This window comes from Anoplopoma fimbria, chromosome 6, assembly GCF_027596085.1.
Source record: "Anoplopoma fimbria isolate UVic2021 breed Golden Eagle Sablefish chromosome 6, Afim_UVic_2022, whole genome shotgun sequence".
Taxonomy (NCBI): Eukaryota; Metazoa; Chordata; class Actinopteri; order Perciformes; family Anoplopomatidae; genus Anoplopoma; species Anoplopoma fimbria.
This window is the reverse complement of record NC_072454.1, coordinates 9,253,339-9,321,834: the sequence shown is the minus strand read 5'-3', so window position 1 is coordinate 9,321,834 and position 68,496 is coordinate 9,253,339. Positions and strand designations below refer to the sequence as shown.

Here is a 68,496-nt window from a genome sequence, read left to right as displayed (position 1 = left end):
GTTCTCTTATCTATAAAGAGCATGTGTGTGTTTGTTTGAATGTACTGTACATGCATGCAGTGATCATGTCCATGCATGGTCTTGTAACACTGTTGGCCACTGCCCTGTACCTCCATAGTGTAGTTGGTGTGTTTGTTATCGAACACCAGGGACTCTTGGATCAGCTGGTGGTCTCCCTCCAACTTGTCGATGTTGGGCTTGTAGGCAACAATGACGTGCTCACATTGCTTCAGCTTGGTCATCTGGTCCTCGAGGGTGCCTCCTATCTCCAGGGAGCAGCGCCCAATTTCCTGTCAGGATAACATACCCAACAAGGTCAACTTAATATTTGGGCCTATTCTGATCATGCAATGCTAGTCTTAAGTAAATTAGCTGTGGCTAAGAGTAAATTCTATCAGGACATATAGCATTTGATTAAGGAATACTTAATATGCATAATAATACTTTGCAATATAAAATTAGGATCATTATCAGGGCAGCACCCACCATAGTACTTCCCTAATGTACAATGCATTTGAATATAATCATCTTCCATTTTATGTCTTAATTTGATTAGATGAAGATCACTGTCAAATTTCTTATGAAGCCTGCACGTCTAACCTCCATCCTGGTTTGTATCCAGGGTCCAATGAGATTAGCCTGGGCGGCAAACTGTCGTCTCAGCCTTTCATGGGCATGCTGACGTGCCATCTCCTCCTGGAGGGCACCATCCCTCTGAGGAACCAGCTTCTTCACCTAGAAAACACGCACACAAAAGGGCTTAGATGTAAATGTAAGAAGCTGGCTCCCACTGAAAAGAGCCATTTACATTGAACAGAATTACACTCGTATTATGCTTTAGACCAGCTGCTGAGTCCTTCAACTCAGTGATAATACATTATAGCAGCACTCTGGCTGTCTGTCAGTATAAAATTATTAATTATGAAAAAGGAACACACTATCTCAATAATTACTTTATTCCTCGCTATACGAGTCGTTAGGTGAGTTCTGAAGCCGTCGCTACCTTTTCCCATTTGTTCAGAAGCTCTTCGGTTGTGAGGGTGCTGTACGGGTTGATAATGTTGGCCTTGATCCCATAGCTCTGGGAAATTTTCAGCACCTCATTGTGAATTCCCAAGATGGCCTGTCTCTCTGCATCCGCCTCGGGAAGAGTAGCTTTGAACTGCTCGTGAGCTGCGATTAGACTCTGGAATGGGGAAAAAGGTAAGTCCTGGAAATTTTATAAAATTTCAATTTTCTTTAAAGTGATAACATTATGGAGTTTTCTTTTGGGTGTGACAGGTATGCCAACATTACTTAACATTAAACACCCAAACATGAATCATAGGAAAATTGTCTGCATGTTGATCTTAACTACTTTTTTTAACATTAGCTATATTATACTGTAAAATCAAAGTAGAACAGCAGTAAGTGTGTGAGTTTAGAGTGCTATTGAAGAGCCTACCTGGACCTCTTCAACAGTATGCACAATGAACATGTCCTGCAGATCCTCCATGGCTCCTTCCATCCAGTTGTTGAAAGGGGCCAACCTCTTGGCAAACTCCAAGAACAACTGATCAATAGTCTCCAGCAGCTTCTCTGTCCGCTGAGAGGATTACAAGATATCACATGTCAGATTTGTATATTTTTACATCATGAAAACCCCAAAATATCCAATAGCTCAGCACTATGCTCCGCCCTAAACTCAGGAGGAGTTATCGTCTTCATATCTCGCATACAAATCCCAAACAAACATCCCCTCACCTGTTTTGATGGCTAATCCATGGGTGCATGCCGCCCCCCCCTCACCCGTTTTGATGGCTAATCCATGGGTGCATGCCCCCCCCAACCAACTCTGGCTTGGTTGTTCCTGACAGAATCCTTTCCCTCAGCAGCCAGTGGATGGCAGATAAAAAACAGACCTCTGTCCCTGTCATTCAGACTTAATCCTTGGCACTCTCCCAGAGCCCTCACACATTTGCAGGTCTGAAATGGCCAACATGGATCAGAGGAAGTGCCTAGTGGGCTCTCAGCCAATCACATCCTGGACAGCACTCTTACATCTATTTCTCCTTTATCCCCTCCACCATCCTATCTGGGTCAGGGATTTTAGAGGGGATCCAGTTATCTCACCACTCATTTATGTCTTAACTGTTTGGATGTCATTGACAGACACCTAAATATGCTTACACTGACATTTTGATTAAGCTGGTTTTGTATGAAACCTCATTCTTCATATGTTGGGGTCTGTGTGAATCATTAGCACACTCTTGTGGAGACTTACTAACTTATCCTAAAATATGCCGAGAAATGAATCCCTAAAGTTTTAGGAGCTCATCTCTAATGAATAAAAAGTAGTCTTGTGTGAGAACGTGTCAAGTGGATATGAATGCCTTTCAACAGTTATCGTCAGTTACATATTAAGGCATTGATATGTGACTTGAATGCTGCCCTCACCTCCAGTGCCTCTCTCCTCTTCTGAGTCAGGGTTCCCAGCTTGTCCCACAAGTCACAGATGCTCTGGCAGCGTTGGTTCACAGCAGCCACATCATGGTAATCCAGCTCACTGGAAAAATAAAGCACAGACAACTAGTCAGTTGTGGAAAAGAGCTTTACTGTGTTATTGTCCCCAAGGCATAAAAACAACCTACTGGATAGCTTTTAGAGGGTACACAAAGCAAAGGCAGACTTGGCCAGAAAACCTAAAAATATATAAAAATAGTATAGCTTGGCCAGTCATGTGAAAGGTTCTCAGGAGATAAAGTAAAAGGCATTATACAAGGTACCTCAATGTTTGTCTAAGGTACCATAAAATGTGTTTCCCCTGACTAAAAGCATAAGAGCTTAAAGTTTGGACCCTGGGACAGGCAGCCAGTTGAACACCAGTATTTTGGGGGGGGTTCCCCACAGCTACTGACTTTACATTTGATCAGTTAGCCTAAAGTCCTTTAAATAACCTAACTCAAATTAAGACAATTTACCCAAGCCACCCAGAAAAGGACACATTTCAGTTATTTAGCCTTTTATTCAAAATCCACACAAGCAAACATTACATACACATCTGAGTAAACTGCAGAGCCTACTAGAGTCGCCTTTACCCTGATCTGCTTCAAGTTGTTGGAACAACCCACAGTGCAGGTTAAGCTTTGATGTAGTCCTGGGTCTGCTGAGCCTGAGTGGGGAATTTATAGATCTCATAATGGACTTCATCCGAGTGGTCTTTGCCGGTCTCGTAGTCTGACTTAAAGTGAGTGTACGTGCCAGGAGGAAGCTGACCAGTCAAGAAGAGGTAGAACTGGCTCCGTCTAACTGGTCTCAGCGCTTGTGGAACTGGTTGCGCAGGGATTGTCGGAGATACAGCAAACACCTTATCTCCCTGCGGCGCTGAGGCATAGGGAGGCGGCGGCATGAAGCCTTGTTCTTCTGTTTCCCGCTCTTCATTTCCATTCTCAAGGATGGATGTGAACTGACTCAATGCACCAGCCTGGAAGCCAGGATATGGAAGAGGTGGTGCAGGAAAGTTCAGGTCTTCAGTTTCCCTGTTACCGTTGTCAAAGTTTGCTTCATAGTGGTCAAGCGTGCCTGCTTGATAGAAAGGTGGAGGGGGAAGGCCGATGTCAGGTGTGGGCGGAGATTTTCTAGATGTGGTCGTGGACTCTTCCACAGGATCCCAAACAGGAGGAGGAGCATTCCATGAAGCCTCACTGGACTTTTCCGGAGTAAGGCTGGAGCTTGCTGGATAGGCTACAGGACTATAATACACTCTGTCCTCCACTGCAGGGTAACTCACAACGGAAGGCTGTGCAAGAGCACCTAGGGATGAGCGATAACTGTTGGCAGGAAGACTTTCCATGTTAGACCAACTGACTTCATAAGGATCACGTTGGCTCCAGCCTAAGAGGGAAAAATGTTTGAGGTAAAAGTTTAGTAAGCCAAGGTGTAAGAATATTTAAATCTGAATGTCTAAGCATTCAAGTACATTTGTAGTCTATCTAATTATTCACCTTTTTTAGCAGGAAAGGAAAGGACATTCCAGCTCAACAGTGCAATGAGGAGCAACTGACTGTAAAAGAAAACAGCAAGGTTAGAAACACCAGTAAAATAAACATACTATGAATGAAAAAGTAACACGTAAAGATCGTTATTAAACCATCACATACCTTGCAGGAACCCAAGTAGCCATTTTGCTTGTCAGCTGAAATGATATCTTCTGGTCTCAGAGAACAGATTAAATAGGAAACAGGAAGTACGACGTGGCCAATCCACAAACTCGAGAGGGTGTTCCTCATTGACTGCTGATTGAGAATGTCAGCGTGACCGTGAACTACACCCTTCACCCTTCTAAGGAGACAGTGACATGTTCTTAACTAAGGAAATGAGGGTTTAGCTATTTTCATGAATACTTTTTTCCAAAAATTGTTCAAAATCATCTCTCATCCAAATCACATTTAAGAGACAGTTTGTTCCTGTTGTTTCAGATTGTTCCTGTACTGCCTTTCCCTTTTATCTTCTTCTGCTGTCTCAAATATGAACAGAAAAAATATGTTTTGGGACCACTGCCGGACAGCATTTCTTTGTGAGTGCAGTGTTTTGTTGTGCTTATGTCATTTGTTCCTTGTCATCCATAATATATCCAGACAGTAGCCCTTGCAAGTCATACAGGGTTTAAAGCCAGACATGAGATTTAAGTAATATAAACAAGATAGAAAAAGAAAACAAGATGGCATTATCTGATTTTGCTATCACAATAATATCTGCTGTATGGAATGCATACTTTAGTTCCTGTGCGATGGCGGCAATCTGCTCCACTCTGTCCTGGTGGGCTGCCAAGTCACTCTCAAAGGCCTCGTGTTTTCGAAGCAGTGCTCTGATTTCTATCAGGGTGGCTGTTTCATAGTCCTTCTGGGAGAGGATCAGTTCTTTACCTGAATATCACACATAGGCAAACAGAGAACGGGATGAGGTAAGAGACGGGAACAACAAGATGATTAGTAGGTTAGGACGAAACACAGGCCATATTTGGTCATTGCTGATGGAGAAATTGACCTGTTGCTGTCCACTACAGGCTGATTGCATTGGGAACAAGTCTAAATAAACCCAAAGGTTAGTGGAAACAGAGCCAGGGAAGCAGGACTACAGATTCCAAGGAGCTACTGTAACAAGTACACAGACATATGCAGACCTATAGATGCACTGTAGAAGTGAGATATAGATAGAAAAGCAAGCAGGCAGACAGTTAAAGTGCCAAAAGTACAACTACAACTAACCGCTGGCCCAGTTCTCATGGTTGGTGGCTTTTTGGCGAAACTTTTCAGCCAGGTGGTCCAGCCTCTCCAGCCTACGGATCTCTGTAAGGAGCCACTCCTCAAAGCCTTTCTCTGCCTGATCCAGTCCCTGCCATGCACTGGCTATGTCCTGTACACACAATGCAAATCACAAAATCACAGTCCAAACTAACTGAAGATATTGAAAATGATAAGTACCGTACATTAATATAATTTGAGCTGCAAAAACTTGTAATGGTTCTCTGTCAGAACCTGTAACTCCTTCATCCTGTGTAAGATTTTACCCCTAAAGTACTTGACATAAACAGATGAGCACAAAATCACGTCTTGGCTGTTCAATTATAAAAAGTGGAGGAATTTGGAGTTGCCACTTACAGATACCATCTTTCCCTCAGAGGGCATGAAGGCAGGGCGATTGCTGATGCGCAACTTGGTCTGCAGGGTGTTGAAGTTAATTTCCAGCTGGCACTTCTCCTGCACTTTAGGGGGCTTGTGCTGGCGCCTGTAGTCCCGGAAGTCCTCCAGCTTCCGCTGCATCTCCGCCATGGTCTTCTCTGGAGTCCGGTTCTCCAGCCAGGGAGTGGTGCGGCGGATCCACTCCAACAGCTGGGAACCAGACGGACAACATGGGAATAAGTGGAGAGACGAGAGAGCTCCATGTCAAGATAGCAGTGTTTCAGGTGTGATGAATTATTGATTGTTTTCAGCAGATGGGTCTCAGATTATCACATCAATGGGATACATAAGAGGGGGAAATAAATGCTTTAACACAAACTCAAATCTGCACTTTTACTTTGAACTAGATTGGAGACAAACTTTAGTTTAATATACTGTACAAATCATTATCCACAAAGTCTCCAAAGTTTAATTTTCTTTTGAAAATATTTCATTGCAGTATGTGTCATCATCATTCAAGATGACAATTACAAATTTTGCTTTACCTCACTGGCCAGTCTCTCGTATTCCTCCATCAGTTTCTCGTTCTCCTGGTTCACACCGAGCACCTTACAGATCCTGTTGGCAGCCGTCTCTGCCTGAGAGCACAGGGCACCAGAATAATGTAATTACATCGGCAAACAAACACAGCGGGCCGTGCTCCCATTGATCCTTTCCATTTCTCTAATAACATTATCCGCAAAATAGATTTGTCGATCAAAATGACATGTCAGAAAACCAAATGGATTTGTGCACCTGTTCTCAAAATGCGTATGGATGAGGTTAGCTAACTCATCTAAAAATAGATATTAGTAATGTTATAGGTTAAACCAATATACCTGCTCAGCTCCAGCAAAGGCATGGTAAAAACAGGACACATAGGTCATGATGGCTCTTTCATCAGGCTTGGGGGTGTTGATGATATCTATGGCATGGAGACGGAGGAAAAATGAAGGTGGCAGAAGTGTACTTCAAGTGTGATTTTAAGACTCAAACATATTTCAAAACACAGTATATGAGAAAGCTCACATTTTTAATCAGAAGACTCCATTAAACATTACCTTCTGCGTCCAGCATTTTGGGAATGTCCAGGTGTTTCTCGGCTAAGTCAAAAGCCAGGTTCAGGTTCCCCAGAGGATCATCCTAAATAAGGAAACACATTTCTACATCACTGAACAACAATGCTGGACTTAAAATGTCCCAACGCTGACCTTCATGCTAAGGTTTGCACATCATAATCCCTGATTACCTCCTGGACATGCACATTCATTTAATAGCACTCTTTTTAGCTTCATAGTTTTCACATGAGCTGGATGATTAGGAACAAAATGTGTTGATGATCACAGTTTTGATCAGTCCAAGGAAATCAATCTCAATGGGGAAGTGATTTGTTATAATCTTCTCAAAACCATGACATGCACATGTTGAGCTTTTATCTGTCAACAACTACATTTTACATCAAATCACTATTAAAATGAATGATCATTTTACAATCAAGCAATGGATCTTTTAGTTTGTATCATGTCTAAGTGATGTCTTTGAGATGAGGGTAAATAACAGAGGGAAGCAAACCTTCACATTTATGAATTCATAACTAGCAGATTTGTAATCTTTACTTCATTTTTTACTTGAACATCTATACAATAAAAGTAAAATACTATAAATACATCAGTTAGTAAATGAATTAACTAACAGATTACTCAAGAAAACATTTCATCCACACAATATACATCATATATTTCTTATTATGTGCACACAAGTGATTCTGACAGGGGAAACCAAGAGTTTTAACTGAGTGGCAGTGGTGCATTAAGCCAACAGCTGACGGTGAACCCTTCCCTGTTGGTGGGACAGTCAGTGAGAGTGCAATGGGGTAAAAGGATCATGCTATCATGCTGCTACTATTGTCCCTATCTCTGTACCGCTGTTCCATTAAGGTAGGGGGGGGGTTGGGGGCTGGCACACTACATGACAGGGCCAGCTGCTCACAGATCCAGAGCAGGACGCATCGATGGTGGGATGGTGGGAAGGTGGGAAGGATGAATGACGAGAAGGCTAGCCCTGCGTGTTTATGTGTGCGCCCCACACCAGAGCTGTCTCGGCAAGCTGTAACACTGCGAGCTTAACAAACGCGCTCACCTGGAGCCAGACTCAACAGCTGCCTGGCGCACAATGCAACTGTCTCCCGGCAGCAGGATCAGAAAGTGAAAGTCGAGGTGTGACTGAGTGTGCGAATATGTACGTCAAAGAGATTTAAAGAGCAGTGGAGAGAAATAGATATGGTAGATTGTTCATGTGCCTCATCACTCATATGTACCCCGAGTGCCCTTTCCTTATAATGAAAATCGACACCATCCTTGCCACTGATAAATATCATAATACCCATCTCATAGACATCTTCCTGCCTTTCATGAGGACCGGCGGCCTATAACCGGGGAACACAGTGTGACATCATGGACAATAGCAGAGGTAAAGTTAAGCCTGAGCTCTGCGGGGACTAGGCTCATGTTTCTGTGACTATTCAGGGTCAACTCCAAGCCAGGACGGTGAGTTGTGAGCTGAAAAGCGAGCGCTTGTGTTGCCAAAACTAATGAATATGTCACTCTTCATAACCGGCCATGGTGTTCCCCTACTGTACGTATAAGGTATCGGGCCTAATTTGGCCTAGGAAAAAGTAAATGTTCCTACTTGAGGTCAGTAATTATGATTCTTAAGACCATGAACAATTTGTTTGCAGTCCAAAATAATAAAAAATCCAATAAAACCATATGGACCAAATCTCTATTGTCGTTCCCCACTCCAACTTGCAGTTTTATACCAAAACAGACTTGGCAGAGGGAGAGAGAAGCCTCAAAAATTCCCACAGAAGGCCTTCGTGTCTGAGACAGCTCCTTCTTCCAGTAGGGAAAGGCTGTGTTATTGTTTCTTGGCTAACACTGGAGGGCTGTCAGCCCGGCCTCTGTAGCTCTGCAAATAAGCAGCACAGCTCACTGAGGCCCTCGCCTGTTTATACTCAAACACTGAGAATCCTGGGCGTCCTTTAACTCAGAACATTTAAATGAGCTGTGGACTTGTTTGCCCCGAAAAACATTTTAGCTCAAGTAGAATGCACAAACCGATATGCTGGATGAGAAAAAGTCAAACCAGGCATTTTTGAAGGTAGGCATCCCTTGGTTTGCATATGAATTGCCAACCCACCATTAAATCTGATGTTATAATGGCCGCAGTGGGTTAAACTCTGAGGCAAAGCATGCTAATTATGCTAAAGTGGTAGACTGCTTTAGTGAAGAATAATGAAGCATGGTGTGACACTAAAGGAATGCACTTAGGATAAAAACATTAAGCTGTAGAGAAGAAACACATAACTTGATTAAAGAAGCACTATATCCATTAGCCAAATGACAGCAAACATTACATTATGCACACAGCTTCTGCCTACGACAACAGAGCAGACTTTCCATTGACAGCTTACTTCATCTAAAGAAACTATAACTCCTATGACATGCTACATATTTTTAGTGTATCCAAAAGTGCCATGAGTAAGATAAACAGTCCCGACAAACTACTTCAAGCTCAAAACCAAAATGATAGCATACACCTCCAGTCCTTGATATAGACTTTTTTCCTCAGTGTTTCACAATATAAGTCAACCCGTCAAAAAAAGTGAGAGTGAGAGTCTGTATTTGTTTGAATGAGTTCACACTGTGTTAATTGTTTGGAAATCAGTCAATGTTAGTTATTTGGGGCCTGAAACACATCATCCTGGTTACACGTGAAACCACACGACACCTTGTTGAGCTTAGAGTAGTCGAGGAGGTCGGGTCTGTGTCTGTGAATCAGGGCGCAGAAGGCCAGGCCATCCTTCCAGCTTCACAAGCCAAAGAGCAGAGAGAACCAACACGTCAGTTCGAATGTTAAATGGACTGGCATTTATCTTCCGTCCACCCAAAGCGCTTTACACAAACATGTCAACACTTGCCCATTCACCCATTTACACACACACACACACACACACACACACACACACACACACACACACACACACACACACACACACACACACACACACACACACACACACACACACACACACACACACACACACACACACTCATACACTGCTGCATGCAAGGTGCCACCTGCCCATCAGGATCTAAACTGAAGGGCACATTCAAGCACACTCTCACAAACTGATGGCACAGCCTTTTGGGAGCACTTTGGGGTTCAGTATCTTGCCCAAGGACACCTCGACATGCGGACTGGAGGAACCACGAATCTTCAGAGGACGACCCTCCCCAAATATAACATGCTAACTTAACTTAAAGATAATGGAGTACAGTGCTAGCATTAACTATTAAAGGTGCAACAGCACTTGGTGGCAGCATTTTGCTGATGCCGAACTCAAGTCGAATATATATTTACTTTACAAACTCCACATTACTGTGATATCTAATGCTATAATAATTTTCTCTGTATGCCCAATTTAAATTAAAAAACATATTTGAAATATGTAATGGCATTTAAGATCCCTTTTCTTGGATTATGACATGACTCTAAAGAAATAGAGGACAACCTAGATTAGCTATTAATCACATAAACTATCTCAGTATTGATTATATTATAACAGTATTTGATGTGTTGAACACTTACCTGACATGGAAGTTTTGGACATTGACATTCCTGTAGGGAGCAGTCTTCCTCTGACACCACAGGAGAAGACCTTCCTTGGCAGATGTTTCTGAGGAGGAAATACATTAACAGTTGGTTACATATTAGTGATAACATTGTAATAGTTTTCAATGTTTAGACATTCAGTGGACACAATGTCTATAGAGAATTGACTAGATTTGGATCATTTGGATTTTATTATCTCACCTTCCACATTAATGTCCTGGATGGCGAAGCGGAGGATGATAGTCCAGATCATCCCAAGAGTCATCTTTACGTTACCGTCCACGATCTCTGAAAGGAAAACAACGTGTTGCAATCAGTTTGCTCTAGAGCGATTACTTTAATCATTATTCTATCTTTGTGAGTTCACATCGGACACCTGATTCCCTGTAGTATGTTCATACATACAGGAAGGTGTTGGATACCTTCAGCTCCGATAGAGACCAGTTTCACTCCTTTGCTCGTGATGAAATCCAACGCTTTGTTGACATTAGCAATCTTATGAAATCTCATCTTCCCTCTGTCTGGCTTAGGTAACCTCTCTCCTGCAAACAGAACATTATGTGCAGATCAAATATGTGGATAGCCGTGAGTGCTCAAACTGAAACAATTGTATCTGTATATAAGCTAAATAAACACCAAAATTATTACTACATTGAATAAAATATGCACATTATGGTGAAGTATCAGAGAATATATCATGAACACATACATTTATCAAAGAAACATAATCCTGTGGGATCTAACCTGAGATAACTTCCAGAAGCAGCATGAGTTTTAGTCCATTTCGGAGGTCGTCCTCGATATTTTCAATTTGAGTACCAGCTTTCCTCAGGTGGGAGTTACACCAGGCTGTGAATGTCTAACAGGAAAGGGAGACCCAGGTCAATTAAAAGGGGATTTGATGAAAGATCACCAGACAAATGAACAGCGCTCTGTGCATGAAAATCTCTGAAGCTTTGCTTGTGCACCACAGATGATAAATAAAAAGAAGACCACATAAGAATGCACATAGCACAGTTTGAAAAAACAAGCTCCAAAGTTGGGCTTTAGAGCTTAAAACCTCCATTATATTAAATGGATGACACTACAAGCATGGTATTCCTCTCTGTAGACCTAAACAAACTGAGGCAGCTAACAGATTAACAAGTCTTCACAACAAGACTATCTGCCAAACTGATGTTAACCTGTTTGACCACTGCTGCATTTTCAGATTAACCTTCCGTGACCCATCAGTGTCCAATTTCAACTCTTTTTTTCCCCCCTGTATTTCCACAGCTAACAACCATCAGAATAAACACGCTGCATGCTGGGTACTGAAATACTGTAAATCAAGTTAAGACAGGCCCATTGTCTTTCTCCTCCTATTTTTATAAAGTCTGTCAATAGCGAGCCACAGAGTTCAGGGGCGCTCAACACTGCACGGATGAAAGCCGGGAGCCGACCACAGAGCACATTCCGACCGATATAAGGCGTTAAATATAGACCGCTCTGCTGTGGCTCATGATAAGAGACGGGAGAGGTAAAAAAAACGTCAAACCGTCAACATGAGTGAAAATGTCATGTGGATAGAGAGAGAGAGAGAGAGAGAGTTTTCGCCTCACACCACTTTCTGTCACTATTTCGACACTTATGATTGGTTTCAGCTGCGAGCAGATAGCTTTATCATAGTACATGATTGCTGTTCTTCCAGGTCACGCTCCTTACTATGATGAGGACCAATGAATGGGTCTGTCAAGGTGTCAAAAATGTTAACTCCTGCCACAATGACAAAAACATTTAAATACTATCATCAACTAGAAATGTCATTTTTATTTCTATAGTAGCATGGTCTATAATGTAAGATAAGTGGATGCTAGGTTTGACATTTTGCTCTTTTACTTTCCTACTTTGAAAAAACGAATAGGTCGGACGGAGTACTTTTTAGTTTTTTAAGTACTTTTAATATCCGTGGTTGAAGTATGATGCTTACGGTACATTTTAAAACATGTATTAGCAGTTGATAGTCATTCAGGAAAGAGTGGGAGCAATTTAAGATGATTTCCCTTTTGCATTTGGCTTCACTTCATTTTTAATATTTTTGATAAAATGGTGTAATGAATTTCTATTCTCATTTTATTAGAATAGAAAGAAAAATATCAAATGTAGCATGTTTTATTTCCCCAATGAGTGCCATAGTCATTTTGACTCTGAGTACATTTTATATGATCTACTTTTAACTTTTTTTAAATGTGTGTGTTTTTACACCTGTAGACTTGTCGGCTAATATATAAATTCAATAAAGTCACATCACTTGAGGAAGATATATTAGCACTTTTTCTGACCCTAATTCTACCACATTCTCGTGCTCAGTACGGGTGTATGCCACTCAGGTTTCCCCTCTGGGGTGCCGTGCAAGAACAGAATATTACAGGCTTTAGAGTAAAGGCCATCACATTCCACAACGAGTGAGTCCCCAAGGTGTATGTGACATTGAACTGCTGCCCTCTTTGTTGAAAAAAACGTGGCCTGCTGGTTCTCCAAATTTGAATCAGCCACAGTCGCCCGACCCCTGCTGCCCACTTTCCGAGCCCCCTGCCTCCCTCTCCAACACTACTGACCAGTGACGGCTAAAGCTAAAAATATTCATGAATCACATCCAGAAAGGACCAGCCCTTGTCACTGAACTGACTGATGCCTTTGAGGCCTCACTAGTTCAGCGCGCTGGCAGGCTGGGTCCAGGTGGATGGAAAATACATGAGAACCAATTGTTTAACATGTTGAAATGACAGAGCCTCTGTAACATTTATGGGCACTGAAGGAGTACCTGTCTGAGTCAACTAATAGATTCATTAAGGTCACATTAATATTGCAGGAAAGCTACGGCAGCTGCTGGTAGGATTTGAATGAAGGCTGCTGCACCGGGGTTTGGAGCTGGATGATAGATTTATGGCTACTTGAGAGAAATTATTTGGGAAAAAAGCAACTGACAAAAGCCTACTGGCAAAAAAATAGGGTCAAACTATGGTATATGATAACATCATCACATCCCACCATGCAGAACAAAGAAACACTATACCAGTGTTGCTGTATGAGACCATCACTGGTGCTTTATCTATTCTGATCATTTAACAGCTGCTCCAAGAACCAGACCACTTTCCAGTGAGCGACTTGTCAACTTCAAATTATAATCAGTAAGAAGATAATCACGGTGAAAATAGCTGTGTATATAGACAACCCATTGCTGCCAAAAATACACAGTTTTGTCATCCTTGTGGGGGGCTAAAGGGGGGTTTGGGCAAAGAGCTGCAGTTTAATGTCCAGGCCAACTTTTTAAAGCCCTAAAACCAATTGACAGTATGGGAGGCTGGGGCTATATTGAGTTGAGCTGGTGCTGCTGGTACAATATTTCAAGGACACTGGATTAACCCCACTACAATGCCTTTTGGTCCTGGGGGTTAAAATTAGATGGCAGCGTCCATTCTAATCCCGAGAGCGTCATCATGTGTTAGAAGCATCTGTTGACAGATCTGCATTCCGCGCGTATCAGTGGAGAGGCAGCGGTCTGGAGAGCCGCTGGAAGGCTATTGTTAGATGCTTGGGTACCCACCGCATCCGTCCGTCAAGTCACCCCCCCGTGGACCCCCACCCCCGGCTGCGTCAAGTCAGCAGCACGTAATTAGACCCGCACCGGAAGTTGAGTGAAGCTGCCCTTCAAGATAAAAGTATACGTGATTCCACTTTACGTCAGAACTAGATAGACTGGATAAAATGTATGTATGATTTTTATTGCACTTCTTCGATAGTTGAATGGTGAAGGAGTGGGGCTGCATCGCAATTCACGTTCGCCTTTCCCCACTTTGCGTTACATTTACTTTAACGCACGGTAAATATTGATGACAGATGCGTCATCAGCAACAATTTAAAAAAAAAAAAAAATTGCCACGTTTATTCCACCATCACGTTTTATTTTGAAAGTGTAAACCGGATGTTAAGGTCTTTACTGTGGGACGCTTGACGTCAGACCAAACAGCTGATAGAAACGTGTTCCACACTGTACACACCTGAAGTATTAAAGTCAAATGGAAACATCAAATACAAACTTTTAACTTTAAAAACTAACTTCTAATTTATACGTTAATTATATATAAATAATATATATATAAAATAATATATATATATATAATAAATAATATATATATAAATAATATATATATAAATCACTTATTTGAAATCACTTCTTAAGACACATTTCTACAGAATGGCTTTTATGTGATGTCGTTTTAATGTTTCCTTTTAATTGGTTTTAGTATTTTATCTTATATTCGTTTACTATTTTATATTTTCCTATTTTACTTGATTTTATTTATTTTGTTCGTTTATTTGATTGTCACTTTTTAATTTCATTTTGTTTCTTAGTTTAGTTTTATCCTAAAGATTGTTCTTAATGTTTCTTCTATTGCTCTGTTTTGCTGCCTTGTCTGTCAAAGCACTTTGTAAACCTTGTTTTTAAAAGGTGCTATACAAATAAAGTTATTATTATTATTATTATTTAATTGCATCATTTCCAAATAGGCGTTTTTAATTGGACTTACTTTCCTCTGCTGCTGTTCCCAGGCCGGGTCCAGCAGCATGTCCCGGTCCCACTCATCCTCCTGGAGCATGTACTCGTACTCATAGCCGTTGTCATAGTGGACCGTGGTCTCAACCTGGGTCATCATCATGGTGCCGTTTGACTTTCTGTTCCCTTAAAACTGTTTAATTAATATTAGTGTTGAAGACGGGATAAGTTCCCTGACTCTCTTCTCTGTGAGCTGCTGCTTCTTTAACTCTCTCTCCCTCTCTCTCTCTCTCTCTCACGCTTGCCCTTGTCCTCCCGACCCGACAGTCGTCTGGCCCTGGTTGCCTCAGATGAACAAGAGACGTTATCATTAGTACTGGACAGCCACGTGACGCCTACATACCTTCCACCCCCTAAAATTCTCCATTACCCAGCCACCCACCCACCACACCCACACAAACAAACAGCAGCAGGACAGTTTGTTAACTTGAGATCAATAAAACAGTCTTTATTGTAGTAAAAAAAAAAAAATACAATTTCAGACTTTCATTTAAGACAAAAAAAAGAACACAAAATTGGCTTGGGACATATAAATAAAATGTTTCTTCCTTGGAAAACCCATATATTCTCACACTGAAAAGCACTGGACACCATTAAAAAAAAAACTACCAGAATCATTCACTCTGTAAAAAAAACTTGGACAATGTGGTGTTCATGTACTATTGTTCCTTTGGTGCTCATACTATTTCAACGACAGCTGGCGGTCCTTACATAACACTGGTACAATCAGGATGAACAAATACTAAATTCTATGCAGCATTGGAGTGTACGTAACTGTGTCGTGTCCATATATTTGTAAACACCCTTGTGTTCAAGTACAACAAATCTAACATTATCTCATAGTGTGACCATTCAAATGACTTAAAAAAACAAACTAACACGGTGGTGTGTCAAAATGAACTGCATAGATGTAGCCATGCAACTTAAACCACTTCTGATTAGTTACACAAACTGACAGGGAATAAAATGCTTCTTTCAACTAAAACACTTCAATGAATTGTTGTCAGATTTTTGAGTCTTTTCATTCCTTCCACAGAGCACTTACTTTGGTTTTAAAATTTTAAACAGTTATTGGATGCAGACTTTGCTTCCATATGTAAATAAAGGAAGGAATGACATTTTGTGAATTTACTGTAAGCTAATTCAATCCCTCTGAAGAATAAGCCAGTTTCAGAAATATATTAAACTGATTTGAAGGTGGAGAATCATTTTACAAATAAATATTGCCCAACCCCAATGAATTCACATTGTTTAAAATGTAATAAAAAACCAACACAGACCTAATTGCTTTGCTAATGAAATTAAATGGATGCAACAAATCAGATAGGCCTCTTTAAAAACATGAGCTGCTCCTTTAAAGTTCAAACTGACGGGGAGGAAGCTGGTCCCTAAAGTCACCACTAAAGGATAACCTCACCTCTGAGATAGAGTTCACACAGAGTGCAAAGACGGACACATTCGAGTGAAAGGAGTGTTTCTCCAAAACCATCCAACAATCTTAAGAACTTACGTCATCTGTCGTAGTGATGCTAAAACTGTCCAGGGGCCGGACATTAACCCAAACAATCTCTGGGCTCAGAGCATAACAGCTGGGGGGGAAAGGGGAGTGTTGGTAGAGAGGGAGTGAGCTGTTTGGAGCCAACGTATTCATCATGTCGGATCTGCAGAAGTGTTCTTTGGTCCTGGGTGGTTCACAAGGAAGGAGAGAGAGGGCCAAGGAGGTGTTTCTTTTTTTGCCATCATTCAGTTTCATTTAGGGCACAAGGTCGCCGCCACTCCTGGCCTCGTTCATGGATCCATTTGTTTGATACTAAAGACATAAAAAAAGATAAACCTTACAGCCCTTTGATCACTTTAGAAACAGAACAAATGTTTAACCTTCTTGTCTGATTAACTCAAGACAAGGTTATGCCACTGGGCTATAAAAAGTTAACATCCTCATAGGAGGTATTTACTCAGGTCTTTATGGATGGTTTTATAGGGAACAAAACAAAGAGGAGCTCACCCCACTTGTTGCCGACCAACACTGGACAAGCTGCATGTCGGGTGCTGTAGTCCCCCTCGCCGCTGGGAAACAGATTGTACCAGAACACTGCAGTGCCCTGAAATACACACACACACAACAGGCAACGGAGGTTAGTGGCGTTGCAAAATCTCCAGGAATAGCCAGGATGTCAGCCTCGGCTCCTAAATTCACTCCCATAAATCATTACGGGGGAAAGTATAATCAGATGTAAAATTCAAATACACGTTTTGTGATTGTTAAAGTGATGGTTAACCATGGTTTGTTGACTTGAGAAACGTTATTTCGATGAGAGGAATAAACAATTAGACATTTGCCTAGAGCACATAATCTTGTTTTGCATGAAAAGGTTGCCCTATTAGACGCTTCTGTTGTGAAGGAGAGAGAGATAGCACGAGTGTGTCGAATAATTAGTACTTTTCCTCACTATGTTGCAAAAAAAAACCATTTTGCACAATTTTATTTTGCTATTCATTCATATTTTTTGTGTGTATTATACTTCAAAACAAACGAAATCGCCTGGGAATTCCTTTATTATATAATATGACCAGTTCAGACACGGCTACAGGATCAGTTATAATGTATTGTATGTAAAAAATGCTGCAACATAAGCGGTTACCTTTTGGGGCCAAACCGCTGCACCAACATCTGGAAATACTGTGGCTCCACCAGCTGCTACGTCACTCATCTACAACAGAGAGACAAAGAGAGTTCAGTCTTTTTCTGATAAAGCAAACATTTCTGTAGTACTACTAAGTATGTTTATGGGAGCTCACATTCGTTGTTTTCTACAACCCATTTAAGTATCAAACGGTTTGTAGGCTTTCAGATTAATAAATGGCTGTTCTTTTCTTGGCTATGTTGTACATGTCATAAACTGTTCAGAATGTACATGTGTAAATAATGAGCAAAAACAAATCATTTATTTCCAACTTTATGACAATATCATGTTTGCTGTTTCTGCTCATCAGCTCAGATTTAGTGTCTTGACATTATATTCTTGACTAGAATTTAAAATAACACTCTGCATTTGTGAAGATGGACCCACAAACCTTTCTGACATGAGTTTAAGTTTGCTTGGCCACAATGTAAGTTCAATCAAAAGTTAACAACATAGGTCTGTAGGTGTATCTAGTGAGAGTTCACTCACATAGAAGAGCCATGTTGCGATACGGTTCCCGGTGCCGAGCTCTTTAAAGGCATCCGGCTCATCTTTCTGTGGAGAGAGAGTCAACGTCAGGTTAAATGTCCTGACATTTTACCACCACTGTACAGGCAGAGAAATTAACTTAATCTTACCCTTCCAAAGTCAAAGTGAGGCTCGTATTGACCTCCAACACCATAATTTGCAACCTACAAAGAGCAATAAAACATGATTTAAGTCTCGCAACTCTACAAATTAGGTTTTTCAATAGACAAACACTCAAACAGACGGGAGGTTTTTTTTTAGAATTTCTATCACATGTATATGAGAACCATTCGGTAAGGTTTTACCTTGTAAAATAATTCTAATTCAAAGAGAAAACATCTCTTTTGTATGCCCTTCAACTTATGAACTAACTCTTTACCTGCAGCTCTTCTGCAGTGTCCATTTCCAGCCCTGTGAGATCCTCAATTCTCTGGTTGATCTTGTCAATCATTGGATCTTCATAGCCAGTGAGCCAAGCACTTGAACACAGGAGGGAAAACAGAACATTTGAGAGAGAAGACAGTCTACACAGTGTGTCATATATTTGTCCACTAGATGGTAGTAAAGACTTTTTCTGAAATAGGCGACAGAGAGGCGTGTCATGCTGAAACGTTGCCACAAAAAGCTGAAAAAGAAAACGAAGTCTGGCATTTCAATCAGGTGACAGAAAAGGGAAGTGAAAGTATGAAGAAAATGAAAAATAGGAAACCGGCCCGAGATTCAGAGCCTCCAATCAGCTCTGGGTTCAGGGTTGTTCTGATTTCAAACTATGTGTGCACTACAGAATGTGGACATTTCATATGAGAGTCGGGTTGAGAACTACGACAGAAATGTTTTCACAGATTTAACTTTCCTGACAGTACCTGCCTTTCATACTCGCTCTTAGACTCCAAGGCCCACTGATGATAAAGGCTCCTGCCTGAGCATGGCAATGAACTCTTTCTTGTGAAATATTAAAACATGACACAACTCTAGTTCTGCAGGCCACAGCATACAATTCTAACTAGTATTTTTTTTCTGAGTAAAGCATTAAAAAGCCACAGTATCCACATAAAAACTGTAAAACCACAACTAAAAAAAGAGAGGAATTAAAGATATTTTATAGATTATTTATGTGAAGTTACCAACACACACAAACATCTGTTCTCAAGACACTCTCAAATTTAGAGTTTTTTAAGACATCACAAAGTCTATCAGATGACTCCCAACCCCCCTGTCTCATGGAGGTGGTTTCAGTGAGATGAGTCACATTTTATTACTAAACCTTTGTGTTTATAATAAGTGATCTTTTTGAAGGGATGCTGGACCAAATGTGAGCCAACACATTTTTTTTCTGATGAGTCTTGTAGCCGGTTCAGTGAGCGGTCAAACTCTTCCATTCTGCTCCCTGTTACTGAACTTGGAGATGCATGCTGGCTAACACGTACGCGTACAAAAACATCAAAAGGTACACCACACCCTTCCACCATAAACACAAGTACACCAAACATTAATTACCAAGAACTGTAAAACCAAAGAGACTTTGGTTATTTTGGTGATCTGCTAAACCTGCTAGTTTTAAGGGTGGGGTGAAAGTTTAACTTACAACTGGCAACCTATCTGTTGAGGTGGAACAGTGCTTCTAACTACAGGGGAACACCTTCTTGACATCAACAACAATGCAGGAGAATTGACAATCTCTCTTTCCACACATTTACAGCATATATCTATCTGTGTTTTTAAGAATGTGCATCCAGACTCAGGAAGTTTATTAATCTCTCCTGTTGATTCATTAGTTGAGGAAGCATAGAAGAATCGCAGCAGCTGTAGAGAGTTCATATGATAGAATGTGCGCCGGATTAATTCCTGGAAAGTGCAATGGGGAACAGATCAAGTGCTCAGGAATTTAAATGTCCTGGGAAAGATGGCCGGGGGAAGGAAAAAACAATCTGCCACAACTGTGCAGTTCCATAGAAATGTTTAAATCACTGGGTGAACTAAAAGAATAAAGAATAGTTCAGCTACATCCAAAAAAACAACAATAGAAGATTGTTTATCTTAGTTTAAACCATGTTTAAACTCAATTTAGTGTTACGGTTCTCACTTAAACCAAATTAAATTCTCCTCTAGCGTTGGTTCACCAAGTGTAGCTAAACATTTTCATTATTTCCATAATGTTTACTGGGTTCAGGGCTCAGTAAGTGTTTCAGCCAGGGCACAGTGATAAAGATAAAGAGAAGGATGTAGGAGGCCTTGTGGTCCTCCTTGTAACCTGTGACCCCTTACCTCTTGGAGACTCTGTATTTGGCCGTGGTAAGTTTCCCAGTTAGGGGGTCATGCACCGTGGCTCGCCTTAACTACAGGAGTTCCCGCAGCACAAGGAGGTCAAGGAAAGGCAGAGAAATATGGAGTGTGATACGCAAAAGAGGAAGAGAGGAAAGTAAGAGGAGGAAAGAGGGAGAGAAAAGAAAGGCAGATCCGGTCACTAGTTGTCAATGTTATCTTTAAGAAGAACAAAGAGAGTGCTCCATGAGGCAATGCTAAAAAACTCATTTCCATTTCAAAGTAGGGAAATACTCCCGTAGGGAATCAATGAGTGCCTCCGATACACCTCCTGGCTCACAAAAGCAACTATGTTAATATAAACTAGCAGAAAAAAACACATTTTCCACACCTTTCTTCAGCAGACTCGTGTGCAGAAACGAATCCACAACAGAACCTGAATGTACTTTTATCAAAATAAATAAATACCTATTGGCTCTAAGGATGCATTCTTTTCCTTTTTTTTTTCTTTCAGTTGAGTAATTGGTAAAATTACCATGAGATAAAATGTTGTAAGCAACGTTATAGACCAATAATAGTGTTACAAATGTTTCTAGCTGGATCCTGTGCCTCAGTTTAAGAGCCTTTAAACTTTAGAAGGGTGGAGAATTGGAGTGATGCGGACGGACGGGAGAACAGAGGATAAATGGGTTGAGTAATGAGGGGGAAAAAAGGAGAAAAAAATCTCTCTTTCTCCCCCTCAGCTCTCTCCTATATCCTCTGCTCTTGGCGGCTCCTGGGTAGGCCTTACCTTTTGCTGATCCGGTATGGCGCTGTCTCCAGCACTCCTGTGATGGGGTTTGAGATGGTTGCCCTGCGTAGCTGTGAAGCCAGGGACATGATTTACCCACACGCAGACACACAAACACACACACATACATAAAAAGATGTGTTTGTGTGTGTGTGTGTGTGTGTGTGTGTGTGTGTGTGTGTGTGTGTGTGTGTGTGTGTGTGTGCTTGCCAAACTAGCAGAATCACGTCAACCAGCCTCACAGCTTTGACCTCCCAGCCCTCAATACATTAATCCACGTAACAGAAACTGAAAAAAGCCTAACGAATGTTCCTACTGGACCGTTTCACAGTTGTAAACATAAACAATTCAAATGTGTCCAAGTTTATTTCCTCTTTCAGTGTATGTTAATGATGCAATTCCGTTGAAACAGTCTATATAATCATCATATGGCATTGTGGGAGCACCATAACTACGGAGGATCACTTACTCGGGGCTTTGCCAGTTGCTTGACCCTCTCCATTTCTTGGTCAGAGATGATGTCGAGGAAGCGGACGATGTAGGGGCGGTCCCACTCATCTTGCTGTTTGACAGGTGCCAGCACATACATGGGGTTGCGACTGTTGTCATAGTAACGACAGAAAAGCCGGCTCTGCCTGCGGGGGGTCTGATTGAGAGAAAAGGAAAGCAAAGGAACAAAGGAGGTGAGACTGATATGTCTAAATTAAGTTAGAGATTGTGTATCTTTTTGTTCTTCCTCACCATTCTGATGCCCTCCCCACGACAAAGCATTTCATACTTCTTCCTCTCTGGCAGCTGTGGAGTTAAGAACTTCTTTTTGGGCTTGTCTTTCTTCTGAGTTGTTTCTCTTTTCTCCTTCTTTTTTTCAGTTGGGTCCCCCCCATCCTTTTTCTGCTTCTCCAACTGGAACTCGAAGTACTTCAGGTTGCCTTTGGCGCGCTGATGCTCTGGGTCTAAAAATGGGAAAATGAGAGACCAACAAAAAATAATAGCGGTGATTACAAAAAGTGAGGACGACAGCAATTTCCCCTTAGAATATCACACACTCTGTAATCACAATAACTGAGCTTCCAACATGACAAAATGAAATGCTATTTAATGAGTCTGATTCTATCCAGTTTTTGAAACGAGAACAAATGAAATCAGGGGATCATTTGAAAAAAAAATGCCGCATAACAAGGTCAACTCCGAAGCTTCATCAGAACATTGTTTCAGATGTAGTGACATGAAATGTTATGCAGCATTATTATGAGTAGTATCAGTATTGTGGGGACCGCTGTGGCTCGGTGGTTCGATCCCGGCTCTGCCAGTTCATGTCTCAATGAGAAGTAAAAGTACTCATCAAAATAACTACTTGAGTAAGAGTACAAGAGTATTTAATGAAAAAAATATATACTTGAGTGGCAAGTAACTTTAGAAAAAAGAAAAATACACAGACACAAGACTGTCTTTTATTCTTGTTAAGTTAAGAAGTAAACACACCTGTATTTATTTGTGATGACATGACTAGTCATCATTACCTGCCACATATACACCGGACAATATCCCCAGTCTGTATCTCTCAAGAGGGATCACAAAATATTCAGGTCTAATCTAATCGGATGCAGCTAAGAGAGTTCTACAATCAATGTCGAATGAATAAAAACACTTGAACAAAGTGCTTTTTGATTTCAGTTAAATCACTGATTATAATAAATAAGATAAGACAAATGGCACAGTTACTAGATACATCAATAATAGGTTAGATCTCTGAATGACTCTGCACAGAAGACTGTTTTGTTTGAGGCCAAATCTACAAACAACCAAGACAAATTTCATTCATTCAAAAAACGACTGTAGGTAGTTAACACAGCGTTCTTGGCAGAACTTCACAGACTTGTAGTGACATGAATGTTTTGGCTTGGACTAAAGTCTGTGTGGTTTAGAAATGTTCTCTAGTTCACCTCTGTTTAATATGTCATTCTGTTCAAACCAAAGTGAATCTCTCATTTACTGTTGCTCGCTGCTTAAATTCTCCAAACTTACTTATTGTTTTTGTTTCTTATTAATGTCTTTGTGTGTTTGGTAAAGTCAAGGCTATTTCCGCATTTTTGCAGTCTTATATAAACCAAAATAAAGTCTGATATCTCTGCAAGTCTGTGACAAAAACTGGTAAGAATAGAGCATCAATTCTTAATTGATCTGATTATTTACCTTAAGCAGACATTTTAGATTCCAAAGTGAATCTATCACTTCACATTTCAAAAAATGCCTCCTGGCACACTTTTCAAAATAAAATAAAAACACTTAATTGCGTGGATTAAGTGGACTCACCCAGTTCAAGCAGCTGCTTGGTGAAGTCCAGGGCCCTATCTACCTCCCCCTGCTGGTAGATGGAGTAGCTGATGTAGTCGAGCAATGTCACCTTATCTATAGTGGACTCTTCTCCCTGATCAAGCTGCCTCAGGGCCTGGGCCATCCACAGCTCTGTGTGGTAGTAATCGACATCAGAGTAGGCGATTTTCCCCAGCTCGTAACAGTCCTCCACTGTCATAAGGCTCTTGTGTTTCACTCCTGGTGTGCAGAGGACACAGGGGAACAAGGTGACATTGACATAGAAGAAAACTGAACATCTCATTTATAATTTATATAACATAAAACACAAGAGAAAACCCTCTATCGCCACATGGCCCGCTGTTTACTGCGACTTTCATGGCACTTAGTCTGTTTATGTCTATTTTAATGCTTACTGAAAACAATAGGACATGGGAGATTTGTGCTGGGTAGATGTGGTATGCACAGATTGAATGCCCTTACCAGGAAGGTCTCCTGTCGAGATAGTGTTGGTATCCAGCCTGTAGGTGTCTTGTAACCTGAGGAGAGCTTTAGCCGCCCCGGTCTGGTCTACATCCGTGGGGAAGTGCTGTCTCTGGATCGTCAGGTTTGAAATAAATCCTGAGGGAGATGGACAGGAGAGCACAGAGAAAGATTTAGTGGGATGATTATGTATGGGATACATAACGAGCAGAAAAATGGACATAAATACTCTCTCTTAATGGTAAGTGAGACTGCATGGAGTGACTTCAATCTTGAGTGAGAGGATTATACTGTATTAAGCCAGACATGCTTCAAAGAAAATGAGTAATGTTCTCCTCTACCTCAATAACTCACGTTAAGGTGACTGAGCGAGGCACTTGATTTCTATTAAAATATATTAAGTATGAATGAGCAGCACAGTTTTGCTCTAAACAAGAAAACATATACATACTCTTATACTTTCCTGTGATTTTCTAAACTTTTGACCCTTTAGGTTATAATTTGAACCAAACCAGGTGGGCTTCATCTTTACCATCAGTGGTGTCACTGAGCACGAGGCTCTCCAGGTCCCCCCACTCTGTGTTCAGCCTCTTCATCAGTTTGAAGGCATTGACAGGGTGCCCCAGGTAGCCCTCAGGGTCCAGTATGGCTGTGGCTGACAACAAATCCAGTTTATCAGCCCACCTATCACAAGGATGGCAATATATAATTAGATGCATCGCATACACTTCAATCCACACGCAATGAAATGTTATTAATCATAAATATTAAGAATTGTGTGTATAAGTATCTGTTTTCGAGAGCTTTTATGTGTTCGATACTGTCTGTTCGTGTACATAGATGCATTCATGTGCATTAATCCATGTGTGTAGCTATGTGCCCACAAACTCACCGTTTGACCTTCTCAAGCTTGGTCTCCTCCGCTCTGATGTAGTCCTTTAGAGAGGTGACGAGGTCTTTCTCTGTGTATAACAGATCTGTCATCTGGCCTGAGGAATACAAATCAGAGATACTGCAAGATCAGTACTGCATTTCTAAATAAGTGCATCAAATCATTAGAGGTTTTGCTTGTCAGTTTTACCTATGGAGGTGAAGAAGTCAGTGTTGGCTGAGAGCGACTGCAGACAGCTCAGCAACAGTAAAAATAAACATGGCAGCTCCATCCTGAAGAAAGGGGGAGAGAATTACAGATATTGTTCAATACATTAACTTGAAAATCGATTCATGTATATTTAAAAATAATGTCATGAAGGTTAATCACAGAATTGATTGTGTTGAGCTGTATAAGACATATGACACGCTGCTGAATTCTTCTTTTCAGATCAATCTCTAAGATCACAGTTCCAGCTGGAGGTCAGAAAACCACATCAATCTTTCTGCTACCAAAGATGAGCTCCCTTGGTTCCCTTGGTAACCATTCCTCGGCATTTGTAAAGGAACTTTGAATTTAAATTGATTTTTTGAAAGGTGCTTTATATATTTAAAACTTGATCGATTGATCGATTCCCTCCAAATGACCTCTCCACCACTAATGATTACCCATGGTGACTCTGTCAAGGCTCTGCTATCCAACTGACCATCATGTCAGACCCATACTATAGCCATGACTTAATATTGCAGGCTGTTAAACTAACTAATATCTCTAACATCTCTGAAATCACACAGATGTTTCAAGTTCTAGTCATTTAATGTCTGGTTTCAAGCTCATTTCTAGTCAACCACCGAACCTCCCTGATTTATCATAATGTTGCCTTCCGGGTAAAAGTGGAACAAAAATTAAAATATATATTTAGATGCAACAAAAAGGTACAGCAATAAAAGCCTTGAACCAAACAACTTGAAAACATCTCCTTGATCGTTTTACAAGTGCAGCCTCCCTACTACCACACAAAGTCAAATATAAGTCTGCGGTTGGTTGCACTGTGCCCGTTTTGGTTTTGGAGTGGGCATAGCCATAACTACAACAGGGCTTCTGGCCTGTGAGGCGTGGCACAGCCGATAGGTCTGAAACTGACTTCTGAAAGTTTGGGGAAACAGATTTGAACTTCACTTTATTGGAGCTGGTATAGTTAATATTTGCATGTTTAATACGCAACCCGAATGGTATATTTATGTGTGAACCTTTTCTGTTAGTTTTGGTTTTCAACCTCTGTTAAAGAGGAGAGTACAGAAGCTTCCCTATACTTTTTCTCATTCAGTCTCTCACCGGGTTCTGTGTCTGTCAGCGGGTCTGAAGGGAATATTACCATATCAGCAAAGTGCAGAGCATAAACGTCATGTAGGCTACAGCAAACTGGAGGGCAGGTAGATTTTTTTGTGGAGAGAGAAAAGGTTCTCCAGTCTTTCTCGACTGTATAATAGCCGACAATGGCATGAAATACAAACCCAAGAGGCGTCATGTAAAAGAATAGGAATACCACTATAACCACAACAAACACACAAGGGGATACACAAACCGTCACATACACCTTCTTGCAAGACACACACTAAAACACACACACACACAAACCTAATAGAAAAGTAAAGGTCATGCATGAAACGTGCATCTATACAGATTTCTAAAGCTTGCTTTCACTGGAGGCAGACAACAGGCTCAGGCAGGTTCTGTCTTTGCCCTAAGGACAAGACTTCAGTGGAAATAAAATAATTACCTCATATGACATTTCATTTTAGGTCAGCAGCACGCAGCAAAGTCTATCAGAGCTCTATATATTTGATAAAAGCATTGTTAAATTACATTAAAGTATACTTGAGTAGAAACTCCATGGCAAGATACAAATAACCATTATCCCTAAGTGCTACTACTGTGGTGCAACTCAGTCCAAGATACCATAAATATGCCTTTGCCACTTTGATTTCCTGGACAAAAACTCAATAGAATATAATTATTATAATGACAGGGTGTCAGCAACGGTGTTGCTCTTGTTATAATACTGCTTAAGTTTAATGTCAAGATTAAAGCTGTAAGTATAACACTTATATTTAAGATCTATGTCTTATGTCACACATGAAAGTGAAAGGTAGTGAGAATGTTTGTATGTATACATGCTTGAACATGTCATGTGACTTCCCAAAAACATTCCTGATGGCCAGTTAACATTTAACCTGTCTGACACTTGCGGGGTTGTTTGTTTATACCGGTGATAGAAAACTATTTTGCAAAAAACTTGGCGGAGAGTTTTTGTTATCTGACCTTTAGAACTATGTGTGAATTGGGCAAAGTTTTGTTCAGACATGTTTAATTTAGGAGACATCTTTTACCTCACAATCAATCAATTGTGGGGAAAGAGGATTCATCAGAGTTCTTTCATTTGGATGAAGGATCCACCCTCAGAAAACCCTGATAAATAACGAGGTGTAATGTTCATTGCATTCCAAAAGTTTACCTGTTGCTTCTACTATTGCCTTGTTTTTGCTGTCAACAAACCCCTGAAACAGGACTGAACCAGTTAACTTTCAATTGTGGAATTTAAAGGGAGGACAGAGAAGTGGCAAATGCCAAAGAAATACTGGCAAGGAGTCAAGGAAAAGCTTAACCCCTTTTTCATAAGGCTACATAATATTAGTACTCTAATTACATATATTAGTACTCTTAAGGCTGCTTTTGGGCATAAATGGTGTATTTCTACTTCTTCTACAATTGATTTCCCTCTGTAATGTTTGTTTTAAAAAAACTGGAAGATGATAAATATCTGACAAAGCTTGCTATTTTAAAGAAATTACCCCAAAAAACAAAGAAGCTTTTGCCATGGCATGAACATTTACTCACAATATAAAATAAATTGTGCATACAGTCGGTAAGAATCAGAAGGCAAAGAATCATGAATAAAATGATCAATAAAATTACTAATGTATCGAAGAATTGTGACAATAATAGAACAAAAAGTAATAGATTAATTGACAGGATATTTGACTTCACTGTTCTGCATGCTAAAATGATCCTATAATGTCACAAAATATTACAAATCCCACAAACTGAGTAGCATTCACACATTTAAGCCCCCTTTTTAAACCAGACTAATGAAATCCCTGCATTGTGTGAGCCTCTCTGCAGCCACTTCAGTGTATTTGAGTACATTCTTTGCAGAGAAATGGCCTTCAGCTCAACTACCTCCATGGAGAGTAGCTGGGAGTGAAGCTGTGGAGTCAGATATCACAGGATGTGGATGAAGAGGACTGCCACGTCTTCGCCCCTCCCCGCCGGGGGAAACTCATGCGAGTACACGGCCCAATGGAGTCTGACTGAATTCACCAGGAATAACCCCTCAATAACCCCCACTAACTCACTGACAGCAGGGGGGCTGTTAACTTCTGCAAGGCAACTAAGTGCTGCTTGTTTACTCACAGACCATTTTAAGCTCATTTGCAAACCAAGAATAAAACTTAAAAAACTAACTTTTCTAGTGAATGTTAGTTTTTTTTTTTTGGGGGCTCACTGAGGTGTGAAACACGGCAGACTGTGTGAGTGTTACTTTACAGAATGTCGTGTATATTATGCTGTTTATATCGTGTATATTATGCTGTTAGTGTCTTTATTGTGTGTAGTGTGTAGTGTGTGTGCTGGAGCAGAGCGGAGGCAGCAGCATCCCACGCTGCATTGCACTGGAATGCCACAACACAAACGCGAGTTTCATTAACTAGGGAGAGAGAAAAAAAATCAGGGTCAGTTTGCTTTTTCTCGCCATTTATGACTTTTGCTTCCTGAACTGAGCTGATATCCCTCCGCCTTTAAATCAGTGCAGTCTTATAGTGTGATCTGCTGCTTCCGCGAGCTATGTCACAAACATCAAAGTTTCATCCAAGGTTAGCCGGCGAGCTAACGTTGACCTAACTTGGAATGTTTAACGGTCGCAAACTGAAAGAAGATTGAATGTTTAACGGTTGCAAACTGAAAGAAAATTGAATGTTTAACGGTTGCAAACTGAAAGAAAATGGAACGTTTAACGGTTGCAAACTGAAAAAAGGAACGTTTAACGGTTGCAAACTGAAAGAAATGGAACGTTTAACGGTTGCAAACTGAAAAAAGGAACGTTTAACGGTTGCAAACTGAAACAAATGGAACGTTTAACGTTGGCAAACTGAAACAAATGGAACGTGTAACGTTGGCAAACTGAAACAAATGGAATGTGTAACGGTCGCAAACTGAAAAAGACTGCAGTCCCATCACCAAATAGGTGACGCACGAACTAAATGAAAACGCCACAAAATGTTAAGCTTTTGCTCCCTTATCTGACTCATGCGTCAATATTTACCTAAACGACAGCATCCTGAAGCAGACGTGTGTGTGTGTGTGTCCCCTTGTCGTTTGGTCCTCTGTGCGTCTCGACTTTAGAACCGGCCCCGCTCAGTCACCGGTCGGGAGATGGACTCTGGTGAGTCTGGTAGTCAGGTCGACCTGTCTGTGATGTTTCTGCGCACTGTTGGCCGTCTGCTGGTTCAGGGCTGGATTCCTAAAAGGCTGAACGCTACGTGCAGAATCTCACATGCATAAAGTCCCCCTGCTACTGGAGACTGTCAGGGGGCTGGCGTTGCATTGCTAGGGGAGGTGTCCTGTTGTCTTAGACAGCCATGGATGAGTAGGCTATTTGAGGTTTTAATGTAAAAAAAAAAGTGTGTGTAACGCCACCAGCTCACGTCACCTTTCTGCCACGTGTTGAAACTGTCCTGCAAAACGTAGATGGGCCTAGTCCCCCAATTAAAAAAACACCATATATTCCAATTGACATAAAGCAATGTGTTGTGTGCCCGTGGATTCAATAGCCCCATTCAAACTCATGTTCTGTGTTGTTTTAAACTGTTTAATTTGGCAAAACAAACTTTTTTTTTTTTTTTTAAAGAAACCATTTTCACCTGCCTTTACTCTCCTTTTTCTCCCACATTCCAGAAAATTCCTTCCTCCCAACCAAAAAGTGTGACTGGAGGGAGGGAATTCCTGCTGCATGCTACTGAGTTCAACAGGGTGGAGCCAAGTGTGTGTGTGTGTGTGTGTGTGTGTGTGTGTGTGTGTGTGTGTGTGTGTGTGTGTGTGTGTGTGTGTGAGAGAGAGAGAAAGAGGCTTACAGTTAAATTGACTGCAATATATACAACAAATCTGAAATGTTAATGGTATGCCCTGTGTAAACTCTGCAGGATGTTTATGTCTGTGATAAACAAAGTCCATTTGCAAACCTCCAGTACTACCATAATAATACCTTCACATCATGTCACAGAATTGAAGAAAAAAACACATTTCTAATGTAAAATACTATAAATACACTTTATTAATGGATACATTCTGTCAACTATCATCAAGCAAAATGTCTTAACAGGGATTATTTTATACTACATTCACAAAATTAAACTATCTCTATTATTATTGTCTTTATTGAGGCATAGCACAATAAACAAATTATTATTTGTTATTATTTTCCGTCTTATAGGTTATAAAGGCATTCATCTAACTGTCTCATCGATACAAGTTAAGATAAACAAAGTCCATTTGCAAATCTCCAGTACTACCATAATAATACCTTCACATCATGTCACAGAATTGAAGAAAAAAACACATTTCTAATGTAAAACACTATAAATACACTTTATTAATGTATACATTATGTCAACTATCATCAAGCAAAATGTCTTAACAGGGATTATTTTATACTACATTCACAAAATTAAACTATCTCTATTATTATTGTCTTTATTGAGGCATAGCACAATAAACATTGTGTGGGGGGGATTTGAAGGAGAAGCAAGATTAATGTCAAACTTGTGGGGGTAATACTCATATCCAGGCTTTGAGAGACTGAAGGGATAAAAAAGAAAAGTCCAGTCATAGGACATTTCTTTTGTCCCTTTTTTGTGTAACAAGTTAGAGAACAATCTTGATGCAGTGAACATGTTGTTTATAAAAGGCTGAACATTAACAAGTATGTAGCAGAATCATTTACATAAAAATATGCCTTAAATTTGGAAATTATTATATTTATCTATTTTCAATCAATTATGTTTTATCACACATGTTGAAAGCAGCCACTACTGTAATCTAATTCTACAAATAGCATAATACAATAATAATATACATAATATTAGTGTAGACGCAAGTGTACAGAAATACCCGGTTAAAACACAACAAATAGACATTATATGCAAGATAGATGCAAGCTTTGAACTGTTCGGTATAGCCCTGAATATTATTTGTTATTATTTTCCGTCTTATAGGTTATAAAGGCATTCATCTAACTGGCTCATCGATACAAGTTAAGATAACTTTATAAATCCTGAAGGAAATTCTTGTGCCAGAGATGCTTGAAAATCACAACAATATAAGAATAAAAAACACAACCGAGTAATAAATATAATGTGTTTGTAAAGTAATACTAACAATAGTGCAAAATAGAATAGCAATAAGAGTAAGATAAAATCAGTAGATTAAGTAAACTGATTTAGAAAAGTAAACTAAAAACAGGATTCAAAATATAAAATATTTTAGAAGTAATACTAAAACCAGTACCTATTGGAATAACAATAAGATAAATGTGCCTGTGGTATTTTTGACATGAGTACAAGGAAACTAAAATTCACTACCAATCAGCCAGTTTTTTCTCTCCCCATATCATATATTTTTAAACCTAAGCATAAAAAAACACAGGCCCATCCAATTTCTTTCCAGCTACGAACCACAATCTGAATCCGCCTGAATCCGCCTGAATCCAGCGTATCCTCCTTTCCATTCCCCTCCCCTCCTTACTCCAGTCATCGGAGGATGTCGTTCAGGGAGGTGAGTTTTCTCCCAAACAGCAGCTCCTCATAGGTCAGCAGCTGACGCAGGAAGTTCATGTTGGGTGCCGAGCACGCCCTCCTCTCCTTCAACCAGCGCAGGGCGTGAAGCAGTGGCCAGCGGCGATGCTCCATGAGGAAGGCCAGCGTTAGTGCAGAACTGCGACTCCTGCCGACACTGCAGTGGACGAGAACGCGGCCCGCAGGCTCGGCCATCAGGGCGGAGTTGATGAACCTGGAGGCCAGCGGCAGTGCCTCCACCAGGTCCTGCTGGGCGTCGTCGCTCAGACACAGCCTCAGGTAGCACAGCATGTTGGGGAAAGCATCGGGGCAGTTGGCGGTGGCGTTGACCACGTGTGTGATGTGTAGATTCTTGATGATGCGGTAGTCAGAGGCCTGGGAGGCAGAGCCCTGATAGAGGGCTTCTTCCAGGATCTCTGAGGGGTAGATGGTGAGAGTGTGCCGCTCAGGTTCCAGCAGGACCATACGTGGTGTGCAGAGGAAAGGGTAGAGGGCATGGAAGGCCGAAAATCCCCCCAGCATAATGACAGGGTCCATTCCCAAACCGCTGAGCTGGAAGAAACAGTGCAGGAGGTCTGGAGAGTCTATCCTGGCCTTCACACTGCCCACTGAAACACCCACAGAGACCCACAGAAACAATGACAGTTGGAGGAAGTCTATACAGATAGGCATGTAGATGTCAACACAACTAAGAGTATGCTAACATTCTCTATGACAATGCTTACAATCTGAAGTTTAGCAGATACAATGTTTACTACATTCACTATGTTAGTTTAGCATGTTAGCATTGTCCAAAGGTCTGGACCCAGGCAATATATCAAAACTGTTCAGTAAAAGACTAAAATGTCAGCTTGTTATTCGTGTCTGAATGTGGTTTGCTGACCTGGACTGCATCCCTCCACTGCATACAGCAGGATTGTAGAATACTTCTGCAGCTCTATACAGCTGATCAGACAGCCCAGCACAGGATGAATCACCGTCACAGCAGCCCGCGCTGTCACCACGTGGCTTTCCTCGTACCTGACACACAAATTCACATCGATTATGTATCATAACTGCAACATCAACTTCACACAATGTTCTTCTAGAACAGATTTCTTCAAGCATGAGGCAGGTGATGTTCTATCCTTTTTATTATTGGCAATAGCTTCCATGATGAGATGAAAAACAGCCCATTTGTTCCTCCTGAAGATAGAGAGAACTGGTCACAAATAAATACCTCAATTTAAAAAAAAGGTTGAGTCATTTTTTTAAACCAGCTGGGCACTGTAGTTTTCAAAAGTGCATTTTTTTGGGAACTATGTTCCGAAGCGGCCTAATACACATTTGGTGCTTTACTGAGAATCAGCAGCAGCAGCAGGACTCAAAATGAACTACAGTGGCCCTCTTCATTTTAATGAAGGAACATGTCGGACAGTGCAACAACGTGGCTCAATGATGGACAACAAAGTAGCCTTATGGCACAGAGCAACAAGTTACAGCATGGCTTTGAAAACGGCGACAATTCTTGTTAGTAGAATGTATTCATTGTTGATTTTCATCTTTTCATTAAGAAAAACATCACCAAACCTATCCTTTAATTTGGTAAATAGTCCCAAAAACTGTTCTTCAGGTATAACTAATCCATTTAATATTTTTGAGGTCACCTTATGGATAAAAAGGGAAAAAAAATTCCAGTATCATGTTCATCCAAACCAGAAGAGCAACACCTATGCAAAGTAATGCAATCCTCTACAGACCGCTGCAATAAATACTCTCTTTGTTACGTTTTTTGGTGAGACGGATGTGCTGATGCAGAGCAGATAACGTCTGATTGTGCTGTTGACGGACTGCGTTTCATTGTACAGGTGTTTCATTTATTGCGTCTGAGTCATTCATACAAATAGTTTATATGTAAATGACCGGTGCATTCCGTGCAGCACCCACCTCTCTGTGCTGCGACAGTCCAGGATGAGGATGTAGTAAGGATCATAAAGGGCAGGCTGACCCTCCTCTGCGCTCAGCTGGTTGTACACTTGCTGTGGGGTGATGTAGCCTCTCTCCACATACGCTGTTACTGGAAGAGCAGGAACCAGCACCCCCTCTGGCTCACACACTGCTTGCAGGGCAGAATAAATACAAAGAGTACAGCTTTTCTACATGCAAACATTCTTTGTGCCTAACGACAGAGAGAGTCGGAAGTAAAAATAGTCCCTTTACCTTTGTTCTGAATAGGTATGATGGAATGGTCGCTGTCCGAACTGTTGACCTCTCTGTAACAGATGCTGCTCACCGTTTCGGATCTGTTGACAGGCTCTCTGGAGTTTCCTCTACATCTGTTATTCACTCTGAAACGCACATGGAGACACATGCACACAGATAAGTGCAATCTTAATACAGTAATACAGCAACTTTAAAGAAGTCCAAACAGAAAAAAACAATTAAGATGACTCACCAATGCTCTGTTTTTGTTTTTCAGAATCTATAAAAACAGCAGGTCTCTTTACCTGGAGAGTAGTACGCCCATCTCGTTTAAGTCATTTGGCAGATTCATCAGCTGTTCCCAGCAGCCCCTCATTAAAAGAACATGCTAAACTAAGAAACAAAGAGATAATGTTAAAAAAAATATTCTCTCTTAAAAAGCCCAACAGAGAGACAAGATTTGAGGGAAAAACCCCTATGCACTATTTGTTGTAGCTGTGATTCTTACTCAGCGCCCCTTCAGCCTTGCCCTTAAATTAGCTGGTAGTCTTGGAAACACAGTAACGGTTAAGTGCTCTAAAGAGCATCAAGGTAGCTGGCTGTGACAGGTGATAGATGAGAGACCTGGATAGGAGTCCTCACTCAAATTAACTCCCAATAGTTGCCGTGTACATGGAAATTTGGTCAGGACAAGGTTTTAAGTTCCTCTTAAAACTATAAAAAAAGATTACTGTTTGAAAGACAGAAGATGAAAGAATACACAGGGATGCAAAATAGTTCACATCAGGTTACTAAGTCAGGACTGCAAGGTTAATAAACCTGGGCAAGAACAAATATTATTCTTTGTTTGCCAATATATTGCTTTTTGTCAGCATCAGAGCATCCTTCAATAAAATGTGTCTTCACAAACATGCAAAAGACACATTCATCCCTGATAATAGCTTACTTATTATATCAGAAACAAAATAAACAATGTCCACTAGCACATTTAACCTCCTCACCAATGAAAAAGATGTTAACCTCATCCTAGTTGAATCATTCAAATATTGAAGTTTGTAACATAGTTTTGAATATATATATATATATACAGCCCCCATATGATCTATATATCAAACCAACTAATTTGGGAAAATCATGTTGTTAATTTAATAACATTTCTATGATAATTATTATTACTAAAAATGTGTGTCTGCCAACATCAAAACAGAGTTTGACTGCCCCCTGCTGTGCTCCTGAGGGAACTTATTGCTCAGAACCTAGTCTACACTTTGTGAATGGTCAGTGAAGAATATATACACAAGTATATATTCAAATACAACTATGTGTGTCCACATATCAGTGGGCACATGTCATACACATCAATGTGCTTACATGTGATATGCACACACATGACCCTACATCATACTGTGTTTTTAATGCTCATTCAGAGCCTTAAATAAAGCATATAACAGGCTTTTTTTTTTTGCTGCTCCAGGCTGCACAGACCTCCACCATCTCAGCCTCATTAGTCTTTTTCCCCCTCATGGACTCCATGAGGAGGAGTAGGCAACATAAAGCTGAGTGGGGGGAAAAAAATGTCACAAGCAGGTGTCAAAGCAGGACACACACAGCTTGAGTTTTAGTCTGTCATCAGCAAAAAGTATAGCAATAAAACTATAAACATCCATTATCAATGTTAGATGCACAGCATGGTGACAAAGAAGGTGGGATTCCTCTCATGATGCTGTTGCCTCTCACTGTCACACAGTGTGAGTAATGAAATGTGTCAGCAGACACTCACACTAATGGATTCCACTGGGGCTGTCCGTCGTGTGCGTGTCTCGGTAGAAGTGGACTTTTTTAATGACTGTCCAGCGAGATCCCGTCTTCAGTAATGGGAAGATAAACAGACCAGGAGGACCAAAGTCCATCTGGACACAGCGAGACAACAAGAGAGGTGAATGCCCGCATCAGGGAGCAGAGAGAGAGAGAGAGAGAGAGAGAGAGAGAGAGAGAGAGAGAGAGAGAGAGAGGCGCCTTCAGCAGAATGGGAGGACAGACACGCTCGTTAAGACCAAGGTGAATTTATAACATTATTATAAGCATCTTATTATTATTATTATTATTATTATTGTTATTATTATTATTATTATTACAGTTGTAGCACCTCTGGTTTGGAGTTTGAAGATGAGATACACCTTTACAAATTTCAAATGGTGAGAAGTTTATGGTTCTCTCGCTCTTCTTCTATCCGAAAAAAAGTGCCTGTGTGTTATGTGACTTTAGCCGATGTTATCATTACGAGAATGTTCCGCCTTTAAAAAAACAAAATCATGATGTAATTTACTGTATAAGTGCATTATTATTATTATTATTATTATTATTATTATTATTATTATTATTATTATTATTATTATTATTATTATTATACATCTTTAAACTATAATATAGATTTTGATTAATAGCTCGAATATTCTGTTATTTGGTTGTATTCACGTACAACCAAATAAGACCAGGACAACAACAAGTCAGGTGCTGTTTTTCTGCTTTTATACAGCTGCAGTAACTCCTGACAAACAATGTCTAATCCAGGTATTTTTATGGAGGACATATTGATTACCGAACTTGTCTGTTTTGTTACAGTCATGTGAATCTCTCCTTTCCCCCACACAGCAACATCTGCACAGAATGACAGCATGTCTATAGATAAAAGGTAATCCAACTGGCTTTTATTCACATAGCACATATATTATATTTTTAGTGGTAGCCTATTCTAAGAACCAAGCAGGCAAATGCTAAAGCCAACTGTATCTTCACAGTCAAACTTCATTTGCATAAATGTAGCAGCCTATACTGGTGCTAGATGTATTACAGCAAACAGGTAAACCTGTCATTCCAGCAGTCATCCAAACAAAGCAGCCTTCCTTGGCAGATGGCCATTTACTGATGAGCTAAAGGACAAGCTGGTTTTGAATTTCAAAACCAGTAAAATAGCTTTCTTTAATTTCAACTAGACATGCAATTCTTACCCAGCTACACTCACAGCTGTGTCATTGGTATTATTTTACAATAAGTTCCCATGTGTGCAGTTCAGGGATGTGGAGGAGGGGATGGTGTGCCTCAGCGTCAAAGACTCTTTCGTCAAATCGTGCTCTGAAGCCCCTGGTTCCCACCCTGTGCCTGGCGGTGGTGATGTTATACGGCCTGGCCGACCAGCTCAGAAGCTTTGTGGCCAGCATCTTCATCCCACAGTACCACTTCCCGTACGCGGTGGCTCTCTGCTTTGCCCAGGTTGGTGCGTGCCGCCTGGCTGGTTTCTAAGGATGGTTCACACTTTATTCTGAATGAATGAATGAATCAAACATGAAAGCACTCTTTGTCCAGCCACCAGCACGTGTGTATTTTACGGATTATTAAAAGAAGACAACACTGCACACTATGGCTCACCTGCTGTTAAGTATACACAGAGTATTGTGTGCCATGACAGCAGGTTATTTGCACATACTGCTATTACATGCAATTACATCTGCCTTTATAGTATTTCTGCCAACACACAGGCAAACGTCAAACAACAACTAGTATGTTGATACTGAAGTACTGTATATATGTAAAAAAACCTCACATACATTATGTAGAAAATGCTGAATTTAAAAAGTGCTTCTATTACTTCTACTACTTATAATTATGATAATAACTTCTTTGTCAATTCTGTAAAGAAAAATCATAATTCTTCTCTTGGATTGTTGTTAATCATTGGTGCAATTAACTTCATACCTGTACAATGAAGTGTCGCCTGCTGGCTATTGATACTCTGTCAGTATTTGCTTTGAGTGTGTGTGTGCTGGTTTGAAGGACACGTCATGTGGTAGTGTTGTTGGTGGGGAGTGTGTTGATTAACACTTGGGCCCAATAGATGTTTAACCCAAACGGCTGGACAAAGGACTGAGATGTAAATGTGGCCCCATCCAAAGGTTGAAACTAGTTAAAGTCTTTGTGAATGAGTCATGTAAAATTAGGCCCTATCCACACTATATCGTTTAAGTGTGGACGGACTGACCTTGACGGTAAACAAACATTATTGTGGATATAAGGTAAATGCAGTAATTCATTTTTAAAAACACTGCTTTTTTTTATTCAAACAATTAAAACTTGTAACAAGAGAACATACAAAGTATAAAGTTATAATTATTCATTTGTATTAAAAAATATATTTCATAAAATTATTATTAATTACATTGATAAATAAATAAATTATAAAGAATGATAGGAAATAAAAAAGGGTGTGCATGCCTATTAGCCTTGTAAAATTGGTCTTTAGAGGGTCAATAAAACACACACACCTGAGATTTATGAGGGTCTGTAAAGACTGGATGGCATTAGTCCACAGGTTAACACAGCTTTTAGTCCGTAGGTTTAATTGTAATTATCCACTTCTCTACACAGTCAGTGAATTACAGGAGTTGGATGGATATATTCTACTTAACATCACATATATTTGCTCCTCATCTATGTGTTTATGTTTGGTCATGAAACATACATTTAGCCACAAAAGGACAGAAATGAAAACGTGGCAATGCATTTTGAATATGACAAAACATGCATCAAGCTTCTTTACTCATTCATTATAACATGAAAATAATATACTAAAACACAGTCAACCAACGGATTATTATTTTTATGATTTATTGTTTGATTAATTAGGCTGTAAAATTAGAGTACAGATGTGTAATAGCTGGTTTGTGTAACAAAACCCAAAGATATTACATTTTGAGTTATAGAAATGGGGCCTGCAAATGCTAGCCGTAATTATCTTGATAAATTACATAAATAAGTGATTGAAAATTTTTATTTAAAATTGGTGCTCATTCATTTCGTACAGTTTATTTAGCTTATCATCCAAGACAAATAAATTGGTATAAACAACATTTTGTAAACGCTATACAAGTTTGATACAAGTTGTGGGGATTCTGGAGCCTTTATCTGGAGAAATCTCAGTTTCATTAATAGATACTGATTTAACTATGCTTAACACTCTCTGCAATCTGCCCTGAATGTCCATTACAAACATGACTTCTATTGATATAAGTGATTGTCAAACTTCTATTAAGCATCCAATCAGCAGCCTCATTTCAGTAGTTAAATACTTCTGCATTCTATTTGATTCTTTAGTGCTTTGTGTTTTTTTTTACAGATACTTTAACTCTTTATATTTTCATGATCTTTTCCAGGTTCTGATCTCTCTCTTAGTCTTAAATCTCCTCCATGTCCTGGGTCTGGTGCCTCTGAAGCGTTACTCCAGGTCCCTGGGTGAGAAGCTGCTGGTGCCCTCCATCTGTAACAGCATCCATGCTGTGCTGGCCATGTGGGCCAAGGCCAACAGCACCGATGCCGGCCTCTTCCCCCTCCTCCTGCCTCTGCTGCCCATGGTAACTGTTGGTTTCAGTTTCTCTCAGAAGCTGGCATCCCTTCCATCCCTCCACATCTCTGCACTGATTTCCATCCTGGGCGGGACATCTTTTGTCATCACCGGTAAAAAAAAGGGTTAGATGGTATTTAACGGTGGAACTGATGGTTCTTAACCTCTAGTTAACTTCCTGTCTGTCTCTTTCTTTTTCTCTGCAGCCTCTCGGGGTCTGTTAGGTGTTGGGCCTCTGGAGTACATGTATGCACCTCTGGCTTTAATCCTCCACAGTCTGTCTCTGACTTGGCTCGCTAAAGTGTCTGAGGCTGACCGCAGACACTCCCCGGAAGCCCAAGCCTCCATTTTTGACATCTATTACGCCCAGCTGATAAACCAGAGCTGCGTGCTGGGCTTCCTGTGGCTGCTGCACCCAGAAAGTCCCTGGCAGGTGCTGAGTCACAGCAACTGGCAAAGCCTGCTCTTCCATGGATACCTGTTCGCTATCCTGCTGCTGGGCATGGTGTTGAACTTCCTGGTTGGTATGTCGGCTCTGTGTGTCTCACCACTTGCTGCTGCTCTGCTACACTCAGCAAGGCAGCTGGTGCAGCCGTTCCTCCAGATTTTGTAGTTTCACTTGGACGGAGTAAGAAAATGACTTTCTCTGACACGTTCTCTGGTGTTCGTGCCCCAAATTTACCTTAGTGATGATTGTGACGTGTTGTCCGTAGTAATATGACGTTGTTTACGTTTTAATTTATGTAACCGTGATGTTGATGTTGTTGTGCTGCCTAAACCTAAGCAATGGTTTAAGTTTACACATGTTTACTGCCACCGTGAGCTGGCCTCTCCAGTGCTTTGTTAAGTTACGCAAAGAGGTCTGACAAAGCTACGTCACCGTAACCCAACCTGAGCCACTTAGATAAAATACAGATTATTAGCAGAGCGTCAAACTGTAACCATGACAGCATTTTGTAAATGCAGAACAGGCTAATGATTCACAGTTGGAAGGAAGATCAGTTTCTGACTTTTTCCTTCTCTTTTTTTGTTTTAGATGACAGGTTTACTTAATCAAGTCAACATCTTTTGGAATAGTTTTGATACTCTACATATTTATTTTAAATACTAACATGTACTCCATTTTGCTAGTGGCCTTTTGACCCAACTGGTATATGTGACATCATTTACTGAACATTATTTAAGATTAACGTATTTAAATTCGCACGTTCACCCTTGAATGATTCTGACAGATTTTTCAGATGAGAAGGGACGAGGATGAGTAGCGTGTTTATTTGTACTGGACACAGACTGTTGAGAATTCTTTGATGCGTTCCCTTAACTGTGTTCAAAATATCTTAACTCACTGACTGAATTAATTTTTAACCAGAGGTTTGTAGAGGTTGTTGCCCTTGAATGAATCTGACCCAGTTATTCAGATGAGAAGGGATCACAATGAGTAAAAAGTGAAATGGTGCCGACATCGATCTCCTTTGAGTCTTCTTTAAGTTATTACCAGTAGCTTAGTTGTCTTTATTAAAGAATATGCCTTTATTATTATTCAATTAGCTTCCTCAAAATATTTATTTTAATTTTAAAACATTACACATAATTAAACTAATATGCTAATAAAGAATCTGTATACATTTAATAAACTGAAATGACACTGATATAAGACTTTATTTCCAAAAATATTTATTGTGTCTAGCATCCAAATTTAAGTGCCGTCAAACAAACAAACCAGCAGTACAAACACCAACATTACACAAAGCTGCAGGTATTAAAAATCCTCAATAAACCCGATCAAATGGAAACGTCATTACTTGCTGAGATCACTTTTTCTGTAGGCTTGAGTTCTGCTTCATCCTGCCTTTGCCTTTAAAGCTCAAATGTGCTTTTAAGATGATTTTTGGGGCATTTTTCATCTTAATATGATGGAGGAAAGTGGAAGAGAGACTGGAAATTGGGGAGAGAGAAAGAGAGAGAGAGAGCGGGTTTGACCACTGGGTGATCCCAAATTATTTTCCAACTAAATACTAGCTCAAGACTGTCAGTGACTTAGTTTGTTAAATTAAGGAACGTGAAATAAAACTCCACGTAAAGATTCATGGCAACACCGACATACAATCTGTATTAATACTGCAACCCAAACTGAAGATGTACACATTTATTTTTACGCTGCCATGAACATGTCCCAATAACACATAATTGATGGGGGATGTCCTACATTTTTTTTTATAAACAACTGTAAACTACAAACAATGTAGGTTTAAACAAATTCAAAAAGATTTTGCTTTTGTTTTATGATGTAGGAAATGTACCCAACTTGTTTTTCATTGCTAAACAATGCAGTATTACAGTGCAGAGAATACATTCCAGTGAGAAACATTGAATGTAAACCATGTTTGTTCTCAATAAAAGTTCTAACAGGACATCTTCAACTTCCATGATTGCTTTTGTGTCGTCAACGTGAATGGAGGCATTCAGCTAACAACTCTAAGCCACGCCTCGTCCACTGCTGATGCTAGTCCTTGCTGCGTGTTTCAGTACCCCAGTCTGCTTCTTGTCCTTTATGAGGGGTCAGAGTTGGGCGGTATGTGTAGCCCCAGACTCTGCAGCAGGTTAGAAGCCGGTCCGGCCAGCCCCGACTGGCAGCTGAGGGACTCCAGCAGGTTTGTGACCAGATTCAGGTCCACATCCAGAGGCTGGATCTCCTCCTCTGACTCATCCCTCTCGTCTCCATGGGGAGAAGCAGAGGAATGAGGGGAGCCATTGTTCAAGCCTGCCTTGTTGTAATTCTGCAGAAAGGACAAATACAGTAAAACAAATTGTTCCATAACTAGATTCATATGATACACATGCATTATTTCACATACGTTTTGAAAATGAATGGCTGAACATATGTGGATATGTTATTGTATAATTTACCGTCATATTGAAGCTTTGTCCTATATTAGTGCCCAACAGCTCCTGATCCATTTGATCCATGTATTTTCTGAGACCGTCCATAGTTTCTGTCCCGTTCATCTCTGTGTGACCTTCTTTCTCCTCATCACCCTCTTCTTCTTCATCATCATCATCATCATCATCGTCGTCGTCTTCATCATCTAGATCATCTGAATCTAGCTCTTCTTCTTTACTTCCTATAAAAATAAAAAACCTGACGGATTAATAAGAAGATGTGGCAAGTTTCTGCCAGTTATTTTTACATCTTGTTTCACATCTTTCATAACTTCCAACATACCCAGCAGTCTGTCCAGTGCGTTGGCCATGGAGTCAGGCTCAAAACTAAAAGGCTGAGTTGAACTGGTCCTGGAGTACAAAGAAAAACAATGTGAAACCTGAACTGAAACAATATTGCTGTGACAATTCATTTTGAATACATTAGCTAGTCAGGCTTCACTGATTCACTAGCATTTGGAGCCCAGATGGACCATGAAGAGATAACAATACATGTGTTACATCCAAATGCACATTTAAATCATGGTTAGATTTACTACACATTACCTTTTTGTATCATATAGAAAATAACCACATGAATCATCCTAAATAATTGTATTCATTGAGCCAAATGTGCCTTTGATGAATTTGGTTTAATATTCTCAAAATCAATCTGATGTACTGGTCAGTCAGTCAGTCAGTCAGTCAGTCAGTCAGTCTCACCAGGGCAGTTCAGCACCCTCATGCGACGACATGGCGTTGAGGAAGTTCTTCATCCCTTGACTGACTGCTACCAGGCTGTAACCGGCCTCCTCTAACTTCTTGTCATCTTCCGTCTCCTTTCTCCTCTCCTCTGCACCCCCGACATGCTGCGTCCCCGGTTTGGTAGAACTGGAGCTTTGGCCGCCAACATCAGCTCTCCCTCCACTCCTCTCCTGCAACATACGCTCCAAATCCTGAGCTGTGATATCCAGCCAGCTGTCGCCTGGAGATAGACAAAAAGAAAAGATAATTATGGGAAATGCTATAAAAGAGAGAAAAGGTAGAGAATGGAGGATGCATACCAAAAGGACATAAAAAAGAAAGGACTTGGCTGGAAGCAGAAAATCACAGGTGGCAGGGACAAAGGCTGTATCCTTTCTACCAAGGTCATATCAGCTCTACTTTAGTAAGTTAGTAAAGTAGTAAAATCTCCACAAGCAAACATTACCCAACACGCTGAATATGTGGACCATTCTCTATGTCAGGACCCATCACCATTCTATCCAAATATAACTGAGACAAATTAAAGTAGGTGTGTTCTTAAATGATGCATCCTCAAACTTTTTACAAATTCCTTTCCAGAGTGTTTCATATTCAAAAGAAAGATTTTCACTCACTGTCCTCTTGGGGGAGCTGTGACTCTTGTTTCTTCAGCTCCTCCACGCTGAACGTACTGCAGCTGTGCAGCAGCTGGAGAACCTCCTCACCAGGGGACAAAGCACTGAGACACAATAGGTAGATTCAGGCAGATGTAATAAGATATCACACGCAGGCATATCCACACAGTGTCCGCACCCGCACATGCACAGCCACAGCCCTCACCTTGATTTTGAGGCGACAGACTGTTTGAAGAAGTTTTCCGCAGATCTCGTCAGTTCTTTGTAATGAGCCGAACCTTCCAGTTCTTCCTGCATTTGACAACAATAAAATTATCTTTACACAGTAGATAAATGCTGAGTATATTACATATTTAACCTTAATATTCCAGGTGTGGTAAGGTAGCTACTATTCCTCTTGGTCTCAACATTCAAAAAGTTTGACTAACCCGGAAGTAGCCGCTACTTTTCAGACTGTCCAAGAAGCCTTTCCACTGAGGGTTACAACTGACGGGGGCATCGGGCTCTGATGATGGCAGCCTGCACTTGGAGCACAGGATCTCAAAGCCATGGGCCTGGTAGTGGGACACACACACATAATCAAATACAACACTGAAGAGCCAGCTTGCATTCTACCAAATGCATACATTTACTAATCCAAACGACAGGTCTGAATGATGATGAAACACAGATGATGGCTCACCAGTTTCATGCCGAGCTCATGGGATTTGTACTGAGGATCAGAGTGAGGAGGCAGGGCGAAGCCGCTCCTCCTGTCTGGAGTGAACTGTTGCTGCTGCAGCTGGGCGTACAGGCATCGGGTGAATGTCACCTGGAAATACATTTACAAACAGGATTACAGTAAACAACATAGAAGCATTATTTTGAAATAACTCCCTTTCTTTGCAAAAAAACCACTATAATCATGAATCTCTAAGTCCGTTTACCGAGGTGAGGACTCTTGTGTCAGGAGGGAAGGTCTTGAAACTTCGACACGCCTGCAGATCTACTGGATCCCGCAGGTAGAACGCAGACACTGCAGGGGCCACCAGGTCTGGTCGTTGTGCTAACACCATGGCGATACCTGAAGGTATGAAGCAGTGGGCACGATGGAGGCCATCTTTAATCTTCTCTGGGTACCTAAGTGGAGAGTAGAGATTGATTTACTTTTTCATTATTGATACATTTAAAGTACATGGAGATACCAGTCCCATATATTATTTCATCCACTGACATAAATATCGATGTGGCCGTTAACAAGTCGTTCTTTTGTTAATGCAGGTGTTTAATCAAGTGTGTAGTGAAGAGGTATTAAAAACTGATTCTGCACCTTGAAAATTAGATCCTGAAATTTTGCTTTTTTACTATTTACTGTCAATATAGATCCGGGGGTTAGAACCCACATACTGGAAAGCATATGTACTTGTCAATGGTGTTGAATGTGCAACACATTTATGCATCAAAAATAGACTTTTAACACACAGAGGCATCCTCTCACCCCTCTAATCGCTTCTTCAGGGCTGCACGGATCTTGGAGCTTGCCTGACAGGCCCCCGGGTGGGTGGAGAGCAGTGCTGTAACTTGTGCCACACTTGGTACCACATCTTTTGAGACCCCCACTGGACTGGATTTGGAGGGACAGGGCAGAATATGCAACTCTCCCCTATAGAAGAAGACCTGCAAAAATGATTAGTGAAACGATTAAAGGTTACACTTCAGGTAAATACAGACAAGAGGAAGAACGAGCCAAAGGAGTGGTTCTCTGTGTTTTGTTGCGTTACCTAAAAATGTGATTACTTTACACTAATGTTAACCATGCATTTAAAAATCAGACCAAAAGGTTTCAAGTCAAGGTTGTCAAATGTGTTTTTTATGTCTTACTCAAATTAACTGAAAAACAAGGTAGGTTATCAATTATCAAATTTAAGGTATGTGTTGGTAGATGGTTTGTACTTAAAGGGCTAAGACTAGAAGATGAAAACTCTCTCATTTGTTGGACTCACCCTGTTTTCACTGGTGTCTGGATTCAGCCACTTGGGAAGATAATCTGCCGCTTCGATCAGAAGAAACTCGCCATCGTTGTCCTCAACTCTTCACACACAAACACGAAATGGATATTAGAAGCAGAGAATCAAACGACAAAAAACTGAAACAGATCCCTGTTTAAGTACTGTAATATGGCAATGAAAACATTTGATGATTTCTATGCTTTATTTGAAAAAAGATAAACCCAGAGCACATTGTGTCTCACCTGGCTATGAGCTCTGGGAAGGCCTCTGTGATTTGCTGCAAGAGATAAACAACAAACCACTCGTCCTCCACATTGTCCCCAAACTGAGTGCTACCTCCAATGTGAGCAGGTACACCACCTGTCAATACAAGAAATGATATCGTTTTATATATATAACTGATGTTTATATTTTTACATCAGTGTGGGTGCCAATATTGAAAGCAATTCATCTCTGAGGTGGTGACAACACAATACCTTTCTCAGGATGATACTTGAGGTTGAATGGCTGATGCTGCCAGATGTATTGTATCAGGAGCGAGGCAACCTTTGCCAAAATCTCCTCCACTAGATGTGTGAGCTGTTCCTCAGTCTGCTGTGAAGTTGAGCTGTCTGTCTGGATCAAGAAGAGCTGGTACTGAACCATGTCTTCCTGAATCACTCTCCTCTGCAGACCGTCCATTGTAGTTGTTCAATGACTGTCAAATAAAAAGTAGGAGAGAAGTATTCACTTTTAGTAAAGGCTAACAGGTCACCACAGACAATGTATTACAGGACAATATATTTTAAGTGTCAGGCAACCTTACCTTGTTTTGTTTTTTAAATGTGAGATTGGTAGGGCGATGAAGTCTGGAGTGATTTCAATTCAACTTTTCTCATTTCTACGAACGTTGCCGGCACGCCACCCTTCACTGTTTGGGTCCTACTGTGAATCCCCCTCGACTAGAACCATCGTGTAACAAATATCAGTTCCGACATTTTAAATTAATTTATTTTCGCTGTTCCACCGATAAAAAGCCACCTATACTATATTAAATATACATCTAAAATAAAACAGACTACTACTGAAGTTAATAAAATTGTATTTATTATATAATTCGCATTTTATAGTTGAGTCGAATTCACCAACAGTAAGCGGACACATTTAGGCGACGCACTGACGTCGCGCAGTGCATGCTGGGAGTTGTCGTGAAATGGCTGATAACTACACGGCTACTTTGTGGTAGTCCGAAATCTATTTCCCGTGATGCAACGGGGCTGCGTATCCATGACACCCGTATTATTGTTGTTGCTGGCGCTACAGTTAGCACGGGAATGCGTCTGAGGTTGTGCTCCACTAGCGTTGTGTTTGTACAATGTAAACGTGATTGATTGATAGATTCTGTTTGTCTGCGGACTGGAGGAGATGTTGGACCTCCCCGCCAACCAGCACAAGGAGGCAGGCATGAGAGGCGAGGGGCTGAGCCTGTGAGACGGAGACCAGGGAGGATGATCTCACGGTACAGCAGGAGACCCGTGTCTCACAAACTGGAGATGTGAGTACTGTGACGTCACCAGCTGAGCACCGTATACACGGGGTTTCCCAGCTGCCAGAAGCAAGGGGGGATGAGTGATTGACTGATGGATGTGAAATCATCTTTGTATTGATCCAGATAAGATAAGATAATCCTGTATTAGTCCTGAAAGTGGGGATTACAGCAGCATAGTTTTTTTTCTGTCTGTAAATATTATATTTCAGTTATTGTTGTTTTTCTTGCTTATTTATAATACTTGGTTTTTTTTCATTTTTAATCTTGTCTTTCTTTACTATGTCTCTTGTGTGCACTTTACTCTATGCTGCTGTAAGCCTGCAAATTTCCCCACTGCGGGACTAATAAAGGATTATCTTATCTTATCTTATTACATTACAGTCATTTAGCAGACGCTTTTATCCAAAGCGACTTACAATCAGTAGTATGTTACATATCATTCACCCATTCACACACTGATGACAGGCTACCATGCAAGGTGCCACCATCAGACTCTAACTAACATTCATCATCCAGTCCACACCGATGGCAAGCCTTCGGGAGCAACTTGGGGTTAAGTGTCTTGCCCAAGGACACATCGACTGCCGAAGCCGGGTATCGAACCACCGACCCTCTGATTGGAGAACTACCTTGCTCTCCACTACGCCACAGCCGCCCCTTATCTTATCTTATCTTATCTTATCTTATCTTATCTTATCTTATAGAGGATAGTGCAAACAAGAGACATAGTAAAAAAAATCTAAATAAGTATTATAAATAAGCAAATGAGCAATAAAAAAACAGTAAAGAATCCACAGTAACTGAAATATTATATATACAGACTGAAACTATTATAACTATTGTATTGCACAGTGTATTTGTATTGCAGAGGATTTTAGTGTCATGTGGTCTGCTACTGGGAGCAGAGCTGGTTGTGCAACCTGACAGCAGCAGGAAGGAAGGACCTGCGGTACCTCTCCTTCACACACCGGGGGTGAAGCAGGCGGTGGCTGAAGGAGCTGCACAGAGCTGCCAGGGTGTCCTGCATGGGGTGGGAGGTGTTGCCCATCAGGGATGATAGCTTGGCCATCATCCTCCTGTCTCCTGTCGCTACAGACAGTCCATCTGTCGCCTGGTTTCGACATTAAAACGACATTTAAACTACTAGGACACCCTGTTATTTGAGGGAATAACATTTCCTTGTTTCTTAAGCTGTCATGCTTTGCAAAAATGTCGGCAGTAAAGTGAGCTCTAATTATTTGTGCTTTCAGGGTTATGATCCTTTATCTAGATACAACAAGAATTATGATAAAGATCACGTGGACAATCAGCTGTTTTAACTATATTTTCATGATGTTTTTCTCATGGAGGGATTTTAAGTCCATCACATACAGTACCAGTCAAAAGTTTGGACACACCTTCTCATTCAATGTTTTTTCTTTATTTTTATTTTTTTCTACATTGTAGATTAATATTGAAGACATCCAAACTATGAAGGAACACATATGGAATTATGTGGTAAACAAACAAATGCTCAACAAACCAGAATATGTTTTATATTTTTGATTCTTCAAAGTAGTTGAATGAGAAGGTGTGTCCAAACTTTTGACTGGTACTGTACATTAAACACTTCCCCGGTCGCCTCTCAAAAATGTGATTATGATAAAGTTCACGTGGAAAATCAGCATTTATTTCATGATGGTTTGTCCTTGTTGTGCTTGTAAGCCCATCGGTAACATCGAACACGCCACTGGTCGCCTCTCAAACTCACTTTTATCATTAGACTTTTTTTGATTAATGTTCTCAATCTGTCTTTTCTGCAGACGTGGGTTGTCTCGCAGCAGCCTTGACCACCACCCTCTCCCAGAGGAGGCAGACGATAACCAAACGCCTCAGCGATACCTCCATGACCTCCAGGAAGCCGTCTCCGCTCACAACAGGTAACTGAGTCCTGGTCATTTAGCAGACAGCCCTGACTTATTCCACCAGGAGATAAACCTTTTCCAGAGTAAGGCCAAGATGAAACTACTTGGAACTAGTACACAAAAATACTCTTGAATGTGTATTATGTAATGTTATACTGTCTTGAGTGGACAGCTGATTCTCAGGGCTGAAACCAGACACCCAGAAGAAGTAGATTAATTGATATCACATTGCCTCCTTCAGATGTGCAGTTAAAAGAATAAGTAATGAGTCAGGCTGTTGGAATATTCAATTACTTTAACATTTGCCCTCTATTTTCCACTTTGAAACCTTGCCCGTGGTTATGTCAACAACCACCATCAGTAAGATTTACGCAGCCACATGACAGAGACCTGGTTTATATTGTGACATAGAGAGTCATGGTGTTTGCATATACTTGTTAAATTCACTGGGTATATCTAAAACAGGTGATGGTTTGCTGTGGGAAGAGGGATTGTTGGAAACATAGGTTGTGAACTCTATGCCCTACAGGAAAAGTGGTAAAACATTACTTATCAGACTGTACACAAACCTTATTTCTTGTCCTTTCTATGTAGTTCAGATACGTCTGCTGCGTCGGGCCACTCCGACTGTCCCACCGTCATTTCAGTTGACTCCAACCAGTCCTGGTCAGGCATCCACAGCTCTACCGGCACTGGCATCTCCACAGAGAGGAGCTCTGTTTTCTCCTGGGGCTACGATGTAAGTCTACTCCATAGATCTTAACATGAAGCGATGATGCCAGCCTGACTCTGTCTGTCCCACAAGAAACATACTGTGCAAACACTCACACATACACACACACACACACTCAAAAACATACACATCGACATCTTTGTTTTTCCTCGAGCAATTTTCCTCCTCTCTGTTTTTATGTTGCAAAGATAAAAAGAAGCCACAGACATCCTTTCATGCATTTTTTTATGTCAGATTTTGTTTTACCTACCAACCCGTGGAAGATGCCTGATTTGTCTGCTACTTCTTTGTATATGCAAGACGTGATTCCACTGGGTATTGGTGTGTTATTATGCTGTGCTTTCTAGCCTCAGTTGGTCCTACAAAGGTTTTTTGGGACTCAATTATTTATTTAGTGAGTTGTCCTCAAGCTGTGTTGAGAAAAGAAAAAAAAAGTTACACAAACTAACTCACTCCATACTCACTTCTTTCTCTCTGTCTTTCTCTTGTTTTTTGTCATAGCATATGAACAATCCTGCTTGACCTCAAATGCATACAGACATCTCAAAGGGCCATATGGGCAAACTATTATGCATGTCGAGGCTTGCCATGAGATTTAAAAAACAAAAAAAAAACTGCAGACGTGGTACCAATAGCTGATGAACAGACTGAAAAGCAGCAGCTTTCAGTCATAGAGCCGGTGTATGAGAACAGAGGAATGACTAGCTTTCCTTCCTATGTCACCTTCTCTTTTTGTTTTTCTGTCCCTTAGGAGTTCGACAAGGCAGCGTCACGTCAGGTGCAGCAAATGTTTGAGGAGATTGACAAAGAGCTGTACGAGGGGAGAGGCAGCGGGGGAGGGATCCTCCAGGGGCTGCAGGATGAATGTCAGCACTGGGCCACACGTTTCCCACATCTTCGGTACGTTATCCACGGTTTACGACCAACCTACTGACAACCTACTTCTTCTTCAGGGTACCAGTGGGATCAAAGAGTAATGCTGATTGTGGAGACAAAGCTGGAAAAAAAATCCGTTCTTGTATGAAAACATAATTATTTTACTAAAAAATTCTTTGTGTGTGTGTGTCACTTAGGATCCTGGGGACTCAGCTGATGTGTCCCAGTGATGAGGGCTTCCAGTGGTATGCTTCTTCAGAGAAAGGCAGCTCTGCCAGCAGCCCATCAGTAGGCAAAGAGAGCAGTGTGAAGTCCCAGGAGAAAGATATGGGTGGCACAGAGTAAGTCTTTACTGCACAGACGCACTGGTTGACTGTCTGATGTCAGAAGGACACATAAGTTCACCTGTCAGATACATTTCGTTGATGTAAAAAAAAATATTATGCCTCTCTATCTCTAGTGGCTGTTTTTGCGGGCTGTCCAGATGACTGGTGTTAGGGCATCAATTATAGAGGAGTCCTGGCTGACTCTGTGGTGTTGTGACCTAGATGCTCAGGCTTCTTAATCAAGTTTGGTGGCTCATGTTGACTGGCTGTGATGAATGGTCGCTGGGACCGCCAGGTTTAAATCTAAGTTGACGTAAAATAATTTGTTAATGTCACTATGCAGTGTGTGAGTGTGAGCTTGTGGATGTATGTGAACACTGTACAAGTTCTTTCATCTCTGAAAGTTTACTTCTGCTTTTCAGCCCGGAGATGTGAAATGAGTTTGAGTTTATTTATCATTAATTTATAGAAAACATACAGGATTTGTGTAATGTAACGTTTTATGTGTACATGGTAAGGTGCTTAACTATGTGTGCCCTTGTCTTGGGGGGGAAAGGTTGAACGTGCAGGGAAGGAGGGCGGCGCTGATCGAGGCCTCCTCAGCAGAGGCGGATGAGCCTCCTGGCACCTCCAGTGGCTCCAGCAGTCACGACAAGTCGAGAGTGATTGAAGTGGACGGTCTGATGGAGGAATACCTGGCTTTCGATAGCAGGGACATGTGAGTTACTCGCTGTTCTTATTTTGTACAGTTTTGTTTTATGCCGGAATCTAAATCTAAACCTCAGCTGTTAAATTTTTTTTTTTATATATCTGTCTTCTGCAGGGAGGACGAGTGGGAGCAGGATTGTTCAGAGTCGGGTCGAAAGCATCACTCTATGCCCCCTGTCTCTCCATACCGGTGTCGCCGTCAAGCTGTTCTCGACCTGCTGTTTGATGATGTGTGGCGGCAGCTGGTTGGCTGGATGAAAGAGCTGGTTCAACGCCACTGGGAATGCTGCACCTCAAGTAGGGGCTGAACTGAACTATTTCGCATGCAATGGACCTAACTTACATCAACAACTGTCCATTCTTACGCACAGTATTTGGAAGTGATTGTATGTGTGATTGGCAGACGATGAAAAGATTTCTGGGAACTTGAGCCCCGTGCCGCAGGACTCCCAGAATCCCTTCATGCTGCTCTCCATGCTTCCGACGATGCTGCCCAAACTGGGCCAGAGCAGGGTGCCCCCGCTCACAGCTGGGCTGCAGTTTCAGGTCAGTGGTCCGAGGGAGTAGACTGGGAGCCTCGTTTTTTACTTTTAGCACTGTCAGCAGTTCAGGAGGTCGATTCAAAACTTGAAAATAAAAAAAAAATCTCCTTTTTAAAAAGTAATCTATTTGGGCTTTTTAAAAGAAACAATGAATCAGAGACAATAATGACGATAATAGTGACCTTGATATAAAATGCACTTCAAATAGTTGTATTTAAACAACTGTTTAGATTTGACCTTGAATTGTTTTCACTGTAAGTCACTGCAATATATCACATGAAAATAAAATTATATTTGTTAAGGACATGTATCAGTGAAGTTGACCTTTAATCGTCTTGACCGGCTTTAGGGTCACATGTCTCTGTTCCACAGTCCACACTTTTTTTTCACTCCTGCCTGTTGCTCTTTCAGTCTTTCAGTGCTTCCAGTTCATTAACTTGTATCACTGTTTTCTTTCCTTCCCTCTTTACTTTCTGCCCTTCACCTTGCCAACGTGTTTTGTGTACCTTTTTTTGTTTCTTTTGTCCATTTTCCCCTTCTTAATGTCATTATATTTCTTTCTTTCTTTCTGTATGTCTTTATTTCTAACTTTATTTTCCTTCATGTTCTTTACTCATCGCTCTTCCTTTCTTCTTTATCCACTATCTTCCTTTGGTCATGCCTTTTTTCTCCTTAAAGAACACAAAGTCAAGGGGTTCAAAGCACAAGTCCAGACGGAAATCCAAAAAGCAGAAAAGATCTTCCACTGTATGTAACTCCCTCACTTAGAGCCAAAGTGGTGGTGTGTTGTGTGCACGCTGTCCATGGCGGCTCATTATCTTTTATCTCTAGAATAAATGTGCTTGTGCCTGTTGATTAACCCCAAAGCATCAACACTGCTTTTTTATTGATTAACTGCAACTTATTTTCAACATGAACTACTTTGATTTTTATTTTTTTTAGATCTTTCTTTTCTGTCACAACGAGAATGTTTGGAATGCTTGTTTTTGCTAGTTATTGATTTTGTTGCATTTTGTGAATGTTATTTTTGATCGGTGGCGTAGCAGATATGAGGTCCACCTGACATCACTGCATGATGAATAACCGTTTCTTTGATGATATGCTGTTTTGTACATATGGAATTAACTAACCACGTGGCCCCTGGCCTTCATAAAATACAATATTAGTATCTGACCTGCCTTACCTCCTTTATTATTTCTCTTGTCCGCTCCCTTCGCATTCTTTTTCTTTCATCCCTCTCCTCTACCCCTCTCTCCTTTTATCTCATTACTTTCTCCCTTCATCTCACGCTATTCCACAGGCTGGAAGGGTCCCAGTAGGAGCAGCAGCGACCCAGCACAACCTGAACGACCTCATTGTGATCCACAGCATCCCCCTGCAGCAGAGGAACCTGGTCGTGCTGGAAAGAAACCAGTAAGGATACATTTTACTCATCCAACCAATGAGCTTTGGTGCCAAAATGGAGAAAAATCAATGACACAATTACAATTTCGGGAATGTTTTAATCCACCAATGGGAATGAAAGTGGCGTGGATGTCTTGTAGTTCTTCTTTTCCATTTACAGATAAACACATTATAGAGAGACATAGCCTCTCTCATGCTGTGTTATTGTCCCTGGTCCTAACACCTTGTTTGGCAGAGTACACAGCCAACTGGCAGCAGGTGGAAATGCAGCATTCAGTCATTAAGCTCCACGCTCTCTTTGCCATACAGGGAGCCAGAAGAGCGGGCGTCTCACAGACCGGGCTCCAGCGCGGTCCCCTCCAGCAAACCGCGGCCTCGCAGAGCCCTGGAGCAGAGCTCTTCATCGCTGTCACGCCCGGCACAGTCTGCCCGGCGTAGAAACCCTCCTCCCCGGACCCTCCTGCCACTGGTTCCCAGTCTGAGTCAGTCCTGCGCGGCGGGATCCATGGACGAGGTCATCCGCGGGACACGTCTGTGAGTTTTAGCATCATGGGAATCCCCGCCACCCCCACCCAAAATCCTATCTCGCTTTTTACTCTCATTCTCCCCTCCGGTCTCTGAAGTTGTGCAGAGTGAGATTACTTTGAAAACAGACTCTCTTTCAACTTGTGCCTTATGGCTTATGGGAAGGCTGCGTGATAAAAGTTTCATGTGTGAAACCAACTTCACAGATGAACTTGTTATGAACTGCGGGTGAAGTGTGCCACCTAGTTTTCCATGTTCCAAATTTTTCTTTCTAATGTTGAACTCGTGTTTTTAAAAATAAATAGTTTGACTTTTTCTGCTGAAAAGAGTTCGATTAGAAGATCGAAGTCTGAAGTGTAAAAATGTTTGTGGTTTTACTTTACTTTTACTTCATTGTCATCGCCGCTACGCTTATCTCCAAGAAATATTGTGGGACAAAACAGTCTGTAAAACTACAACTTGTTGATTTTACACTTTGGTTTTTGTATGGGTTAAACATTAACATTAATTAGCATTAATTGGTAAATTCCGAGTCACTGGTATGTGGCTTCTTTATCTCTGGGTGGCACAAGGCTAGCTGTTTCTAGCCTTTATGCTTAGCTAAGCAAACGGTCTCCTGGCTCCAGCCTCATTTTAAGCAGACATAATTTAAAGTGGGATAATCTCATCTGAATCTCATCTAATTTCATATAATCATTCATCTCCCAAAATGTCAAACTCTTCCTTTAATATCACAGTACTGTCACCGTAGCATCCTGGTCATCAAATTCTATCTGGGGAGGGATAACTTCCACATTTTATAGCACTGTGGCAAAATCATTTTTTACAGCACTAAAGAACAACCATATACATTTTTCTCTTCATGTTTGTTCTTATTTAAAAAGTCTCTACGCTATCACAAGAAGTTCAATTCTACCTTTGACTTTCATCCTCACACATAAGCTGTGAATTTTCGCAACTCCCACGGCCCTTTTTCATAAGGAACTTTATGTTAGCGCCGTAGAACAATCTATCTGTACTTATTGTCTTTGTGTGTTTCTCCTTCCACAGACCCACAGCCAGCGACTGCCTGACGTCTCCCTTGTTGCCTTTGAGCAGGAACACACTGCTTCCCCCCATCAGCACCGGAGACCCAGAGTCATCTCACTCGGGGCAGCAGTGCAAACCTGCACAGGTTGAATACAAAAACACTTAAACCCATCTCCACCGACAATGAAAAGCTTATTACAGCACATAAACTGAAAACACAGATTAAAATGAAGGCTTTCTGAATAGATAACAGGTTTAAGAAGTCTACCAGTAACCAGAAGGTGTTTAAGTATACAGCCTTAAAACAATTATATTGTAGCTTCTATTAAATAAATAAGTATTTTTTTTCTTTTTCGAATGCAGTAAACCACCTGTGACCGACTGTTTAAAAGACGGTGTATTTGTCCTTTATTTCCATCCAGCGTCACAGAGGCCCGTCCAGCCGCGCCCACAGTGCTATAAACGACGAAGCCGGCAGTTCAATACCGAGGGATCGTCACCACCTACTGGACGTCTTCTCTCGGCCCAACACCACTCACACATACAGGGTAAGATGCTCTTTATCGTGACACATCACACCTCCTGCATACACATACGGCATACTACCACAGGTGGCAGGTCAATGATTTTGTGTATCTCTCTGGAGAGAAGTTTTCTTTTTTGTTTTTGAACCCATCAGGTTTAGGTCTTAAAGTAATAAATTGGCAAAATGTATCTTCTGTATGATATGATTAATGGCGACATCATTTATTTTTTTTGTGGTTTGAGTCTCAGAGACCACGTGTTTGACCCCTGGTTTTATTTTTCAGTCCGACACTCCTTACCGTCGTTCCTTCACAGTATTGGACAACATCGGGCAGGGGCGGCCAGGCAGAGCCTCTGTAGCCACAGGTCAGAAATTCAACTTTAATAGTTGCACATAAAAACGTATAAATACTCCCGCAAAATGGGTTGTTTTCTACCACCAACAGTGGCTCCCAAATATATATATATTATTTATAAATATAAATAACATAAATATGTAAAATAAAAATATTTAAAACTATTTATCCATTACTTTAAGCTAAATATTTGAAATGTTTATCTGGGAATCACTGATACTGTATACTGGGACCCCTACTTTTCATTTGCCTATCACTTGTACTGCAAATACCCAGTGCTTGCATAAGATATGGATCTCGTAGTACATCAGTTATTCACTTATGCATTCATTTATTCATTCATTCCACCAGACTCTCTTGGTATCGGTGTGACGGGCATCAGTATCGGCATCAGCAGCTCATCTTTCTTGGACTCGTTTTCCCATCCCCCTTGGGACACTCACCCATCAAAGACGAAGAGGAGCCGGACCCACGAGCCGCCGTCCCGGGTGAGTAGATTAAAGCACTGATTAAGCTCTTCCAGACTTAATAAACTATGAATGAAAGAGGTTGCAGCAGCGGTTGGCTTCAAGTAAGATTTACCTGCTGGTAAGATGATTTAATCAGTGTTTTCATTAACTTATTTATCCTTCCTCTTTCCCACAGCGACACTGGTGCCAGTGTCAGTCCCACCTCGGTCCTACACCCGGGGAGGCGTCTCAACCAGAGCCAGCAGACCTGGTTTGTAGTTCGCCTCCAAACCCTTCAGCCATTCATCTTTATTCCCCACAACAAAGTGCAACCCTCTGAAGCATCTGTGCCCTTTTTTTTTTCTTTTTTAAACAGAAGTAGCAGATTTTTTTCATATTATCCTGCTTTGGTTAAGTTTATGTTTGAGGCCTATTTTTGTATTTCAGAAATCAGCTTATGTGGCTGCCAAACACACAGTAACTCCGTCGTCATGTGCAGTGTGAGCTGTATGTGTGGGCATTTGTAATTTGTATGTATGATCTGAATGTGTATATATCTATTTATATGTGAATGTACAGAATATTATCTTCCGTGGAGTGTTGATATGTTGGTAAATGACTATGCAGGGAATAACACATCCACCCCGACAGGGATAGAGGAGATAAAAAGCACTTTCTTTCCTCTCTGATGCTACATCAGAGGGTTTGGTACTGTATATTTTATAAGGACACAATTTTCAACTCAGTTTAAAATCATATTAATCAGAAGAGGGAATGTGGTGGCTGAACATCTCTGTAGCACACTTGCTTTTACATCCACACCTCACGATAAATGAAGGAATAGAAGAAACTGTAAATAACTAAAGGATTAATTCATCATGTCTGTACAAGTTACTGTGTTTGAGGTACATTTTCCTTATTACCTGAGCAAAGCCACGTGGGGATGCTTTGACAGGTAACATCAGGGTCACTGCACAAAGGGTAGTTTTCCTTTCATTCGTTATTAAAATAATATATAATCGGACAGCCATGCTACACAGGTGACAAAGCTTGAAAATCAAAGCTTCTCTTCAATGCATTTTCTTTTATACAAAAAATAATAAAAAGCTGTGTACTGATGAAGTATATAAATATGAATTTATTTGTTTTTTATGAACACAATTACAAAAAAAAGACAAGAAATAAAAGATGCATTTACATTTTGATAAGTGTCACATGGAAAAAACTAGATAAAGGACATACGGAAGGGAGCAGTTAGACAGCTGCTGCTCATACATTAGCTTAAATGCTCTTATTATGCTAAAGTGGTGTTTTTGAACAAGTGCCACCAGTAATATAGATTTTATCTGTTTAACCAGAGCCTGTACATTTCTCACTTTTTTCCTCTTTTTGATTTTTTGGACTCGCTTTTTTTGGAGTATTTTGCTTCCATGTCAGAGAGGAAACTGTTGAAATTCTGCTCTCTTGACTTCTGTTTTTGCTGCAAAAAAAAACAAGGAAAGGATGGTTATAGAAAAACTCCAGAACAATTTCATACGTGTGTGTGTGTGTGTGTGCTTATGCATTTCTTACCTTAAGCATCATGACAAGACTGTCATCTTCATCACCGAGCCCCATCTCCTTCTGCATTTCTTCTGCTTCCTGTTGCTCCCTATTAGCCTGTTAGGTTAATGAAAATCACATTTCTGACATTGATACACATAGAAAAGTTTAAACGTGTTGGAGGTGTTTTTTGGACATCCAACACTCTAGAAAAATAAATATATTAGCTTTGAGTATTTTGTTGCTTTAACACAAACACATTTCTTACCCTCTTCCTACGAGCCTTCTTCTTCTTGTCACTCTCCTGCGTAAACGCTGGAAACGCTGTGACTTCTTCGGCCTTGATGGCGGCCTGGATGATGGCGCAGAGCCTGGGCTCATCTTCCTGGGAGCAGCACATTGTCGAAGCTGTGATGGCGTCCATGTTTCCCTGGTGCTGCACATACAGCTGGATCACATCCTTCCGCTCCTCTTCAGAGCCCTTGTATTTATTCTCAAACTCGAGGATGTCCTGCACCGTAATCTGGGGAGTGAGTGAAAAGAAGATAAGATAAGATAAGATAATCCTTTATTAGTCCCGCAGCGGGGAAATTTGCAGGCTTACAGCAGCGTAGAGTAAAGTGCACACAAGAGACATAGTAGAAGAAGACAAGATAAAAAAAAAAAAAACAAGTATTATAAATAAGCAATAAAAACAAAAAACAGTAGAAAAACAACAATAACTGAAATATTGTATTTACAGACAGAAAAAAAACTATTTTAACTTTTTTAACTATTATTGCACAGTGTAATGTGTAATGTATTGCACAGGTTTTTATTGTCATGTTATTGTTGTCATGTGGTCTGCTGGGAGCAGAGTTGGTTGTGCAACCTGACAGCAGCTGGAAGGAAGGACCTGCGGTACCTCTCCTTCACACACACAAAAGCACGTATGACAGCTGCTGGTCAAGGCAATACATTTATGTTAATGTGCAATTTAATGATGCTGCAGAAAATAAATTAGTAGAAAATGTTACGTTTGAAATAATCCACTATTATCCCTGGGAACATTCATGTTGAAGGGTTTCATTAGTTGTATGATGGCAGATGCAGTGACACCACGTTGATCCCTATTTACAGTAAATCACTTAAAATACAATATGCAAGTGACTCACTCCGGGTGTCAGATTACGTGAGGGCGTCAGATTACGTGAGTGACTCATTATTAGGTCACGTTTATAACAATCAAGTAAACACCAGCTGGTCTCCGTTACCTTGGGGAAGAGCAGTCTCCAGTAGTCTTCCCAGCAGCGCTCTTGACTCAGGACGTCAGATTCCTCATCCACTGACCCCTGCTCATCATAGACGGCTCTCTGCTCCTTGTCGCTCAGCACCGCATACAGCTTTCCCAACACCTGAAGGGGGGAAAAGGCGACACAGGTAATTTTACACACATCTGCAGGCCTCATCAAAAAGTATGGTAGGTTGATTAATATATAATAAAATAGGATGTGGAGATGCATTGAACTGTTGATATTATCAGCTTCAAAAAGCAACATCTAGATTATGTTTGAGTGATACGACGAAACAGTAGGAGACGTGAGAATTTCCTCAATAGTCTTGATTTTGCAAACTCAGATTGGGTTGCACGTTGTAGGCATTTTTACCTGACAATATTGGATTAACAGGATTATCAATGCTATGAAGTACAATCAGTCAGGTTTTGAATTAACTGGTTAATTAAAACAATCCACAGACACTAACATTATGTTAACATAACATAATCTGATCTATACAGTTTGGGGGAAATGTATTACACCACAATATATTGCACACTGCACACATTGCACACATGTAAATATACTGGGTTTGTTTGTATAATATGTTTTATTTATTATCTTAATCTCTTTCTCTGTACTTGAGCTGCTGCAACACCCAAATGTAGATATTCCTTTGTTGACATGGGGGGGGATCAATAAAGGAATATCTATCTATATATATGGAAATTATGATATGTAAATACAAATAACATAACCTTAAGTGTTTTACACATTGCATACCTTCTTTACGACATGCTGCTGATATTTGGGTTGATAATATATCCAGGATTTTTGTGATATTACTGGAAAATCAACATCAAAACAAAAGCATAACCATATTTGTTGAGTGTATTTATTCCCTAGCTACACACCCAAGCTCTTATATAAATACACTACATTAATACATTAAGCATAGGGGGACAACAACAACAACAACAACATGCTTTCCTTTAAATCCTGAATTGATATTGTGTGTGTGTGTGTGTGTGTGTGTGTGTGTGTGTGTGTGTGTGTGTGTGTGTGTGTGTGTGTGTGTGTGTGTGTGTGTGACAGCCAATAATAAAGGTTTAACCTGAAACTTCTCGGTGGCCTGCGGGTCTTCTGGAGCCCGGTCCGGGTGCACCTTCAGGGACACCTTGTAGTAGCTCCTCCGGACCTCAGCCTCGGTCGCCTCTTTGTTGATGGCCAGCACCTCGTACAGGTTTGAGGTCTTAAAGAGCTCGTGACAGCGCTCGAGCAAACCCATGCCGACAGCTTCGACTTCGCCTTCACTCCGGTGAAGTATTTCTCTTTAAAGAGGAGCGTTGCGGCTGTTAAATAAGACCTTAAATAAGACCTTTTGGCCCTGTTGCTTCCCCGTTGTTGCTTATATCAATTTGGCGCGCTGGCCTGTCGCATACATCCGTACGTCAGACGACGTGCTTACGTCACAAGAAGGAACGCCCTCTGATTGGTTCCCGTTATCGAGGGCGTCAGATTACGTAATAAGCGCGTAAAAAGACATCACTGTAGAACGTAATGAGGTTGTTTTTTAGATTCCCTGGGGTAATATGAATTACATGTTTGTTTGCTGTTTGTATGTGTCTGTGTTTTATATGTATGAACAAATGTCTCAATAAAGTTATTGAAAATAAAATATAAAATAAAAATAAAAAAAGGTTAGTTAGTTTTTGGAAAAATTATTTGAATAATGAAATATTTCTTTTCTTTTTTAAAGATAACTTAGTAGCCTTCTTTTAGATATTGCGTAAATGTAAATATAAAAAGGTGTTTCATTTGTGCCGCCATTGCCTTTACTGTTTATGTTTATGTTGATTTCATGGATTATATTGACACTAAATGTGATCAGTGCGTTCATACTCATCCATCACGTGTCAAATGGTTCCACAAAGCCTGGCATAAATATCAAAAATCCTCTTGACTCTGTCATTTTATTTTAAATCAAATGACTCCATTATTATAATCGATACTTACACCTTGTTAACATTGATCCTAAACGTATGATTAACTGAAGGTGACTTAACATATTTTAACACTATCATGATTCTTTGCTCACTTAAAGTATCAGAATTATACTGCTAAAGTAGTGTAAAAATGTCTGAAGTAATATTTGATTTATCTTTTGCAGCCTAGGGTTGCTTTTTAAATCTATAAATAAGGAATTACTTGACAGCAAGGACAGTTTTGTCTTTAAGAAACATAAATATCTGACAAGGCAGGGTCCAAGCAACAGATGATACAGTATTTAAGTTAAACGAGTATATATTTTACCTGGATTTTTCCAATGCAACCCCATCTAGTTACCTTAATAAACATGATTAATTGATTAAGAAATGCATTTAATGTCACATATTAGTATGGCATTGAGCTGCACGAGGCTTCATCTACTACAGTAAAAGTGGAAGCTATCTGAAAACAATTTGGTTGCAAAAAAAAAATCCCATTTGAAACTTCAACTTCCATACATGCATCACTCAGTCAAGAACGTACAGATACCCTAGTATTTATTGGTGCGTTTGAAGCAGCACAAGAATACATCAAAGACAATGAGGCAAGTCACTAAGTATTTTTCACTGCTTCATGCAAAAGCAGAACACAAAGATACACACTGACTTTGAACTAAGCATCTGTAGATTGCACCCATCTGTGTTTATAAGCCTGTACAATATGCAGCACTGGAGATATACACTGCAACCCCCCCCCCCCCCCCCCCCTCAGATGTTATCCAATTATTGCCCCATCTGTTTCTGTTGCATATTTGGCACGGACTCTGTTGTTGTTTTTGTATTGACTTTCTGTCATCACAAACCTCATCTGTCCTTTGTACTCCGACACAAAATAAGCACTTGGACAACTGGCACATCATTATAATGATCAAATATGAAAAACAAAATGACAAGAGCACAAGAGTTGTATTGTAAATGTTATTAACTTTTTGCTGGTGTGCAAATCCTTCTCATATGCTTTCTATCCACTTGCACATTGCGCGTGGAGTTTGAATAAAACCATTGCTCCTCCTGGGGGAATATGTCCTTGTTATGGTAACAGTCTCTCCACAACAGTCAAATGGCTTCGTTCTCATGGTCAGTCTTTTTCAGCATGTCCATGGCCGATGGCATTTTCCCCTAAACTGGGACAGTCTAAAAAAACCTCCTGCAGGGGGCGGCAACTCAGCATTCCTTTCTGGTCTTCACCATCTTACTGGCGTACTTGATAGGGATCCCCCAGCGTCTCATTAGATAGACATCAAACACATAGGCCATCCCTGGCTCCAGGCCCCCGATCACAGCTGTAGTGACGGCCCGCCGAGGATTCAGCTCCTGGTAATACTTGCAGAGAACCCTCTCGGTGTCAGATCGGGACTCTGGTCCCAGACAGGGCGCCGTTAGAGCCGACGCTCCCCCTGCCTCAGCTTCAAGGTCTCCCAGCTTTTTTCGGTACACGCAGTACAGACTTCTTTCTTCTGTGCCCATCCACGCCAGGGTGACACTGTTGCAGCCACGCAACCGGTTGAAGGATTTTATCTGCAAGGTGGAGGGCAGAGATGGGACCCCCCTGCGGTGGTACGCTGAAGAGGTCTGCATTTTGACTGACGCCATCAGACCTCCTGGTAGAGCTGGGTCTGTGGTCGTTCCTTCTCTCTCCAAGTGGATGAGATAGGACGGACTTCCCTGGAGCCAAATGTGCACTAAATCTCCCCCCACGGCCTGCGAGGTCAAAACCTGACCTTTACTGGACACTGTGACCTTGACCTTTTCACCTCCACCGCAGCTCTGCAAGGTGAGGAGGCCACTCTGCTGCCAGCCCCGAGGACGGAAAGTGAAGAACTGCTCTGAGTCGGAGCCTCTGTCGCGGAAGGTCACCCACCTCAGCTCGCCCTCCCTCAGAGTGATGACAGATGTTCGAGCCTCCTCGTGCGTTTGAGCGGATGTCCCCTTGTACGCCGAGCTGGTCCCGTTCAGCCTGTCGATCAGAAAGACGTCAAAGTAATACTGGGTGTCAGGCAGGAGCTCGGAGACGGTGCAAACACTCTCTGTCCCCCGACACACACACTGATCAGCATATTCATCAGCGAGGGATGGAGGTGGACTCTGGGGTTCAGGATAAGAGTCCCACTGCTCCCACCACCACTCTTTCAGAATCGGCCACGCTGTCACTCCTCTCCTCCTCTCCTTCTTCTCTTGTTTGGGTTCTTTCTTTTTTCCCGTGCTCTCTTGCGCAGCACAAAGACTGGGGTAGTTTCGCTGGGAGTTGACGAGGACACAGTAGTCATAGCTTTCCTGCGTCTGCGGGAGGCTGGTTATGGAGGCACTGGGAGCCCAGCTGAGGGTGACGCTGGTCATGCCTACACCTAATGTGTGAACTTTGGGGTCGGCTGGGAGGAGAGGGAAGGCTCCTGAGGGCCCCTGGCCTTCATGGAGGTACACTGTAGCTCTGGTGTTCTGCTGTTTGGAGCGCAGCCTCAGGATGTAGATGGCAGCCTGGGGATAGGAAGGACCCGTGTAGTTGTTCACCGCATTGCCTGTGAAGCTGTGCATTCTCTCCTCAGACCCAGGACCTCGCCACCACACCTCAGGCACACTCTTTTTGGTGCTCCCTGAGAGGAAAGAGAAACCAAATGAAAACATATTTCAACAAATATAATTGATCAATGTGTTGTTGCTTATTGCTTCTTCATTTGGTTGTTTGACCTTCACTGTGCATCTGATGAAGAGGGGAGATTTAGTGAGTTCACGACTTGTTTTTTGAAACCAATCGTGGTCCAATACGCAACTTACACAAGTGTGTTGCACATACACTGAGAATGGACTTTTCAGTGAAGTAGCTAATATATTGCATCCAGTATTTAAACTTTAAAAAAGTATTTGCAACAACAGTTCAGAATAAAGTTGGAGAAAGAATTTTGTTTCAGTGAGCAGCATTCATAATTGAACAACCAAAGACCATCACTACCCTAATCCCCTCTCTGCTCATTTTCCTGGTGTGTGAACACAGTTATACTTATACAAACTTCAACTTTAAAATGAATCTGGGGGTTGCATGACATATTAAGCACTGCAAATTGCATAAAACAAGAAAAACAAACAGAACGCACTGAACCTGGCTGATAAAAAGAAAACCATAACACCTCAAAAATGAACAAGTACATAAATACAATGTCAAATGCCACTTCAGAAAGGATTGCCATTTTTTCTATTCATGCCCAAAGCCATTGTCATTTTGAAGTACATACTCTTCACTTGAATGACGCAACCGTCAAATTAACCTGAAAAAACCAACCACCACGCGTCTCCACTGTCATCGCTACGCGAGATGAGAAATTGCTTCTCAAATGAGACCAAATGTTACAGAATCAAAGTGAATAATTCAGGCTGGCGATGGGGACCAACGAACCCGCTGTCTGAATGATTCATGTGTCATTTTATAACTTCATAATGTTATTTTAACAAGTAGAGAAGCCTTTTTAATTAACCTGGAAAAACTGTTCATGGAACACTCTGAGGTATATTTTCTTTTCCAGAAATCTGCTCCTTTTTAGCTTAGAAATTTGTTTACTTTAATTGACTCTGAACACTTATTGCACAGACTTTGGTTTCAAGCCTTTTAGTAATAATCTTACTCTAGGGCATGTTTTAATTTCCTGAATTTGATTTGATTTGTTTGGTTGGTTTGAAAAGCCCAAAATATTTCAGACCAAGAGCTCAATTTCATTTAGTTGTTTATTAAATGTTTTATGAGATTTTCAAATCCAAATCCAAATCTTCACAACATTTGTGTCAGTGTGAAAACCAGATATGATCACACCCACTGTAGCTGTCCTTGTCAGAGATAGTGGTTGGCATTTAGAATACATCTATAGGATTTCCTGTGCTTTGAACTTAAACAAACTGGTACAACGTGCTAATAAGAAGACGTAGAAAATAATCTGTTTTATCTACCTGAGAAGTTGTGACAAAGAAATTTGGAGACAATCGCCATATTCGATATTGTTTATTGATGGTCTATAAATGTTATAACAGCAGCGGTAAATTAAAGCTATGACCTCCAGGCTGCAAACACAGGACAAACAAGTAATGCAAAACCGATAAACCTTAAAATACTTTTAATAGTGTGATTGTCCTTTCTACTATACCACAAATTCTTCCAAAAAGTAAACTCTCCTCTACAAACACAAAGTAAAGTAAGATTAGATTTGTTGCCCTCTTCTAAATCCCTTTCCCTTATGATAATATCTAATTGATTGTCTTGGCTAAGCCACATGCAGTGATGATCTTCAGGGTAAAGCGGGTGTCTGGAGGTGCAGGTTGTGGTCTTACTGTTCACTCACACTGCAGGCTCTTGAGGGGTTTGTCCTTCAGGGTTCGGGCTGCCAAGCTCCATTCGATGGGGAGGTCACATGGGCTGACAGTCACGGACATGACTGGAGCCTTCTTCTTCAGCGTGAAGTATAGCCTGTGGAGAAAACACCAAAGATAACCGCTAAGAAGTCGTCCGATTCATCCCAGGGAATGTCAAAGAGATAACATCCTGTTTCAATTCAGCTGCGAGGTGATGGATGAGAAGACAAGATATCCTCTGGTGCATACTGTGCAACATTCTTTCGTTTGTTGAATGATTTGCAGATACGGTGGGCTGGTTAGCATTTCAAATTTTTTCCCAAAAGCTTGAAAATTTCACCGTGGCAGCTGTTGCCTGTCGCCGTCTTTCCATTTGCCTACATGCTGATCATTTGATAGCGGATCAGGAGAGGTGACCTGGGGATCAGATGATAAGGCTGCATTGACAGTTTGAGATGGATATCTGCCTGTTTGCTGTAACTATCCGGGATCGTGCTTTGCATAAAAACTACTTATGTCTTATTGTGATCAGATGTTATTGCATGTTGGATTACAGATTTGCATTTTAGATGGCAGTTAAAGGACATTTAACATTCTTGCTGTGGTGCTCTGGTCCTATTTTGATTCCAATAATCACTGTTGTTAACTCATGAGTCAATGTTAAACTGTTCTCCTCCACAAAGACGCCAGAATAAGAAGTCTGTCTCTTTTCAACTCAAACAGTTATGTAAACATTTGTTGTCCGTCCTTACAAACATCATTTTTTATGATTCTGCGCAGATGGTGCACATCCAAACAGATGTGCGACACTGTCATTCTCAAGGGCGCTTTGGGGCTTATTTAATAGAGTGATTCATTTCTGTATCAGTGTTTTCCCTCCATTGTTTGTCGTGTGGTTCTGCATGACTGCACTGGTGGACAGACTGCAGCACACAGGGAGATGCAATTTTTTGCAATTTTTAGCTCCCAGTTTCAGAAAGCAGGCACTGGCACTGTCGTGTAGGGTTCAGGCCAAATGGGCTCCACTTCCTCTCGCTCTCGCTACAGTGGTGCTGGAATCAGCCGCCGTCTCCTAAAGGGTGATTGGTGGATGGCTGGTGACTTGTTATTGAAGTGGAAATAAGGTCAAATCTGATGAGCAGGCCTCAAGATTTATTCATAATCCTTGAATGAACTGCAAACATGAGGAAACCTTCAGTTTGTATAACTGTTATGGAGTCATTTCGTGTGGTGTTAAGTTTCAAAAGCCTCTTTACTTATTTTACATTTCATGCACTGTCAGTCACAGCCAGTGGTGGGAAATACATCAAGTGGTACACACACATACAGTTTTTAGGCCCTTCATTCTAGCTTAAACTTCTACTCCACCATATTTCAGAGGGAAATGTTTTGTGCTTTACTTTTTATTTGATAACTTACTTTTAAAGATTGTGATTATAATATAAAAATATTATCAAAAAATTGACTATTATGTATTATATTAGGAAAAGATAAGATAAGACTTTATTGTTCCAGAAAGAAAATTCATAAGCTACCCAGTGTTAATGTATATAATCAATTAAAAATTGATTAACATTGACATTTATCTGAATAGACTAGATCCAATTAGACCACCTGACTGCGTATTGCTTTGTACTTTCCAAATCCCTCTGTTAACCAACCTGCGAGTTCGTCCTTTGGGGAGAGTAACAGAGGTGATCTTTCCTTCTGGGAACCACGTCGTCGGGCGAAGTGGCACCTCGTTCTCAGGAGCCAGGGCGGAGTGCACCTGGGGCCACGGAGAGCCACAGAACAGAGCCAACGCTGCACCGAGACACCAGGACAGGGACATGAGTGCCATCGCTGGTTCCTGCTGTCTGTTTCTTCTGCTCTTTGACTTTCCTCAGTCACCACGTCTTGGATATCTCCAGGGCTCTGAGAACACATGGTGGAAAGGTCAAGGACATCAATCAGAGCCCATACACACACACACACACACACACACACACACACACACACACACACACACACACACACACACACACACACACACACACACACACACACACACACACACACACACACACACACACATATTAATGCACTCAAACACATTCAGTTAGATTCCTACTGTACTATTCAGACACTAAAGAGCTGTAGCGGCTGCTGATGATTCATTGATATGAAGAAACATCCTATCTTATTCAGACAGAATTATTCATGCAGAGGAATAGAAATTGCCATGCTATATTACTCTAGGATGTGTGTGTGTGTGTGTGTGTGTGTGTGTGTGTGTGTGTGTGTGTGTGTGTGTGTGTGTGTGTGTGTGTGTGTGTGTGTGTGTGTGTGTGTGTGTGTGTGTGTATAGCACAGCTTGAGACTCACTGTAAAAAAAAACATTTTTCAAAGTGAAAAAGTGGGTTTCCAATCACTCTGAAGTCAATGCCTTTACATCGATATTTCTATTTTTAGTACGGGGAGTCCAAATGAGTCTGCAAATATGTTTCTTCACGGGTCTCAGCTGCCATTTTATCAGGAGGAAAGTGATGCCATGCTGATGTGGAGCGAGGCACACAAACAACACCTGGAGGTGCTCAGATGCAGTCAGATCCAATCAGCATGAAACCTCAAACAAGAGTTGGTATCATCTGTATCTTTTCTATCTTTAATTCTATTTATTTCACACTCTTTTACTGTTTTTCTTTCTCCTGTCTTCTTCTATGTGTATATTTAGATACTGGGTGTGTGATTGTGTGTGGCTGT

The 68,496-nt window shown here is 41.0% G+C and overlaps 9 protein-coding genes across 14 annotated transcripts in view; 2 read left to right on the top strand and 7 right to left on the bottom strand.

The window, feature by feature from the left end:
- Window positions 1-15,073, bottom strand: part of actn2b (actinin, alpha 2b) — a 17,072-nt gene extending 1,999 nt beyond the window's left edge. The window contains exons 1-17 of the mRNA XM_054599756.1: window positions 14,945-15,073; window positions 11,118-11,232; window positions 10,796-10,915; window positions 10,575-10,661; window positions 10,350-10,437; window positions 9,489-9,567; window positions 6,761-6,842; window positions 6,539-6,624; window positions 6,206-6,298; window positions 5,640-5,870; window positions 5,247-5,394; window positions 4,754-4,904; window positions 2,437-2,545; window positions 1,445-1,585; window positions 1,004-1,186; window positions 601-735; window positions 111-290 (exon numbers count right to left, since the gene is read on the bottom strand). Coding sequence (XP_054455731.1) covers window positions 111-290; window positions 601-735; window positions 1,004-1,186; window positions 1,445-1,585; window positions 2,437-2,545; window positions 4,754-4,904; window positions 5,247-5,394; window positions 5,640-5,870; window positions 6,206-6,298; window positions 6,539-6,624; window positions 6,761-6,842; window positions 9,489-9,567; window positions 10,350-10,437; window positions 10,575-10,661; window positions 10,796-10,915; window positions 11,118-11,232; window positions 14,945-15,073 — 2,157 coding nt within the window. The remainder of the gene's footprint in view (window positions 1-110; window positions 291-600; window positions 736-1,003; window positions 1,187-1,444; window positions 1,586-2,436; window positions 2,546-4,753; window positions 4,905-5,246; window positions 5,395-5,639; window positions 5,871-6,205; window positions 6,299-6,538; window positions 6,625-6,760; window positions 6,843-9,488; window positions 9,568-10,349; window positions 10,438-10,574; window positions 10,662-10,795; window positions 10,916-11,117; window positions 11,233-14,944) is intronic.
- On the bottom strand, window positions 2,996-4,187 carry LOC129092013 (uncharacterized). The gene is made up of 3 exons (XM_054599757.1): window positions 4,140-4,187; window positions 3,984-4,042; window positions 2,996-3,873 (listed from the first exon to the last, which is right to left on the bottom strand). Exons 1-3 carry the CDS (start codon window positions 4,160-4,162, stop codon window positions 3,119-3,121), a joined length of 837 nt encoding a protein of 278 aa, XP_054455732.1. The 5' UTR covers window positions 4,163-4,187; the 3' UTR covers window positions 2,996-3,118.
- Window positions 15,074-15,397: 324 nt separating the features above from the next.
- On the bottom strand, window positions 15,398-29,522 carry p4ha1b (prolyl 4-hydroxylase, alpha polypeptide I b). The gene is made up of 15 exons (XM_054599779.1): window positions 29,283-29,522; window positions 25,112-25,194; window positions 24,923-25,019; window positions 24,563-24,714; window positions 24,031-24,168; window positions 23,548-23,787; window positions 21,976-22,187; window positions 21,704-21,880; window positions 21,235-21,305; window positions 18,562-18,661; window positions 18,293-18,346; window positions 18,144-18,209; window positions 17,613-17,681; window positions 16,976-17,072; window positions 15,398-16,780 (listed from the first exon to the last, which is right to left on the bottom strand). The coding sequence occupies exons 1-15, from the start codon at window positions 29,294-29,296 to the stop codon at window positions 16,710-16,712; spliced, it is 1,641 nt and encodes a 546-aa protein (XP_054455754.1). The 5' UTR covers window positions 29,297-29,522; the 3' UTR covers window positions 15,398-16,709.
- A 1,515-nt stretch (window positions 29,523-31,037) lies between these two features.
- Window positions 31,038-35,855, bottom strand: LOC129092619 (dual specificity protein phosphatase 2-like). Of its 2 annotated transcripts, none has more exons than XM_054600625.1 (6): window positions 35,771-35,855; window positions 34,296-34,383; window positions 34,009-34,136; window positions 33,736-33,907; window positions 32,693-32,829; window positions 31,038-32,417 (listed from the first exon to the last, which is right to left on the bottom strand). In XM_054600625.1, the coding sequence occupies exons 2-6, from the start codon at window positions 34,364-34,366 to the stop codon at window positions 31,765-31,767; spliced, it is 1,161 nt and encodes a 386-aa protein (XP_054456600.1). In that variant the 5' UTR covers window positions 34,367-34,383; window positions 35,771-35,855; the 3' UTR covers window positions 31,038-31,764. The 2 variants fall into 2 exon arrangements, with proteins under 2 accessions (XP_054456600.1, XP_054456601.1); XM_054600626.1 differs by having other exon boundaries at window positions 33,736-33,904.
- Window positions 35,856-35,985: 130 nt separating this feature from the next.
- On the top strand, window positions 35,986-41,796 carry si:ch211-248a14.8 (uncharacterized). Of its 5 annotated transcripts, XM_054600590.1 has the most exons (7): window positions 35,986-36,048; window positions 36,128-36,185; window positions 36,527-36,561; window positions 36,643-36,682; window positions 37,059-37,260; window positions 39,198-39,498; window positions 39,592-41,796. In XM_054600590.1, exons 3-7 carry the CDS (start codon window positions 36,549-36,551, stop codon window positions 39,996-39,998), a joined length of 963 nt encoding a protein of 320 aa, XP_054456565.1. In that variant the 5' UTR covers window positions 35,986-36,048; window positions 36,128-36,185; window positions 36,527-36,548; the 3' UTR covers window positions 39,999-41,796. The 5 variants fall into 5 exon arrangements, with proteins under 5 accessions (XP_054456565.1, XP_054456569.1, XP_054456566.1 ...); XM_054600594.1 differs by lacking the exon at window positions 36,527-36,561; XM_054600591.1 differs by lacking the exon at window positions 36,527-36,561 and having other exon boundaries at window positions 36,613-36,682.
- ecd (ecdysoneless homolog (Drosophila)) lies at window positions 41,613-46,641 on the bottom strand. The gene is made up of 14 exons (XM_054600589.1): window positions 46,477-46,641; window positions 46,148-46,368; window positions 45,914-46,031; window positions 45,666-45,753; window positions 45,161-45,339; window positions 44,610-44,802; window positions 44,366-44,494; window positions 44,112-44,237; window positions 43,889-43,974; window positions 43,684-43,787; window positions 43,028-43,289; window positions 42,609-42,676; window positions 42,293-42,507; window positions 41,613-42,162 (listed from the first exon to the last, which is right to left on the bottom strand). The coding sequence occupies exons 2-14, from the start codon at window positions 46,350-46,352 to the stop codon at window positions 41,935-41,937; spliced, it is 2,001 nt and encodes a 666-aa protein (XP_054456564.1). The 5' UTR covers window positions 46,353-46,368; window positions 46,477-46,641; the 3' UTR covers window positions 41,613-41,934.
- A 262-nt stretch (window positions 46,642-46,903) lies between these two features.
- fam149b1 (family with sequence similarity 149 member B1) lies at window positions 46,904-57,594 on the top strand. The gene is given in 17 exon segments (XM_054600024.1): window positions 46,904-47,205; window positions 49,002-49,118; window positions 49,698-49,842; window positions 50,588-50,736; window positions 50,910-51,053; window positions 51,595-51,756; window positions 51,862-52,043; window positions 52,150-52,292; window positions 52,967-53,035; window positions 53,589-53,701; window positions 54,002-54,226; window positions 55,268-55,391; window positions 55,669-55,794; window positions 56,056-56,137; window positions 56,479-56,550; window positions 56,553-56,615; window positions 56,773-57,594. Coding segments are annotated over 17 exon segments (2,046 nt in total). The 5' UTR covers window positions 46,904-47,158; the 3' UTR covers window positions 56,856-57,594.
- Window positions 57,595-57,694: 100 nt separating this feature from the next.
- Window positions 57,695-60,805, bottom strand: dnajc9 (DnaJ (Hsp40) homolog, subfamily C, member 9). The gene is made up of 5 exons (XM_054600026.1): window positions 60,489-60,805; window positions 59,372-59,512; window positions 58,387-58,641; window positions 58,149-58,235; window positions 57,695-58,056 (listed from the first exon to the last, which is right to left on the bottom strand). Exons 1-5 carry the CDS (start codon window positions 60,660-60,662, stop codon window positions 57,949-57,951), a joined length of 765 nt encoding a protein of 254 aa, XP_054456001.1. The 5' UTR covers window positions 60,663-60,805; the 3' UTR covers window positions 57,695-57,948.
- Window positions 60,806-62,586: 1,781 nt separating this feature from the next.
- Window positions 62,587-67,594, bottom strand: ndnfl (neuron-derived neurotrophic factor, like). The gene is made up of 3 exons (XM_054599606.1): window positions 67,416-67,594; window positions 65,745-65,869; window positions 62,587-64,013 (listed from the first exon to the last, which is right to left on the bottom strand). Exons 1-3 carry the CDS (start codon window positions 67,592-67,594, stop codon window positions 62,587-62,589), a joined length of 1,731 nt encoding a protein of 576 aa, XP_054455581.1.
- Between the last annotated feature and the right edge of the window lie 902 nt (window positions 67,595-68,496).

Coding starts and splice junctions, on each gene's coding strand:
- si:ch211-248a14.8 (XM_054600590.1), top strand. Junction 37,261..39,197: donor TGGCTCTCTGCTTTGCCCAG/GTTGGTGCGTGC, acceptor GATCTTTTCCAG/GTTCTGATCTCTCTCTTAGT. Junction 39,499..39,591: donor GACATCTTTTGTCATCACCG/GTAAAAAAAAGG, acceptor TTTTCTCTGCAG/CCTCTCGGGGTCTGTTAGGT.
- dnajc9 (XM_054600026.1), bottom strand. CDS start 60,662: ATGGGTTTGCTCGAGCGCTGTCACGAGCTCTTTAAGACCTCAAACCTG. Junction 59,513..60,488: donor AGGCCACCGAGAAGTTTCAG/GTTAAACCTTTA, acceptor TCCCCCCTTCAG/GTGTTGGGAAAGCTGTATGC. Junction 58,236..58,386: donor AGAAGGCTCGTAGGAAGAGG/GTAAGAAATGTG, acceptor TTAACCTAACAG/GCTAATAGGGAGCAACAGGA.
- ecd (XM_054600589.1), bottom strand. CDS start 46,352: ATGGACGGTCTGCAGAGGAGAGTGATTCAGGAAGACATGGTTCAGTAC. Junction 45,340..45,665: donor CAGACACCAGTGAAAACAGG/GTGAGTCCAACA, acceptor TCATTTTTGCAG/GTCTTCTTCTATAGGGGAGA. Junction 43,975..44,111: donor AAAGTAGCGGCTACTTCCGG/GTTAGTCAAACT, acceptor TGTCAAATGCAG/GAAGAACTGGAAGGTTCGGC.
- p4ha1b (XM_054599779.1), bottom strand. Junction 24,715..24,922: donor AAGCTTGAGAAGGTCAAACG/GTGAGTTTGTGG, acceptor TCCTTGTGATAG/GTGGGCTGATAAACTGGATT. Junction 18,347..18,561: donor ACACTGCAGAAGAGCTGCAG/GTAAAGAGTTAG, acceptor TGCTCTTTGTAG/GTTGCAAATTATGGTGTTGG.
- ndnfl (XM_054599606.1), bottom strand. CDS start 67,594: ATGGCACTCATGTCCCTGTCCTGGTGTCTCGGTGCAGCGTTGGCTCTG. Junction 65,870..67,415: donor CCCAAAGGACGAACTCGCAG/GTTGGTTAACAG, acceptor TTTTCTCCACAG/GCTATACTTCACGCTGAAGA. Junction 64,014..65,744: donor ACCCCTCAAGAGCCTGCAGT/GTGAGTGAACAG, acceptor CTTTCCTCTCAG/GGAGCACCAAAAAGAGTGTG.
- LOC129092013 (XM_054599757.1), bottom strand. CDS start 4,162: ATGGCTACTTGGGTTCCTGCAAG. Junction 4,043..4,139: donor GCTACTTGGGTTCCTGCAAG/GTATGTGATGGT, acceptor TTTCTTTTACAG/TCAGTTGCTCCTCATTGCAC. Junction 3,874..3,983: donor TTCCTTTCCTGCTAAAAAAG/GTGAATAATTAG, acceptor TTTCCCTCTTAG/GCTGGAGCCAACGTGATCCT.
- LOC129092619 (XM_054600625.1), bottom strand. CDS start 34,366: ATGAGGGGCTGCTGGGAACAGCTGATGAATCTGCCAAATGACTTAAAC. Junction 34,137..34,295: donor ATGGGCGTACTACTCTCCAG/GTAAAGAGACCT, acceptor TGTGCGTTTCAG/AGTGAATAACAGATGTAGAG. Junction 33,908..34,008: donor CATACCTATTCAGAACAAAG/GTAAAGGGACTA, acceptor CTGCCCTGCAAG/CAGTGTGTGAGCCAGAGGGG.